The sequence below is a fragment of the Magnolia sinica genome, chromosome 4 (assembly GCF_029962835.1).
Source record: "Magnolia sinica isolate HGM2019 chromosome 4, MsV1, whole genome shotgun sequence".
NCBI lineage: Eukaryota > Viridiplantae > Streptophyta > Magnoliopsida > Magnoliales > Magnoliaceae > Magnolia > Magnolia sinica.
Window position 1 is genome coordinate 111,384,248 of NC_080576.1, and position 72,089 is coordinate 111,456,336.

The 72,089-nt window shown below is 38.7% G+C and overlaps 2 protein-coding genes across 4 annotated transcripts; both read right to left on the bottom strand.

Annotated features, from left to right (window-relative positions):
* Positions 1-32,230: 32,230 nt before the first annotated feature.
* LOC131243824 (uncharacterized) lies at positions 32,231-39,115 on the bottom strand. The gene is made up of 3 exons (XM_058243416.1): positions 38,995-39,115; positions 32,746-32,902; positions 32,231-32,426 (listed from the first exon to the last, which is right to left on the bottom strand). Exons 2-3 carry the CDS (start codon positions 32,899-32,901, stop codon positions 32,379-32,381), a joined length of 204 nt encoding a protein of 67 aa, XP_058099399.1. The 5' UTR covers position 32,902; positions 38,995-39,115; the 3' UTR covers positions 32,231-32,378.
* Positions 39,116-50,169: 11,054 nt separating this feature from the next.
* On the bottom strand, positions 50,170-60,517 carry LOC131243825 (probable methyltransferase PMT11). Of its 3 annotated transcripts, XR_009170197.1 has the most exons (10): positions 59,796-60,517; positions 57,519-57,668; positions 57,132-57,402; positions 55,614-55,724; positions 54,366-54,525; positions 52,693-52,950; positions 52,441-52,563; positions 51,483-51,560; positions 50,978-51,325; positions 50,546-50,684 (listed from the first exon to the last, which is right to left on the bottom strand). XR_009170197.1 is itself a non-coding variant. In XM_058243417.1 (9 exons), the coding sequence occupies exons 1-9, from the start codon at positions 60,465-60,467 to the stop codon at positions 50,480-50,482; spliced, it is 2,028 nt and encodes a 675-aa protein (XP_058099400.1). In that variant the 5' UTR covers positions 60,468-60,517; the 3' UTR covers positions 50,170-50,479. The 3 variants fall into 3 exon arrangements, 1 of the variants encoding a protein (XP_058099400.1); XM_058243417.1 differs by lacking the exon at positions 50,978-51,325 and having other exon boundaries at positions 50,170-50,684; XR_009170198.1 differs by lacking the exons at positions 50,546-50,684; positions 50,978-51,325 and having other exon boundaries at positions 52,441-52,579.
* Positions 60,518-72,089: the final 11,572 nt, after the last annotated feature.

The window sequence follows — 72,089 nt, forward strand, 5'->3', positions numbered from 1 at the left end:
TAATAAACCGATGGACATATTGTGTTTTTACCATGTATAGACATCACTACTGGAATTTAAGGTACCACTTACCAATGTACAGACCCGCTTCAATCATGGTACCACGATCCGCTAAAACTCATGAGCTGGGCATGGTGGTATGGGACACCGTGGTCGAGCTGTCGGCGTACGCTGGGGTGACGAGTCTCCCTGTAGTAACCAGTGAGCAACTCAAACTCGTGAGCCGAATACGGTAATATGAGACACTGTATTCGAGATGTAGGCCTGCACTAAGGTGATGAGCCTCTCCATAGTGACCGTAAGTATAAACTCTTGAATTTGCCTATCCACTGCTTTTCATTAGGGGTGATGCCTTACAACTTGCTTATCGTATGTGGTTAACTAGGATTGACGACCCTAGATGGATCTTTCGATTTGGGTAAATGATATAAAGGGAGGTACCTTAGCTTTCCAAATATGTTATATGAATAAGCCTAATTAAGTACTTGGCTAACACGACCATGCACCGCATTGCATGTGCTTTGGCGAGGAAGTTGCCCGTTTAGGAAGTTTGCCATGCGCGAATGGTTGACGGAGTCGCTTTTGAGGGAGCTTCGTACGAGGGCATGCATCATTACTGCATATCACCCCTGCATTAATAAGAGTAGTTAGGAAATGCTTGTTGTATTGCTTTATCATTACTGCTTGATTAAATTGATAACATGTTAACCTTTGCCTTATAGTACTACTGAGTTGATCACTCATTCCCACTCTGAGACGGTGTTTTAAAACACCAACCAAACTCTGTTATAGATGCAAGTGATGAGGATGTATATGATACATGCAGTGGAGTTGGACTTCGTAGATGAGGAGGAAGAGTTCTCATATGTTCAACTCTCTGGCAGGTCTACGTAGACCTTGTACTGATCGACGGAATCACGGGGTTATATGAATTAGTCGGACATTTACATTTTGACATTTTATATATTTTGAAACAAAACATGTATATATATTCAGCCCGGTAATATACTCATACTCTGGAAGTTGTGAAACACGTATATACTTTATACATTTATATTAGTCTTTCGCTTGCTTAATTACATTAACTCTGGAGTATGATATGTTGATTTAGTATAATCCTTCTTATGATTAATGCACTAATATGGACAACATTTAAACATCATTATCTATGTTGCATAAGTGATGTGTTGGATCTCAAGAGTTACTCTTGGCTCGACCCTCGAAATCTGAGGCATTACAACTTTCGCCAACCAACCTTGCTATGTTAGGTTGTCCACGCCGGATTCGTGAGATTCCATCAAGCCATTGTTCAAAAGTCCATTTTACTTTTGTTTTTACTATATATAATAAGTTTTAGTTTGATCATAATTCATCATCCTTTGATTCTGGAGTTGTGCCCAACATGAAAAGGGCTTAGAAAAATTAGGAGAATTACACAGTTAGGCCAAATTGGACACTTACTATTTTTGGCCGAAGACCATGAAGTCTAGTAGAAATCTTGATCATCTATAAAAAGTCACATTTTTTAGGTTGTTTAAGTTAGAGTTTGATTCTGAAACTTCTTCCTAGGTTTGATATCACTATTTTTAGAATTGTAAATTCATTTTTATCATCAATCAATTTATTTTCAAATTTAGTAGGATTTATTTTTATTTTCTCATTTTCCTCGTGGATTCGAGGAATCTCCGCGAGGAGTCCAGAGAAGCTCAGTGGATTCAGAGTAATTATCCCTGATGAAGACGATGATCGACCTCATCACGTCCATCCCTGCGTCAATAGTTCAAAAAAATAAAATGTGGGCCTCATGATTATTTCAACAATGGAGGTTTGATACCGTTATTTCAAGTAGTGTGACTCATTCGAGTGTTTGATCTGCCTCATATTTGGGCCCACAACCTAAAATGAGCTAACGAAAATTGAGGATAGTGGATTTCTCAAAAACATTATGGTAGGACACTTTAATATTTTAGGCTCCTCCATTCTAATGTTGAGTTCAATAATACTTTTTTAAGTTGTGTGGCTTACCTGAGTTTTAGATATTCATCATATATGGACACACCAATTAAAATGAGCTGGAAAAAATTGATAGACGTAATGGATTTTTCAAAAACATCATGGTGGGTAACAAGACAATGGGCATGGTTTCAACAATGTTCAACAATAAGTGTTCAATACCATTGTTGTAAGTTGTGCTGCCCACTTGAGCGTTGGATCTACCTCATATTTAGGCCCACCCCCTAAAATGATGTGAATAAAATGGTTGATGGGGTGAATTTCTCAAAAACATCATGGGAAATATTTCTCAACATGGCATGTCCATTCATCAAACAACTGGGCAAGCATGTTGCTCACAATGACCTGATTTAAGTTACTTTTAATAAGCTAAAATGCAAAAATAATAAATAAATAATTTAAAAAAAGCCTTACCAAAATAAATTACTTATTTAAGTTGATTAACCAAATCAACTTAATAATAATAATAATAAAAAAGTAGCTTATTGGATTAGTTTTTTTTTTTTTCTTTTATTTTTTTAAATCTTTTTAAAGCTACTTATTTAATTGTATCCCAATGACCCTAGTACAAGATAACTGTAATAAGCTAAAGCCTATTTGGTTTTCCAACTTCCTACGAAATGCAAAATAAATAAGCCATTGTTATCATTTCCTAGTGCTTAGTTAAATATGAATTATGGCTTGTAAGTTGAGAGTCAAATACACAAGTAAATTCTAATCATTACAATTTTGCATTATAAAATTATCATTTTATGATATTTTTTAGAATGAAACAAATAATGTAATTGACGCAGGGGGAGGACGTGTTGAGATCAAGCACCGTCTGCCTTAAAGGGATAACTATTCCAAATTCAGAGAACTTCTCAGGACTCCTCACAAAGAAACCTCGAATCCACGAGGAAAAGAAAATAAAAATAATTCTAAAATTTTTGAAATAATTTGATTCATGATGAAAAATGAGTTTATAACTCTTTAAATAAGGCTATGAACCCTAAGGAGAATTTTCAGAATCATACTATAATTAGAACTCTTAGAAATCGCGACTTACTATAAATACTAAACGGTCGTGATTTCCACTAGTGTGAATGGTTTTTGGACAAAAACGGTAGGTGTCCTATTTGGCCGAACCATGATGTTCCCTTAATTTTTCTTAGCACTTTTCATGTTGGACACAACTCCTAAAGGCCAACGTATGAAGAGTTATAGTCAAACTAAAACCTACTAAAAATAGTAAAATGGAAATTCGACCATTGATTTGATGGAATCTCGCAAATTAAGTGTGAAAAACCTGACATAGTGGGTTGGGTGGCTAAAGTAGCTCGTCCTACCCCAAAATCATATAAGACACATCCAATAACTCATTTTGATTTGTAAGATGCGTCCGCTTTAAGTTTTGACGGTCTGGATCACTTCTGTCGTTGACCGGGTCTTTTCTTATCCATCTTGGCCATGAAAGTGTCTGTAACCCGCTCTTCATCAGTAATAAAATCATCATTACAATAAAATGTAAGTGACGTCATCGCATAATTATAAAAGTAAGTCATCATTATCTATTTATAGTCATTTACCATTGTAATTGAAAAACCAAACAAGCATGGGCTCACTTTAAAAAATTCAACCACCACGCGTCACAGCTCCACTAGTCAGAAGCCGAAAAGTCTCTCTGACAGTGCATGTTGCCTCAAGCCACGAGTATACTGTCTCGAGCACCATGTGTCATGATTGCAGATACGCTCCGAATCTCATGCAAGCCGCCTAAAGTCAACATTAATTAGGAACCGACTAAACACCTCTGGTAGCAACGGTCCGACCTACTTCTCAAGCCCACTTCATAGACTTGGAAGTAGGGGGGCTTACTATTGTAGGGAAAATAGGCCGACGAATGATGAATGGTCAGGTAGGGACCTTGTACACTTATCCAGGTCGGACACGAAGGCAGGTTCAATCCCCTGCTCAAAACCCTAGCAAGAAGTAAGATCCAGCTTGGCATCCCGTCACCAGATTAAAACACCTACCAACCTACCCAAATACCCGAAAGAGCACAACCACCGTCGATTCTAAGATCTTCATAGTTCGTCAAAAGCATCTCGTGCCTTGGTTCGACTAAGGAGACAAGTCAGCATTACTTGAGTTGACATGACCCAGGTCGGGACCCTTCAGGTTGGCTCAGCCTGCCTCTCATCAATGTCTGACCACATCCATTCGAAATCTTAGCCGAAGACTCAGGAAATCCATCGCGATAAGGATCCATCCGAGGTCTTTGGAGGATATCCGCGACACGCTCGGTATCCCAAGATCTTCGCCGAGTATCTTGGAAGATTCGCCTCACACTTGGGATCCGAATCCCTCTACAATACACCCTTACTAAATAAGGAAGTCTCCTCTATTTCACCGTCTCTCCTAAGTTATAAATAGAGGTACCTTTGATAGTGAAATGTACGCACAATCTTGAACTTTAAACCCTTAATACTCGACTAGACCCAGATCCATTTCCTGACTTAGACATCAAAGGGTCCCCTACTCTAGCCAGGGTCTTCCTTGTTCATTCCTTTTGCAGGTAAGCAGGTCTAGAGGGAGCTAACCGGATTTCTACATCAACATTAAGCATAAGATTTTTAACTTTTTAAGAGGATTCCAATCCACAAGATTTTGATGCATTCAATTTCACATTGATTTTAATTACCATTGTTTATGGTCAATCAAATGAACCTTTTTACCCATATGCATTCATTACCACCAAACAAGTGGTTGATGGTAATGAGGTGTTTTTATAACCATGTACGGAAAAAGGAAAAGAGAGTTGTTGTGGTATCTAAGGATGCATTTAGAACTTATTTGATTTTCTAAATATACTTGTAAATAAGTAATTATTACATTTTCACCTATTTGAAAAATACTTGTATTTTTTCCCATCAAACCGGTCCAAAATGAATAGTTAAAATTTATGGCCCCCGTTGTGTATATATGTGTGTGTATATATATGTATAAATATATGACATATCTGTGCCGTCCATCCATTTAATGAGAAAATTTTGAAGTGTGAGTAAAAACTTAAGGCAGATCTACCACTCATGTGGCCCACATCAAAGGAATTAGTGGCCACGAGGTGTTTTCCAAGCAGTGTGGTCCATTTGAGCTTTAAATCTATCTTATTTTTTTAGCTCATGCCCTAAATTCATTTAAGCTTTGGTTCTACCTTATTTTTTTAGCTCATGCTCTAGTATAATAGATGAACGGGGTGGGCGAGCGACACACATCACGACAAGCCCCATGTATATTTTGCATCTCCTTAGTTTTAATGTTAAAAAAGTAGGCCCATTAAAATCATTGAGATTCATGCTGTAATTACTAAATAAATAACCATGACCTATTTAAGGGGATATCGTATGGAAAAAGAAAAGACTTATAATAAAAGAGAGTTATTTAGCGTGCGGCGGAAAGGAATGTGCCATGAATCAAAAGTTCATTTTTTATCTAATAGAAAATATTATACGTTGATGGTGTAGGATAACATGCAAGTGGATAAAAATTACTTGGAAATTACATATTTGGAATACAACTGATTTAAAATAAACCCTCCCAGTGATGGATCTCAGATGTATTATGGTATTAAAAAAAAGTTAAATTTATTTTATGATTTGAGCATCAGATTGATGGGCAATTATTAGACTGTTTAAAAATAAAAAAAACATCCAACGGTCCTGTTTCAACGGACAAGGATCAGAGGTTAGGATTGTTCGATGAAACTTTCTGGGTATTTTGACTTAAAAATAGTGAATTACACAATATAAGTCGGTTTAGTGAGTTAATTTATGGTACGTGTATGATTTCTGAGTGCCTGCGTATCAAGCGTCACAGGGAGCCGGAGTATAGAATAACTACCGGCCTTTTCTTTTTCTGAGAAATGATCACATACCAAAGAAGCTGTATTTGAACTTCACATACAGCGATTCCTTTGCAACAGAATTTTAAATTTTATTGAAAATCTGAGTCGTCAAAGTTGTGGAAAAATTGGCAATGATCAATGGTGTGAAAATCAGAACGGTCCACTAATTGAGAGACCCAAATTTGAAATCATCTGACATTCAACGGTATGACTCAGTCCTTTTTGGCCCACCATATGATTTGATCGGTCTGATTCTCATTTCAGGTAATAAAAATAGTGTTTAACGTGTTTAACGGTCAGATATACTATACATATGCTACATGGTGGAGTCGATGGATATGAAAGCTCACGTACAGCCGCTGTATGTTATTATTTCCCTAAAAAGAGATTCGCAGGAGAGAATCATTGAAAAGGGGAATCGCGGCGTATGAATATGTAGCATTTGTCGAAATCCGGTCCATTTGAACGTAGGGATGAAAATTGAGATACATTTCTCTAGGCCAGGACGGTCAGGAATCCAGTCAATGGTTTCCCGCAAGTGTACTTGAATATAGACCGTTCATCGTTTTTGTCTAAATATCAATTTTATTTTATTTTTTTCTGCCCTGGTCGGTGGAATTTCCTGAAATACGAGGTTGGACATGCTCGGTATGTAATGAATGCCTTCGATATCCTACACGCGCTCCATGTTGGCACGACTGCCGCGATTCACGTCGTCCATCTAACTTCGAGCTTAACTTTCTGAATTTTGGTAGTCTGGCGGAGTGCATGATTTTATAAGCATGCACCAATAAATTGAGGATATGACATTTATATAACTTGAATTGGACCATCAAAGCTGTGGTCCTACTTTAAATGGATGATAAACCAAATAGCGTGCTGGTATGATATCATAACTGGTTGGTTGATAGCCATCGACAGAACATGTAAAATGAAGGAATAAAACGGTTTGAATTCTGTTGTACCCTATTTTCTAATAATTTTGGGAAAGGTTTTTAGGAAGGTGACATGTGATACCGTATGTCATGTGATACTTTTAATTGCTTTTTATGAAAGTGGGTGTCACGTGTCATTGGATGAATGTGGTAGAATTATCTAAAATTTAAAATTTAACGAGCAGATAGAAATATATAGGTGAGTAGTTCAAAATTTGATAGGTGAGCAAGAGATACAAAACCTAATTAGGATAAGAGGAACAATCATCAGAGGAAAACATATCAAGATAATGATCTAAAAAGAAGCTCTTAGACTATTATAACAGCTGGAATAATGAAAAAAATTATATAAAGAATAAGCTACCATTAAACTCTAAAAATAGCATGAGAAATTCACGAAGTAAGAATCATTTACAAATCCAACATACATTTAAATCAAAACAGATTTATCTTTTATCTCTACTTATCCTGAGAGTAGCGATAATTCTTAAATGCAGTTTATAATTTTAATTTAAATCTATACTTATACGCTAGATTTGTTATTTATACAATATCACACAGTTTTTTTAAGAGACACATTCTTACAGCCGCTCATAGTAATTGATTGTAAGTTGTTTTTTTTGTTTAATTGCGTTGTTATTCTGAAAAGTCTTTTCTTATAGAAGACAAAGCTTAACCCATATTTGGATGAATAATCTCACCCTCTGATTATTGTTTGATCATTACAAAATTCTAAAGTGGCTGAGTAGGCGACCGATTTCCTTAGATTCTAATCATATGCGATCATATTAAACGTATCTGCTTATTTTTGTACTTGGGGTCAAAATTTATCAATTTGGATCAAGCTGCCTTCCGATTCCGGCATGCAGACACTTATTACACGTAAAAGAAAACAAAACGAAAGCCAACAAATTCAACAAAGAATATATGCAATCAGTCAATCAATCTGATTTTCATATTGTGACCTATCCAAGGTGGGGCCAACTTTTGGACCAGTTAATTTGATTTATGTGTATTGTACAATGTCTATGTGTACAAGTAGGAAACATCATACGTGCACAATGTGTCTTGCCCCTGCTAGGACGCTCTATAAGGCCCACTGTGATGTATATGTTTTATACACACCGTTCATCCATTATGTTAGATCCTTTTAAGACATGAGGCCAAAAGGAAGGCAAATCCAAGGCTTAGGTGGACCACATGACAGGAAGCAATGGTGATGATGATGCCCATTGTTGAAACCTTCCTAAGGCCCACTGTGATGTTTATTTTCCATCCAACATATTCATAAGGTGACATAGGCAGATGAAGGAATAAGGGAAAATGCAATTATTAGCTTGATCAAACCTTCTCTAACTTCCAAGAAGTTTTTAATGGTGGGCATTCAATCCCCATTGTGTGGTCTACTTGAGCCTTAGATTTGCCTCTTATTTTCAGGCTCGTGTCCTGAAATGATATGGAAAAAATGGATGGGTGGCATAGATTAAATACATACATCATTGTGGAACTCGCAGAGATCCTGCAGGATGCAATCCATGGCAGAGAAGATCACACTAGCATTGTATCAACTAACTCTTCCATAAATGAACGCGGATTAGGTACTACCCCATTAGAACATTGCAAGAGATGGACAGTCCTAGCAGGGTCTCTATGAGCCCATCATGATGCAGTGTTTTATCCACTTTGTTCATCCATTTTTACAAATCATTTTTAGTTCATGAGCCTGAAAAGGAGACAGATCAAAGGCTCAAGTGGATCACATTACTGGAAATACATGGGATTGAATGCCTACCATTGAAAGCTTCGTGGTGGCATCTAGGTCTATGTGAAATTCTGAACAAGTTAGATGGCAAATAAACATCATGGTTGGCTTTGGGAAGGTTATCAATGATTAGCATCATTATCACCATTGCTTCCTGTGGTACGCTCCACTTGAGCCTTTGATCTGCTTTCTTTTATGGGACGCAGATTTCCTGCCAAACCCTTTCGCAGGAAGTTCTTGCGCAAGGATGCTAGGTGGGGCCAATTGAGATGTTTGTGAGAAATCCACTTGTCCATCCATTTTTAGAGCTCATACCTGCGACCACAAAAGAGGTGCATCCAACACTCAAATGGGCCACACGAGAGGAATTATTGGGCATTCAGTGAGCACCGTTGAAGCATTTTTATGGTCATAAAAGTTTTGTATCAGGCTATATATTTTGATTTTTTCACTTCACCTTATAAAAGGTTTGGATAGCATATAAACATCAAGGTGGAGCCCATGAAGGTTTCAACGGTGGGAATTTATTTCCCCAATTTTCCCTATTGTGTGACCCACTTGAGTTTTGTATCAACCTCATTTTTGGTCTCACGTCCTAAAATGAGCTTGCAAAATGGATGGACATAATGCATTTCTCACATACATTGCAGTGGGCCCCACCCAACATCCTTGCGTAGGAACTTCCTGCGAAAGGCTTTTTTAGGAAATCCGTGTCATTCTTTTTGGGCTTAAGCATTAAAATAATCTATCAAAATAGATGGACGACATGGATAAAACAAATACATCTCGTTGGGGATTTTCGCAGGAAATCAGTGTCCTTCTTTTTAGGCTTAAGCAATAAGCATTAACACAATCTGTCAAAATAGATGGATGACATGGATAAAACACAAACATCTCATTGGCCCCCATAAAGCCCCTGCTAGAACCGTGCATCTCTAGCTATGCCGCGGTGGGAGTATTACCTAGGGCTATTAACGGGCCAATGGAGTAGGTTATGGCCTGGATTTTGAACTGTTTTGGGCTGAGCTGTTGAGCTGAACTAATTTAAATTCTAATTTTTTAAACCCAAGCCCGACCCATTAACAATCCTAATAGTACCGAATCCAACTCCCCTAGAAATGCGACTCTAGAAACTACTCACGGGAGTAGGATTCTCCCTCCCTACTTGTTCATGTGTGAGTACTTGGCTTGTCCGAGATAGTTCACACGTAAGCCCTACCGTGATGAGCACGAAGCTTGGAAATGAGTGGTTCGGTCAACAGATGGGGCACGTTTTGCATGGAGAGACGGATGACTATGGAAAGTGACCAATGACGCATACTGACCTTTGACGTACATTGGTGGTGGCACGTGTTTATGTAGTAAAAAAAGATGGTTGATTAATATCCATCGAGGACACGTATCTTGCTAGAAGGGTGTGCTTTTAGAAATGTACATGAAGAAAGCTCCAAAGACGGTTGTCTCTAATATGATACGTGACTAACAAACACAAGGTATGCTCGACCCCAACGACCTCTAACGTACAAAGATAGTTTTACTAACTTATCGTTATTGGACTATTGTGTAATTGATAATCGGGTATACTTGTTTCAAGACTAATTAAAAAGGAAATAACTCCTAAAAATATCTGAGAACTTTTCAAAACTATGAAAAATCGGAACAAAAAGCATAAGGCCATCTGAAGATAGAAAAACCATTGCTCACAGTGGCATAATAATATAAGGTCTTCGTAATCAAATAGGATACGGTCATTACTTAATGAAAGACTCTTGCGCAAGTTACGAGATCTTACACATAGTTGTTGCTTTTCCAAAAATGTAAAATTAGTACATGAAGACAAGCTTAAGGTCTCATGCCAATATAATGACATACAAACCTTCTAATTCTACATTGCTTATTGTCGAGGATTTCAGTTAAAATAGTAATTTTAAATTTAAATGAACTTTTAAATACAAGTTTTTTTTAAAAATTATTCCCTCCAAACATATTTTTAAAATTTTGTAAAAAATGTAGTTTTTCATTTGTCCTACATTATTTAGAGATGAGGAGTTTTTCTGGTTTATAAGCTTTTCTATGGAGTGTTTACTTGGAGAAATGGAGAGAGGAAACGTGGGTTGCATGTTCCAATGCCATGCGTTGGAACACGTGAACATGCATATGCATGCTTGCGAGGGCCTGAGGCAATGTGGTTATAGATGTGCTGGTGGTACACTTTGTACTTCACACATGCGCTCACTCACGACCTTATGCAAGACTTGCGGAGGTGTGAAGCATGAGAATACCGGCTATATAGTTTCTATTAAACAATCAGATCCGTCCATTATATAGAACGGCTAGAAACATGTGCTAGTTAATACTAACATACAGGTGGTGCCACCTCTCATGAGACTTGGAGTTTCTCTCACGATTATTCATGAAACAGGATAAGCACATGTCCATTAAAAGTGTTTAGTGTATAATATAATGGAACTTATATAACACAGATATGATTATATGTGTAACATCTCCAATTTTATCATTAAATAATAACTTGTTTAATGTTGTGACTATCAAGAATTTCGATATAATGTTGAAATACTTGTATTAAAGGAATATTCAAATCAAAATATATATTTCTTTATGCATAAAAACTATATATTATTTCTGGCAAAATTTTCTATATATTATTTATTTTATCCAAGTTGAAGATTTTTGTTAAAAAATATTTCAAAATGATAATTTGAATAGAAAAAAATAAAATTATAAAATTGATTTCATCAGGTTGAAGCACATATTAGATACGATATCCTTCAAGCGTGGTTTGCCCCCTCTCCTCTTAGATTAAAGATCACTGATAGGTTACATGCAAATTGCTCCTCGAATACAACAAGCTTTTTTTGATCCTGCATGCAACAATCACGAAAGGACTACTGTAGGAACTCGGCTAACGCGTGTAGCAGAATCAGTGAGTTGTAAGACTCAGTAACTCAATGAGTTATAGAACTCAATCTACTTCTTACAAAAAAAAAAGAAAAAAGAGGAGAGTTGTGTAGAGAAGGATGATTTGTTGATTTTCTGATGAACTGTATCTGGAGATGTCCTGTTTATATAGATAGGGCGAGTGGACTGTTGATCTAGGGCCATCAATGATCAGAACATTGCAAAAGATGTTTTTGACCGTTGGATCATTAACTTGACCATTTAGATCACTGAATGGCGGAGTACTGGAATACATAACCCGCGTTCTCTCTCTCTCTCCATTTCTCCAAGTAAATAAATATATTATAGAAAAGCTTATAAACCAGAAAAACTCCCCATCTATAAGCGATGTAGGATAAATGAAAATTCACATTTTTTATAAAATTATCAAAAAATATTTGGAGTGAAACGACAATTTTGAAAATCTGTATTTGAAATTTCATTTGAATTTTAAAAATTATTATTTTAACCAAAATTCTCAACACTTATTTATTTCATCCCTCACGAACATCAATTAGTTTAGTTTTAGTTTAATCTACCTATATCTAACACCATATTATAGTAGGCTCGGAGCCCCGAAATTAGTTTCTTAACTTAGTTCTCACTACTGTCTAACACACTACTACAGTATGCCAGTATTTAATATAAATATCCATGACCTAGTCGTTCGATCCCCATATTACTAACTTCTTACTTGGTAACTCTTTGGTCATGTCTTGCTGATCGTTTGCTAGACCACCTCATGACCATATGATATTTTCCATAACTGTCTTACAACTATCCAGGCCTAGAGCACCATTAAGACCACATCATTTCGCCAACACAAACCGTTGTCGATCTCTTCTGCTTGTTTATTTTTCTTTTTGTTGATTGTAGTACATTAATATTCTGATAAATAAAATTGGTGATCAAATCTTTATTTTTAATATCTATTTTTTTTATTGAGAAACACTATCAAAGTTATCACAATTGAAAGAAAAGTTATTGTCTTCAAGGTTAAAAGACTCATTTAGAATGACTAACCATCTCCTTCTAAAATTGCATAATCGTCATAATGATCAGTGGTTAAATAGTCAAACCAATCTTCACAGATCTGATTTTAATTTGACTAATTTGGCGCTTGGGATTACAAGCATTAGGTTTGATTTGAGTCAAACACGACTCTAGCACAGTCGACAATTAATCTATTTACACATGTTTAAACAAAATTGGGTCATCCGTTATACATATGGCCACTTGTCCGGATTGAATTACCACACGTGGATTGCATGGTGACACAACACATACAACTTTGGTGGTGTTTGGATGTAGCGGGATTTGATTGGACCACATGTCATTGCCAAAAATAAATTCAGACATCGTCATAGATCCAAGTTGCTTAGGAATGCCTTTTCCTAACATGCAATGGGAAGCTAGGCCGGGCAACCCGATGTTTTTGAGAAATAAACCTGATTCATCCATTTTTGCCAAATTATTTTAAGACATGGACTAATAAATAAGGTACATTAAAAACTCTATTAGCCGCACAATTAGAAAAAGTGGATAGGGAAATGCCTACAATTGAAATCTCCCTAAGTCCACCACATGCTTATATGCTATCAATGCTATTCATAAGGGTCATTACCAATGGGTTGAAGTGAAAACACAAAAATATTAGCTTGATCTATGGTGACACAAATGTTTTAATGGTGGACATTCAATCCTCATTGTTTCCCATTGTGTGACTTACTTAAGCTTTGAGTTGTAACAAGATTTAGCAAAATGGATGGACATGATGGGTTTCTCACAAACATCGCCGGCCTCACCTAGCTTCCCGTCCCAAGAAATTTCTATGAAAGGTGTTTGCAGGCAATTCACATCTATAGTTGGAGAAGGATTCAATCAACTAGAAAGCCAACAAATTTCAAACATGGTGGGATTTGATTGTGCCATATGTTCACCGACACGATCAAACAAATTTAAAACATGCTTGGCTCAAGCATCTCTCACAATAGGTGGCGGCGGGTGGTTTGCATAGTGTACTCAATAACACAATGTAGTGTTTCATTCATTATTCATTTATTTTGTCGACTCATTTATAAGGTAAAAACATATCTCAAGCTGACCACACCACATAAACAATGATGATTGAATGCCCACCATTAAAACCTTCCAAAGGCCCACTGTTCTTTTTGTTTGGCATCCAACCTATTGATTGGGCCACACAAACCCAGGTGAAAGGGAAACCGAGCCCATATGTCGGAAAACAGAAAATATCAGCTTGATCCAAAACTTTCGTGCGCCCACAATGTTTTTAATAATGGGTGTTGAATCGTCACCATTTTCTATAGTGTGGTCCACCAATGATTTGGAACTACCTTATTTTTTCGGCTCATGTCCTAAAATGAGTTGGCAAAATATGTGGACAAAGTTTATCCAAACATCATGGCGGGCCTTGCAAAGCTTAGGTATTTGAGCGGTCACTGTCTAATTTGACCCTTAAGTCTACTCAAAGCAGTCTGAAAGTTATTGGATAGAATGCGTACTTGATTGTACCCAACTCCGGTAACAGAACATTCGCCAACCAAATTCGGTCCTATCTCAACACCAAGCATGTGGTGTTTGGCTCACCACGAATTCCATCTTATGAGTGGATTAGGAGGTCATGACATGGCGTGATTTCATTAATCCGCCGGCCACTATTACCCTTTTGAGTATTGGTCGGCTCCTTGCTGACAAGCATCTGCACCCCCAATTGCTAGTCCACTTCACCAATTTGAATGTGGATTGAGTAGGGTTGTCAATACCTTGCTAGAGATGAACCCAACAATGTATGGGTTTTGAATCTGAAACCTTTACTAGCCATAAATAGAAAATTCTTAATTTTTTCATCATGATTGGTCCATATCATTACTAATATTGTCCGCGTTGCTACATTAAATATAGTGTGTGATGATGTGGCTCAATCAGCCTGTAACAAGCATGATTTTTTTTAAATAAATAAATTAATTTATAATTTGTGGCAAGCGGAGGATCAGAATTCATGTGTTTTATCCACCTCTTTCATCCATTTTGACATATTATTTTAAAGCATGAGCTAAAAGTGGAGATACATAAGGTTCAAGTGGACCATATCATGTGAAAAGTAGAGTTGAACGCCTACCATTGAAACCCTCAGTAAGGCTAAGAAAGTTTTGGATCAAGCTGATATTTATGTTTTTCCTTCACATATGTATGTGTAATCTTATGAATAAGTTGAATATCAAAAAAACAACACATTGGGCACTAGGAAAGTTTCAACTGCCAGCGTCATTGTCACCACTGTTTCATGTGGTGTGGTCCACATAAGCTTTTTATCTGCCACCTTTGGGCTCATGCCTTAAAATGATATATTTACGTGGATAAAACACATTCATTACGATATGCTCCCCTCGTTACCCGGTTTAGATTCCTTACGTTAGTTTACGACCATTTTATAAAATGATAGTGATTAATCTGTCCGCATGCGGCACTGATTTACAGAAATTCACACCGTCCAAATCGTGGTTACCATTGTGGATAGAGCATGTATCAAAATCATTCTGATCAAGTAATCCTAACCATCCAATAAAAATATATCAATTGGACAATTAAAAGTAAAATAATGGGTCTTCTAAAATATACGGGAAAATAGGTGGCTAATAATCTGGTTGAAGAATCCCCGCCACTTTTTTTAAATGATAACTGTTGGGTGCGACTTTGGTGCATCCCCATATCCACCGAGGTGGGTGGGACCCTGAATGTGGGGGCCACTGTGATGTATTTGCCTTACATCCACGCCGTCCAACCATTTTACAGCTCATTTTAGAGCATGGTTCAAAAAATGAAGCAGACAAAAATCTTAGGTGGACCACACAGCAGGAAACAGTCGTGATTGAATGTTTATTTGCCATCCAGCTTGTTGATAAGGTCACACAAATATTATCTTCATCCAGAGCTTTTACGGCATACATGAAGTTTTTAATGGTCAATTATTACTGTTTCCTGTATCATGGTCTATCTGATATTTGGATTTTTATTTTTTATTTTATCATGCCTTAAAAAGATTTTTCAATATGGATGGACGGTGTGGATGTAAGGCACATATTACGGTGGGCACCGCAGTCACGTTCCCACCCACCTTTGGTGGATCGCGCGCCCTTCTTTGCTTTTGCTTTGGTGGGTCCCTTTATCAAGTGATGGTGAATGGTGAGGGACAAAAGCACACGAGCGGTCTTTGGTCGGCCATCCCTACTTTTGGTAGACGCAGAATACCCCCTATTTTGGCCACCGTGGCGAAATATCAACCACTGGACAAATTGCACTGAAGCGCCTGATCTTTGGAAACGAACGGTTGAAATTGAATGTGTCCGAAAATATTCATTGGTTATACGGTTCTAGTCATTTGATGAAGGAGATTTTGGTTGTGGCTGTGCACCCTAGTTTTCAGCATAGATGGGTCCCACTGGTGAACAACGCTTATCTGATGGACCGTCCAGATTCATCATCTCCTTCCCAACCGTTGGTGAGGAAGGCAAATTGCATGGAAGTTCAGTCCACACGTTCCCAACTTGTCTGCCCACCTGATGACTGAATTTTGGGAGCGGATTAGGTGTTACCTTTACCATGTGGGGCCCACCTTGATGAATGTGTTGTATATCCGTACCGTCTATCTGTTTTCCATCTCATTTTAGAACGTGAGTTACAAAACTTTAAAAGTTTCAAATCTCAGGTGGACCACACCACTGGAAACCATGGTGAATGATCCTTTAAAAAATTCATCCAGGTCTGTTTGAGCTTATAAACAGGTTCGATGGCAAATAAACATTATCGGTAGGCTCTGGGAAGTTTTTAATGGTGGCCGTTCAATCACCACTCTTTCCTGTGGTGTGGTCCACCTGAGATTTGTATCTGCTTAATTTTTGGCACCAGGTACTAAAATGGTCTGGAAAAACATATGGACGGCGTGGATATACATCATATGATCAAGGTGGACCCCACGATAAGTGTTATCCGGGTAACACTTAATCCGCTCTCCTGAATTGTTCTACATGAATGCGGGCCCATCTCAATGACATTCAGGATCTGGCACAGATACCACTTTGGCACGTGCAGCGAGACCGGCGTGGTTTGCCCACCACATGTCAAGGCACACAGGTTCAACACAGTTCAACGTGGAGAATCCATGGTTTGGCCCACCACGTGTGAAGGCACACAGGTTCCCTGGACACCGTTCAACGGAGAATCCATGGTCTGGCCCACCACATGGACATCATAATTAATAAGTACACGTGGCCACAAAGTGGCCCACCATATCATGATAAGTGGATTAAAAGGGACTGCTGAAAAGCTTGCTACTTCCACACGCGTGTGGAAGCCGTACGTTCCCACACGTAGACACGTTCAAATATAAAGCACGCGTGAGATAGGACCTTCGCTTCAAACGAGATACACTTTTTAGATCTTCTGGCAGGAAAATCAGGTCATTTCATACCAAGGTGGGCCACAAAATATCAAAACAAATAATTGGATAGGCAAAAAGATTTTAACCGTCAAATTACTTGGCAGAGTGTGGCCCACATGAATAGTGGAATTGTCTAAATTTGTAGGAAGAAGATTCAAGCATTGTTTAAAACCTTATGGAAAGCTCAGATCTCACATATATATCTCATATTGCATGTGCGCTGCGTGTGGATGTGTGCCATTCTACACTCGCGTGGAATTAGCCAACTTCGTTTACGAAGCTACGAGAAATTGCTTACCTCATGGCATGCGTGCACACCGATCCACCGTTGAAAATGTGGTCCGATTGTTGATTGAGCACTTCACAAAACTCACAATGGCTAGATGACTAACCATATCTGACTTTGCCTGTTGACGTATTTACCATCTTATTTCTAACCATCAATTCAATGGTCACAATTGGACAATCAGGATTGAGTGTGATCTTACGGTTGTGCTTCATCCAAAATGGACAGTCTGAACGGCCTGGATTGTGCATGCATGCCATACTAACGATTGTTGAAATGATGATAACGACGTGGGATGGTTTTAAGACTGGACCCGGTTGGACCCGATCTAGCTTTGATTACCTGAACACTCCAGTGGATTTTATTTTATTTTAAATCCTAATTCCTATCATAGTTGTGCAACGTCCAATCCGTTTGGGATCGTATTAGTGCCTAAATTTATTGTATATCCACGCCGTCCATCTGTTTTGCCTGATCATTTTATGGCATAAACTCAAAAAATGAAGCAGATCTAAATCTCAGGTGAACCCTACTAGAATAACCAATAGTAAATGAACGTCCCATCTTTAAAATCTGCCTAGGCCTACTGTAATGTTTTCTTAATGTTTATTTTCCATCCAACCTATTAATAAGGTCACGAAAACCTAGATGAAGGGGAAAAACAAATTTCATTTTGATCCATAACGTTTTTGCCCCACAAAAAGTTTTTAATGTTCAATCACCATTGTTTCCTTCAGTATGGTCCACCTGAAATTTGGATATGCTTCATCTTTGGGCTCATGCACTAAACAGACCTGGAAAAAATATGGACGACGTGGATATGCAATACATACATCAAGGTGGGCCCTACGGTAAGGACCTCACCTTATTCGCTCCCCAATCCGTTCCACAGGTTCGCCCCACCATGAGAGACCGTCTTGGGGAAAAAAACAGCCTAATCCACCCATTAGGTGGGGCCCATCTATATTTCTTCGTAATATCAACGGCAAACGTCTCTTACTATGGTGTAGCCAACTTGTGGAGTGAAATGAGGTGACTTCAAAACTAGGCTGTCCTTATGGTGGGACCACGTCTTTGACTGGCTGGATTTGGCACATTCAAAAGATTGGATTTTATCCACCGTCTATAGGTTGATTTATGGTCCAACCGTTGAATACGAGCATTTCTCCTAAAAATGAGTTCATCTCGTTTTAATTAATCCAATCACATACTTAGATAAAGATGGTTGACCACTGGGATTGTTTATCCTTAGTAAAAAATAATGGAATCCAAATCATGAAATTTCTTGATGACTAGTGCAACCAAACCCAGCCTAATTGATAATTATTCATCTATATTATTATATAAGGCTATATATAAGTCAAGCAAACTTTGAATATTTAAAAGCTTTGAACAGGTATTTTAAATAAAATATGAATACGTCGAGAACTTAAAAATATATATAGTTAGTCTGATATGTGATTTAGATTTCAACTGCAAAATGTAAACTGCAAGTTTAGATTTTATAATGTTTTTTTTTAAATTATTGATGTTGAGAATAGCTTGTTAGACTTAGCAGCAAAATAAGCCGCGGATGCTTCCAAGTTTAAAGATTGTAATCTTTTCTTTATTGGAGTATTTATATTAACTATATAAGATTATATATAAGTCAAACAAACTTTGAATATTTAAAAGCCTGGGATAGATATTTAAATAAAATATGAAGATTTTGAGAACTTAAAAATATAGTTAGTCTAGCATGTGATTTAGATTTCAACTGCAAAATGGAAACTACAAGTTTGTGTTTTATAATGTTTTTTTTAAAAAAATTATTGATGTTGAGTAGCTTGTTAGGCTTAACAGCAGAATGCGTAGTGAATAATCCTAAGTTTAAGGATTTTAATCTTTTCTTTATTGGACTTTAATCAAGCCGTTATCTCGTTGACTTTGATTTTTATTTTATTTTTTCGCTTTTCTTTTCCTTTTTAATAAAATAAATTGTTATCTCTAAAAAAAAAAGAAAGAAAAAGATAAAGGCAAATCATGTGGGATCCACCGTGATGTATGGGTTGTTTTCTCTAGCGTGGTCCACTTAAGCTTTGAATTTACTCTATTTTTAGGCTCATATGCTAAATGCTTTGACCAAAAAAAATAGAAGGAATGAACAGGATGGATATAACTCATATAGCATGGTGGGGCTCATGGAATTTTGATGACGAAATAAGGTTAAATATTACTAGAGTAATTCCAAGTTGTTGAAGTAAAACTCCAATTTTACTTTATTTGATAGATTCTTAGGCAAGTCACCATTGGAGATCAATTATTACAGTTACCTTTGAATTGGACTTTTTCACAATCATTACTGGGCTAAATGATAGAAACTGTGAGCTATAAAGACTACATACACCACAAGGCATGGGAGTAGGATAAACCATGATAGGAGCGGATTTTATTATTATATTATTTTTTTATTTTTTTTACACACGCACACACACCCCACACACTCACGCTAGTGGAATTTCAACACCTATGGGTACTCGAACCCTTGACCAGGAGTTGAAACTCCTGAGAGTCTACCACCCGAGCAAGAGTAAGGACCCAATGGGAGCAGATTAGGTGAGACCTCGGCCTGACCCATGATAGTGCAGCCCTTACGGTAGGGTCCACCTTGATGCATGTATTATGTATCTACGTTATCCATCCATTTTTCCATATCATTTTAGGGCATTATCTAAAAAAATGAAGTAGATCCAATAAACAGGTGGACCATACCATAGAAAGCAATAGTGATTGAATGATCTATCAATAAAAATTCCTTAGGGCACAACTTAATGTTTCCATCATGTTTATTTGCCATCAAATTTATTGATAAGGTCACATAAGCCTGGATGAAGATAAAAAAACAAATATCATCTTGATCCCAAACTTTTGTGGTTGTTAATGGCCAACCACCTTCCTATGGTATGGTCCATGTGATATTGGATCTCCTTCCTTTTTTGGGATAATGCTCTAAAATGATTTGGAAAAATGGATGGATGGTGTGGATCTAAAATACATTTTTTGGGATAATGCTCTAAAGTTTCCTATGACATTGTTCTCATTCCTAATCGTTATTGGAGATTATTTTTTATAACTAATTTAACTTTTATATTATATTACAACATGAAATTAAGAACCTCAAATAGACTCTATCCTTTGACTGTCTTCCACAATATGTGAAGTATCATCCAGAAAGTATCAAACTAGTTGAGGTTAAAAAGGTAAAAGAGATGGTAGACTAGATACAAATGATAGATATAAAACGCCCAGTTCAAAAGGAAACCACACATATATTCCTTTTTTAGGAAGATGAAGTATTTTAAATTATTTTTTTGTGGTAGAATGTATCAAATGTATTTTTATAAGTGCGATGGATAATTTTTGTGATTCTTATTTTAATTTAATCATTCTTTTCATGAGAGTAATGGAAGAATGTGATGATTAGCATATTGAATGAATGTGATGATATTTATAATAAAATAATGTCGAAATGGAGAAATTGAGAAATGTTGAAATGAATAAATGTTGAAGGGAAGAATGTTGGACTGGAGGACTGCTGATATTAACAATGAACCACTACTATATACAGTGTACTGTAGATATTAACAGTGGCCCACTGATATTATCAGCGGTCCTCTATTAATATCAGTGATTCACAATGAATTCCATTGATATTTACGGTGGATCGCGGATATTAACAGTGGCCTATTGAATATCAACAGTTCGTCGTTAATATCAACGATTTACAGTGAATTCCATTGATATTCATAATGGACTACGGATATTAATATTAGCCTGCTGATACTATCTGTTGTCCACTGTTAATATCGGCGATTCACAATGAATGTTAACGATTCACAGTGAATTGCAATGATATCAATGGAACCATTAATCCATATATTTTTACAATGTGATGATATCTGACTTGTTGAGCATTACTTTACAATAAGTTGCTATTACACTATACATATAAAAAAATGGATAATAGAATCTTTCAAATTACAAAAAGTGGCTGATATAATTTAAAAAAAAAATCAATTTTCACTTACGGCTGGAAGGTAAGTACATGTTATCTGATTGTGACTCATTCACTTGCACTTAGAGCACCTTACAGGTTCCCTTTGTTCACCCAGACTTATTATTCTTCTAATTTTTCATCTTCCAAACTGCGTCTTCTGAATTGGAGATTTTTTTTTTTATATAGCATATCACTTTAACATCTACTGGTGTTTCCCATTGACTATTATTATGGACTAGGTACACCGATTCCCAATATGCAAGTCGGTAAATTTGTGATGAGTAGAACGGGAAACAATAATTGTAACGATTGCGTTGATACTTATTACAAGCTACAATTACGTGCACACAGGGCAACATCATTGCACCGTATTTACCAATCTACATTAAGTTTTACTCAGTTTTGCTACGTCAGTATAACCCCTCTCTCATTTCATACTCATTTGTAAATATCGTTGTACATACTATCTTCCGTGCTTCTTCTGATAGTTTACTCATGTAAGATTTCACTCATGGGTCAAGTAAATCGATGGCATCTTCTCTTCTCATAATGAAGAAATATTGCATCTTCTTTCTCACATCATCAGGAAATTTCGTGATCGAATGTCCTCTAAAATATTTTCAAAATGCATTTCTGCTCTTAATTATGTTTGTTGTTAGGGTGTTGTATTTTTTGTTCGGAAAAATTGCATATGTTCATCTTTCTCTTTCTTTATTATTGAGTCAATTATGAGCAGAAGGGTTGACCATTGTTATAGATCGCATGACCTCTTTAAATATGATTTTCCAACATGTCTTAATTGCTACTCAATAGTACTTTTTCAATCTCTCATTCTTGTATACATGCATCATATTTGCTAAGATATTGTGTGAACAATAACCATAGCATGCCTCAAGGAACATGACTTTTTCTTTGCTGATTAATACTTTATGATAATTCGATATAATGATGATGTCCATATATGGTGCAATTGCTCGTCGTAAATTTCTGAAGAAGTAATTCCAATTGTTGTTATTCTCAGATTCACCAATTCCGTATACTATCGTAAGGATGTTTTTATTTCCATCTAATACCATAGCCGTGAACAATACACATTTATACTTTGCTTTCAGGTGAGCATCATCCACATATAACACCTTTCAAAAATACAATTGAAAGCTTTTAACACATTGGCCGAGTGCGACGAAACATCTCTTAAAATAGTTAGTATCAAAGTTTATTTGTAAATCTGTTACTATCCCCTGATTTGCCTTTCTCAACTCGTGAAGATAGGATGAAAATACAACATAGGAATGTGAGAATAAACCCATAACCTCAGTAGTTGCAAGTTCTTACGATTATATTCCTTGTCATAATTGACATCAATTTTATATTTTTTAAACATTTCATTTTGTATATCAATATATTTGAATTTTCAGCTATGATAAATGAACCATTGGCCTTTAGGGACCCACTAATGATGGACCACTCTTCAAAATTCCCCTTTAGTTGCAACATTTTAAGATGTGATATCCAAACATATGGTTAAAAAGAGAAATACAACAATATATCGACATTCAACTTAAAAGCCACACGGGATTAGCGACTAAGATTTTAATAGCTTGTATTTGGTATGCATTAAAATCAAAATCACAATTATCATAAAATCGATGTGAATTGAAATCTTCAAAAGTATTTTGTAGTTTGTAATTGAAATTCACCGAAATTCAAAACCTGTATTTAGCGAAATATATACTTTCCCTATAAATGAAGAAATTCTAAAACTTAGGTGAGCCAGGCAAGAATTCCAAATGACATGACTTACTAACGTTTTTAAATTGTTCATTATATGACTAACATTTGAATAGTTTTGATTATTCTATCAGTTTGATTTTAGTGATGCTTACTGATAACTGAATTATTTCGGAATATCATGTGCATGGTCCATCTACGATGGAAAAAAAACAAAACAATGGTGTTGATAGAGTGCCATGGGCCCACTTGACCGAACCGGAAACTCAAGTATGTACATAGAACCCTGTTTGCTAATTCCAAGCGCGCATAGAACCTTACACATTCACATGTTGGCACATGTGAGAATACGAGACACATGTAAGAGATATGAGCTTTCCATAAAGTTGAAAATAATGCTAGATCTTCTGCCTAAATAAGAAAAGCAGACCGTTTAATTATTCAGGTGGGCCAGAAAGTATAGATTTGATTGATGGTTAAAACCACTAATTCATTTTCATATGCTGTGGCCCACCTGAGTTATTAAATGACCTGACTTTTATGTCAGAAGATCCAAAGATGTACATCACCTGATGGAGAGCTCAGATCTCACAAATGTGTAACATTGTGACACGTGCGCCTGCTTCTTGATGTGTCCGTCTTCCACACGCGTGTGGAATTAGCAAATTCGTATTGAGGTTTGCTAGCATACATCCCTACGAATTGGGATAGGATACCGTGGGACGTACCAGACCGTTGGATCTTGTGCCATGTTCGATGATCCAAACCGTTTATGAGATGAGTCTCGCCATCGATGAAGGATATCTCAAAAATGAAACTTCGTATTGGAATACCTTAGCACTTATCTTATTAATTTAGTTAATTTTTTCTGAACGGTTCGGATGGCATATAAACAACATGATCAGCTCCAGTAAGGTTTCAACGGTGGAAGATTCCGTTCCTGTCCTATTTTGGACTTGCAAAACTGATGGACGGAGTGGATTTTCCACGAGAATATCTGTGGGCCCCACACAGCTTCCAACAACACGTACTCGCAATGCGATCCGTCGGGACTTAAGCCTTTGAATCTATGTCATCTCACAATGATCCAAACCGTTGATTTGGAGGATCGGGTATTGCTGATCCAGACCATCAATTGGGTGTATTGCTTCATGATAGGCCATGGCCAGTCATCAGTTGTATTCATAACCGTCCAATTGGTGGGCCAGAAACCGATCCTTAAAGATGCAGAAAGGGGGGAGATGAGAGAGAAAGACGTCTCAGTCCTCACATGCGATTGGCTTTTTGTGGAGTCGGCAAAGATTCGAACTCGCGCTAACGTCGCCATCGAAAGGTTAAGACGGAAAGCGACTCTAAGTGGTAGTGACGTACTCGCATATCTCCACTGCGAGGTTTGGTAGTTCCTCACGCGTGTAGAACCGTACACATTCAAGTAGGCCAATTGTAAATATTAATATTTTTGTACAATCTGAGCTTTTCATAATTTCAGAAATAATGTTTAAATTTTCTTCCTAAAAAATTTGACGATTTTAATCATCAGGTGGGCCACAATCCATAACTTAAATTGACCATTAATTCTCTAACCATTTATTTGTTTGATATGATGCGGCCCACCTGAGGCAAGAAATTAACCCTTTTTGAGCTGGAAGTTCGCTCAACTGATGGAAAACTCAGATATCATACAGGTGCCCACGTGTGGAGTGTGTACGGTTACCACGCTCGTACGAAATTAACAAACCTGCTCTCACAGACAGCATACCCGTGGTTGACGTGGGCAAGTTTGTGCCGTTCATCAGGGTAGACCCACACCCATAAGGAAAATGTACAGCTCTAAACGATCCAACTACCGGCCAACACTCAATGCAACCCGACAAACGGTCTAGATCTCTCCAAACTGCTACGTCGTATTCCCACGAACCACGAATAGCATTTCGAGCGCCCATCATCGCAATTTTCAAAGTATACGGACGGTCATGGGATATCAAAGCATATAAAAAAGAATAAGAAAAGGTCGCTCTTGGTGGATGGAAAAAGTCATCTGCATGAGCCATTGGGTGTCCACGTGTCCACGTAAGTACCTTTTATTGAAGCGGGGAGTTATTTGATACTCGACTCGTAATGATTCTTGATACACATGCAGACACGTAGAAATGGTACACGTGGCATATATTAACTCAAATTAAACCGATTAAATTGTAGAATCCACTGTTGTTAATTTTCAATCTAAAAGTTAGACTGGTTGATCTGTCCTAACCTCTGATTCGTGGACACTTGTTTTTTTTTTTATAACAAGAATGTTGGATGTTTTTCATTTTTAACCCTCCAACAGTAGTCCATCAATCTAATGGTTAGAAAACCAGATAGCTGTATTATTTTGATCGTGATACATCTAAGCTAGTGCCCGTAATTTGGACGGTTTATTTTGAATTAGTTTCACGCCACGTATGCAATTTCTAACTGCCTTCCTATCATCCATGAGAGTCAGCCAGAGTATCAAAGTATTTCACTTTTCTGAATCGCGGAGATTTTCATGCATGGAGCAGTTACAAGGAACCCACGAGAGCGGATTAGGTGAGACCCCGGCCCGTGGGGCCCACTTTATGTATTTATTATGTATCCACACCGTCCATACGTTTTTTCCTAATCTTTTTAAGGAACTATTCCAAAAATGAAGCAGATCCATTTATCAGGTGGACCATACCATAAGAAACAGTGGTGATTGACCATTAGTGGACCACAAAAGTTTTGGATCAAGCTGATATTTATTTTTTTCCTTCATCCAGGCTTATGTGACCTTATCAATAGATTGGATGGTAAATAAACACTGCGTAAACGTTAAGGTGCACCCTGAAGTTTTTAATGGGATGGTCAATCCTCACTGTTTTTGATGGTATGGTCCACCTGATTATTGGATCTGCTTCATTTTTGGTATAATACCTTAAAATGATCTAGAAAAATGGATGGATGGCGTGGATAAATAATACATAAATCAAGGTGGGCCCCACGGTAACCCTAGGTGAGGGCCACATGGTTTTAGGTAGGGCTATTCACTAGTCGAGCTAGCTCGAAAAACTCACTCGACTCAGCTCGAGTCAGCTCGGATTGGCTCGGCTTGAATGACCGATTCGGACCGATTCAAGCTAATTATTTGAAGCTCGAGCTGAGTTCAATTCAAGTTCGACCAGGGGGCATTTCAACTCGACTCGACTCGAACTCAAGGTCCACTCGGCTCGATTAATAAATATACTAAAGTTGTGGGGTATGCAGAGAAAGTTGAAGTGGGATCTCTTTGTTTTCACCCCAGCAGCGAAGAGTTTAATATTGGTGTTGATGATCTCTTGAATGCAAAATGGTATATTGTATGGAGCACTCACATTAATAGACATATCCTTCCTAAATATGTTGTGAGCTACAAGTCCTCAGATCATCAACAAGGTAATGGAAACTTAGCTTTTGTCTAAGCAACAACAATACAGGTGGGTCCCACTTTTCTGTGGTCCCAAGTCTGTTCAAAATCCTATCCATTGGAAAGTATAGCCTTGATAATGAGTAATTCAGAACATATAATGGAGGATGCTTTTGGCCCCATAGTTCTTCTATCATAGGGACCACACAGATGGATTTTTTTGATTGTTGAAAGATAGACTACACCCTGTTTCAGTTGCCGAGCCAAACCAAAAATGAATTTCATTTGGTGGAGCGTCATATAAAATGCCTATTTAAAATTTTTTTATTTAGCTTCTCTTCTAAATTAATGGAGGAGGATCAAGAATAAAATCCATTAATTTCTCACCCAACGAGCTCGAGTTCGAATCGAGGTAAACTCGACTCGACTCGAACCACTAGCTCGACTCGAATTTGACTCGACAATTTTGACAAACAAGCTAAGCTTCAATATTGAGCTCGGGGCTGAACTCGAGCTCGAACTCGAGTACAGCATAGACAAGTCAAGCTGGGCTTGGCCCACCCCTAGTCTTAGGTGAGGCCGGGGTCTCACTCTCACCTAATCCACTCTTCAAACCCACACGTACACGTGGCGCACGTGTGCAATAGCAAGGCCGTTCCAACTTATGGATGTTTCTTATATCAGAAATCTGTGCAACCCGCCACGAAAAGATGGTCCATTCAGGACATATTAGCGGCTACAGCATATTCACCAGGGAACGGCCTGGATGTAGCAGAATGAGACGTTTGAAAGGGAACTCGGATTGAACAGCACCGATGTTGTTATTGTGTATACGTGGCAAAACTGTAGACCTCACCATGATATTTATGGAAACGGATTGGCTACTCCCCTAGCCACCAGCCCTGTGGTGGTGGTCGGTGGTCTGTGGGCTCCACAATTATGTATGTGTTTCATCCATTCCGTTCATCCATTTTTACAGATCATTTCAATGCTTGATGCCAAAAATGAGAGGAATATAGATCTTAGGTTGACCACACCACAAGAAAACAATATTGATTGGATATCTACCATTAAAATCCTCCTAAGGCCCATTGTACTGTTTATTTGACATCTAATCTGTTGATTAGGTCATACAGGCCTTGATGATGGGAAATAACGATAATCAGCTTCATCCAAAACTTTTATCGCCCCCAAAAGGTTTTTAATGGTCGATGTTCATTCAACACTTTTTCTTATAATGTGGTCCACTTGAGAATGGGATATATCTCATTTTTATCTTTATATTATAAAATGATCTGGAAAAATAGATGGACGGCATGGATGAAACACATACATCATGGTTGGGCCCACGAATCACCGACCATCAGCCATTGGCTGTGGCAGGGGAAGTAGCCAATCCGTTTCCGATATTTATGTATTTTATTTTATCCGGGACGCGGATTAGCCACAGACAGGTTGAGTAGCGAGACTCACTACCGAAGTGACGTCACCAAGTTCTGTGGGTCCTACCGTGATGTATGTATTGTATCCACACCGTCCATCCATTTGGAGAGATCCTTTTACGGCATGATGTAAATAATGAGGCAGATCCAAAGCTGTAATGGACCCCACCACAGAAAACAGTGGAGAGAGTGACGCCCACCATTGAAACCTTCCTAAGGTCCACCGTGATGTTTATTTGAGATCCAACCTGTTCATGAGTTAATGCAGAAATTAGATAAGGGACAACACAAATATCAGCTTGATCGAAAACTTTTGTGGGCCTTAGAATTTTTTAATGGTGGACGTCAATCTCTCCACTGTTTTATGTGGTGGGGTCCACAAGAGATTTAGATCTCACTCATTCTTTGGCACATGCTCTAAAATGGTCTCTCCAAATGAATGGACGGTGTGGATACAAAACATACATCATGGAGGGACCCACAAAACTTAGTGACGTCACTTCAGTATCCAGTCTTGCTGGGTCAGTAGCTAACCCGCCTCCTTTTATCCATGCATTCATTTTGCTAAATCTTTTAGGGCACGAGCCTAAAAATGAAGGCGATCCAAAGCTCAAGTGGACCACTCCACAGGAAGCGCTGGGACCCACGGTTGAAACCTTACGAGGCCCATCATGATGTTTATTTCCCATCCAAACTGTTCATAAGGTCACACGGACATACGAAGGGAAAACACAAATATCAGCTTAGATCCAAAACTTTTATGGCCCCCAGGAAGTTTTTAATGGTCGTCCTTCAATCACTACTATTTCCAGTGGTGTGGTCCACTTGACCTTTAGATCTGCTTCATTTTTTGGTTCATGCACTAAAATGATTGGGCAAAATGGATGCACGGCGTGGATATAAAAAAAAGATGTATACCAAGGTGGGCTCCACAGCTTGAACGCATCACCACATGGGCAATGATCCGCGTCCGTTGAAAAGGGCCACTTTAGGCGCCTGCAGATGCTTGGCTGCAGCCAGTTGCATGCAGCACTTTCTTCCCTACCGGCATTTCCCAAATAATGGGCTAGGCCCACTACAAACACACCCAGTCCCAAAAATACGGCCCCATCCACTCACTAGGTGAGTTACAGACCGTTCATGTCCGCTGATTTCGCTGGATGACTGGACAAGCCGAATTTGTAGACGGATGATCCTTGTGGTGGGCCCCACCAATCACATTACTCGGATGTCGTATACAAAGTAACATGTTGGAAAGAGGCGATCACTCCTCGCTGCAAATCGGACGGTTGGTAACTGTGGAGTGAGTGCCCAAGGTTATCCCACATTCAAATGTCCCAGCGTCCACTAGCATTAGGGCCTATTTCAGTGGAGATTGCTATTGTATTCTCTTAACCGTCCATCTGTATGCCACAAATCGAAAGGTTAGGACTACCCTTGGGAAGATTTTGGGACTTGGTCTATTCCAGTGAGATGCACAACAAACCAATGGTCAGGATCACTTTTGATCATGGTTCTACAGGATACACGTCTGTACTTTGGCCTTTACTCTTTAGATCATGGGTCACATTTTACCGATCCAAACCGTTCGTAGGATGGGCCTCATCACTTAAAAAAAAAAAAGGGTTTACTTCCACTTTGAGTTCGACTCTTTTCCCATGACTCTTTAGAACGATCAAACGGTTGAAATGTTTCAATCTGAGATTTTTGGGGCATTCCCATCCACAACGAGGCCCATCGAACAAGTCTCTCGAATTAAACCATCCATGTAGTGTGACTCACTACAGGTGGGGCATATCCGCAAGATCAGATGGATCAAATAGAATTGTTGGTTGAATACAGACAGTTAACTCCTGTCCATTTCAACCACCCAGAAGATGCTCCTGTCTCTCTTGGAAAGATCCTGCAGGCGCTCTCCCACACACCTCATCTCCATGCAAGCTTGTTTTCTTGGCTCTTGTTTCGTGCTCCGAGTGGCATTGGGATGCCTGTAAATGATATTTCTGCCACGGGTGGCCCATCCATCTATGGTGATAAACCACCAGAGCTATTAAGCAATGGACCCGATATCCGTGGGTGGTCTAAATTTCAAGCGAAGGAATGGTCGGGTATATTACTCAAAAGAGAAATGATCTAGTGGGCTAAGCGCGTGGATGGTTCAGATAGGATGTGTGGAACCGTTAGATTGTTGTGATTTTTGCACAAAAGTGGCAGAGGAGTGGATTCAACCAAATGAACGGTTTGGATCCGTGAAATGCATGTAAAGAATGGGTTTTCTTCAATGAATGCATCGCTAGTCTCTTTCTAAAATATTCTACAGCAAGCCATATCCTTGTTTATAGCTTTCTTTCTTTTTCCGTTCTTCTTCTTCTTTTTTTTTTTTTTGAATTTATAATTGCTGGGACGTCTCACCGCCAATTTTCTTCCTCTGTCTTCATCCCAAACGCTGGAATCAAAATCCCACCCAAAACATGCCAGGCCTGTTTGGATTGGCGTAGACCAAAAAATAGATCTGAAGAACCGAACATCACACTCAACATATTTGTTCTAGTTAGGGGTGTACATCGAGTCGAACTGAGTCAAGCTGGTGGCTCAGCCACTAGCTGACCTCAGCTCGAACACGGCTCGGTCTGGTCAGCAGCTCGGGCCAGTACGAGCCAAGATTGAGCCGAGTTTGCCATTGCAGCATTTTCACAAACACCTGGGCTGCACCTTCAAAATCTCACTGTATTGGAGACAACAGCAATGGTTTTTACAGTTATTTTATCGAACACCTTCTAAGCAACATAAAAATCAAGAAAAAAAGAATGTTGGTTTCGTATACATGCCTTCCTCACCACTAATCACACTTCTTTGAGTCATTTCATTGAACGCTTGGTGAGCAACATCAATATGAAAGTAACAGAGTCACTGAACTGGTTCGATCGGAGTCGAGTCGAGCTGGGGCCAGCTCGAACTCATTTTCGAGCTCAAAAAATCAGCTCGACTCGGCTTGAACTCAGCTTCGAACTGAGTCGAATTGAGCTTTTTCGAGTCGAGTCGAGTCAAGCGAGCTAACCAAGGTAGCTCAGTTCGTGTACACCTCTAATCGCAGTTAATTTATATGGAAATATTAAAAAGTCAATGATAAAAAAGTATGAGTTCTTATGAAAATATTAATAGGTCAACTGTAAAAAAGTATGAGCTGTTACGATAATATTAAAAGGTCAACGGTAGAAAAAAACAAGAGATCTTTTGTTAATTTACTCATTAAAAAAAATAGTGGAAATGGCAATTGATTTTTGTACCAACCGTGTTTTCACAAACACTAAAAAAGCGTCACAAATGTTGAAAAGCAATTTCATTTCCATGATTTTCTATGTTATTCAACCTATCAAAACAAGTCCTTAGGCCATGTTTGGAAACCATAAATCCAATGCCGAACAGTGGAAAAGGAAAGAGGTTTTCCTTCATGTGACGATATATGTTTGTTTGAAAAGCAGAGAAAAAGGTAATTCCACTGAGCAATCATTACACTTGTTCATAATTTGAATTCTTGGCACAAGAAACTAGGCAAGTATTGTAAGCAAAATATGAAAATTTGACTTACAACCTAAGTAAAAAATCTCAAAATTGGAATTGTTCTTTCAATAGTTCTCATGAAAATCATCACTGAATGATTGTTGTTGTTTCGTTTCTTTGCCCTGGATTCCACATATCCAAACATGCCCTTGAAAGGACCTCTTCCTAGGAGATTCTTGTTCGAAAGAAGGCTCTTTTTTCAATCCTTTATGATTTCATGATCCAAAAGAGGTGTGTACCTGGAGCGGAATTACTTTCCCCCCAAAACTGATAGCCCGACCATGTCCTGTCTAACATTACACTAAGGAACAACGTCTGGCAGGGAAAAAGAAAAGGGCAGTAATCTGCTGGTACACCAAAGGTGCTCTTGCATTCTGAAACCCTGGGGAAACTAAAGGTGCACTTGTGTTTTGAAACAACACGCCTCTGGAATGAAAAATCTCCACCAATCATATGGTGGGATAATCCAATCCATGCAATTCCCGGAGAGTACTCCATCCCATCACGGCCCATTTCATTTTGATTGCAGTGCAGCAGATAAAGAAATTGGCATGTGGTGCTCAGCTTAGATTTCTCCACCATTATAAGCAAAGAAATAAATTTAAAAAAACCACATCCAAAGACACGTAAGAGGAAAGCAAAAACACGAACAAAGCTATCAGCATCAGTAACATGAGATCTAACCACCCTTCATGCAAGGCATTGAGGAACAAGGAAAATGGAAAAGAAAATTCAGTCACATGGAAGTTAATCGGAAATTGCAATCTCAGACTAGATCATTATTAAAGTTCTGTTCAACAAGGAAAGTATCAAGACAAAACCTTTGTCCGAATTGAAACAACCAAGAACTAGAAAGTAGGAGTCCTAACCTCACAATTCTTCATTGAGGAAAAGATAACTCTCATTCCTTCTTGCCAATTCCATGTGACATGTTGTAGATCCCACGTGCCTGGATAAACAAAACATTTCCATGAAAACTAGCCAATTAGAAGGCTAAATTCAGGGAGATGGGCACTTCAGTTCTCATGAAGCATCAGGATGATTTCAAATCCTACTCCCCTCATGTGCCACAAGTGCAAAATCCAAGCCATTACCAGGTGGGCCCCTAATCCTCTATTATTATTATTATTTTACATGTGTACTGCATGGTAGATAGATGATGAGGGCCACCAGACAAACTTTGTGGATTCCACACACTTGTACTGCATTCGCTGGAGGGACAGAGAAGGATATGAAATACTACTGATACCACTGCTAACAGTACTTACAATCATGAACCCGGTCGTAGCTGCTAATGCAAGGGGGATCATGACCGAGGTGATCTTATCATACGGTCCTTTCAAGTATGTGTGTTTATGAATGCTTTGGAAATATTGCTGCTTCTTTAGAAGTCTCTCCCTTGGCACAAAAGGTGGCTCTGTCATCCTGCATAAAGGAAACCAGAAAATGCAAATGAAGTTTATGGGATGGGAACAGTAAAGCGCATCGCCATGTGGTAGGTGAGAAGGATTCATCCTGCATTCAATCAGCTTTTGACGTGGCTTAGGATACTGCCCTTCACAAGCTGAGAAGGATGCAATGGTGAGGATAAGGGAAAAGTCAGGTCAGTTTTCTGTCTGGTCTTACGGGATGTTGCTCCAGTCTTCTGACAGGAGAGCGTTGTGGTCATACCACTCACAGGTGGCACTATGGCGCCCCTGCTAATGTAGCAGCCTTTGCCTGGTTGGTGGGCAAGAACAAGGTGCTTATAATTGATAACCTTCAAAAGAGGTCAATATGTAACGATCCTGAAGTTTGGTACACCTAAAAACCTTAGTAAATGGGCTATAAATTTAATTTTTGGATTATAAACAAAAAAATGAAAAAAATAATAAATAATAAAAAAATCACCTAGTCCACTGGTTGAGGCATTCTTGGTTACGGGAGAGTGGAGGATCAACTCATGCCGCCACGACTCTCAGTTGCAATGAGAACTTGGAACACAGATTATAGTATGCCTCTGTTTAAAAAGGTATGACTCAATGATTTAAGTACACTCAATGTACGAGTCAGGGTCCGTAACTCGGGTCTGAGGTTGCACACTCTGTATCCAAATTATGTGGCGTGACAGATGGTCATCCCCAAGATTTGTGTCATGTGCATGCAAAACGTGGAGTTGATAATTTCTCCGTCAACGGCCTGCTTCTATCTTGGCACGGGGGTGGGATTAGGAGAAAAGGTTAGGTGATGTGAAGGTTAGCCATGTTGGCAGGCATTTGGGTTCTTTGGGGGAAAAAAGGAATAACTTGTGCTTCTAGAACCAAAGCAGGTCGGTATCAGAGGTATTTGGGGTGGCTTCAAGCTTAAAGGCTCTTGCGAGTGTATTCATTTATTTTTATCATATTAGCCAGAGAGAGAGAGAGAGAGAGAGAGAGAGAGAGAGAGAGAGAGAGAGAGTAATAACTCTGTTCTGTGAAAGCTGCATGACAGTGCTGGTGATGAAGAGGGATTTATGGCACTTGCCCTGAGAATAACTCTGTTCTGTGAAAGCTGCATGACAGTGCTGGTGATGAAGAGGGATTTATGGCACTTGCCCTGAGAATACACAGACACAGACACACAGACCCAAAAATAAACTGTCCAGAAGAGCTGTGTGGCATACATGCACCACAAAACAAGTGTAGATGGGACATAGCCCCAAAACCAGATAGATTAGATGATCATCACCTATGACTAAAGGGTCATTTGGCAACATGGAATTTATGAGTCACTATGAATTTATTTCAAGGAAACAAATTCTCTGAGAAACTCACTCTGTCAGTCGTGTCTGGCAACTGGGAACAAAACTCTGTGGAAACCAGAAACGGTGCTTGGGCACTTCGGCACTTGGAATTCATTCCCTCAGAAGGTCTATTTATAAAACAAATTAAAAAATATGACCATTATGAGGGAATTTGCAAGCTAACCTCTGGCCAGGAATTTGCAAGCTACCCTCTGGCCAGGAATTTCACAAGAGGAAATTTTGATCTCCGAGCTATAACGGCTACATTCATATCTTGAGAAATGTGTATCTGGATAAGGATGGAAATGCTACCATGGAATCTATGGTTTCCATCGACATCTAAACATATGCCTACATGTCAGATCAATGGAAAACCTTTTCCATTTTCTCAGAATTTCGTAGGATTTTATCTATCTAAACATAGCATTAGAGTCGATTTGGCGCATCATAGTACTACTATATGGATAATGTTGCTTCAATAAGGTTATTTTTATGATGATTGCCGTTGTGAGTACAATGCATATTTTGTTGCATTTGGTACAACACTAACTATAGGTACCACCCCCCTTCGATCGCCATTCATATATACTAGTGGAAAGGCACATGCAATGCACGTGAGAAAAAAGAAAATAGTGAGATATCTAACAAAACATGCAATTTGCAAAACAAAGTAAGGCTTCATACAAGGAGAACTAAGCATATCATGCAGAAGCGAATGATCAAAATATTTAGGTCAAAATAACTAACAACTAATTCGGATGAATAAATTATTATCTAATGAAGCAGAGGATTGGGTGGACACTGGTCGTGGGTTGGACTTGGACATGCTTCTATTTAGATGAAATTAACTAACAACTAAGTCAGATAATAATCTAAGAAAGCAAAAGATCACATGCCATCAGTACATAACTCCATATGGATCTCACAACACTGCAAAATACCAAACTATGTACCAATGTTTGACTCTGATTTCTTACAACTCTTTGTGTTGAATCTAATGATCAAACTGCAGGTCCACTAATCAGCTTAGTTTTTTGTAAATAGACAATTACAAGAAGAAAGACACCATTGGTTTGTATTTAGCCGAAAGCGTGAAATATTGGATTTTTTTAGGAGCTTCTAATATGTAAGAGTTTGGGGGCACGATCCTATGTTGAGACCTATCATATCAATGGCCTGGATCACTAAACCATGGGCCCTATTGATCATCATCATCATCTTAGCCTTATCCCAACTAATTGGGGTCAAATGTACAAATCTTATTCTTCCATTCGACTCTCTCAAGGATCATATTCTTAGTTAAACCATAGGTCAGCAAGTCTTTTCTTACTTCCTCTACCCATGTCCTTTTGGGCTTTATCCTTGCCCTTTATAAAGCCGTCAACTTGAACCAACTCACTCCTAACTAGTGTAATTCTTGGTCTCCGTTGCACATGGCCTAACCGTATAAGTCTTACTACATATTGGTGCTACTCTAAAGTTCCCTTGAATGCATTCATTTTTAATTCCATCCTTCCTCGTGTTGCCACTCATCCATCTCAACATCCTAATTTCAGCCATGCTCATCCTATGAACATATTGTTCCTTTTTAACTGCCCAACATTTTGTGCCATAAAGCATTGTTGGTCTTATAGCACATCTTCTTTTTAACTGCCCAACATTCAGCCATGCTTCCATTTAGATGTATGTCATGCAAGTGTTGTAAACACATAGTTGAGTGGATACCTTGGTACTTCATTATTTGGGTTAACTCCAAACACACCCTTTTTTTCCAACGTAGGTAAATAACTTTAGGAAAATTCTTCATTGTTGTGAGAAAACTAACTAAAAGTTATAGTGCTCTTAGTGTCCTAATTGTATCAGGACACTTGGACAGTCAAAATCTATTAATTTGGACTGTATATTAGGTACAACACACATTTCATGAGGTCCACATTAAAAAATAGCACTAATTGGACGATTCATGCCATCTGATCAATAGCCATAAAACAAATAGTCAAGAACAGTGCTGGTCCTTTATCTCAATTGACATTGGAACATTAATGTATTTCTCTCGCTAACCATTTATTACATGATACCAATTCAAAGGATAGGAATGTCATGCTTGTGATTTTCTTTTATTAGTTGATGGACCAATCATTACAAACTGAAAATCTTAATATACTAAGTTGAGTAAGGAAAAGAACCCAAAGCTGATAAATTTACCAAATTAAATGAATCCAAAGGCAAAACTGATAAAATATTTTTGAAAACACAATAATGGTCACATTAATATGTCGAAAATTGTATATCTGGATAAGGATAGAAATGTTGCCTTGAAATCCACAACTTTCATTAACATCCAAACATGCCCGCATGTCAAATCGAGGGAAAACTATTTCTTCCCTAGGATTCATTGGGATTCCATCTATCCAAACATGGCCTTAGGGTCCATTTGGCACACGTCATAGTATTGTATGGATACTATTGCCTCAATAAGGTTATTATATGATAATTGTGGTTGTGATTATAGTGGATATGACGCCACGATTAGTACCATGCTAACTATGGGACTGCACAACCCTAAGTATGAGACACCCCCCACATCCCACGCCTCAACCATTTACATACACTAGTAAAAGGGTGCAACACACGTGAGCAAAAGAAAAGAGATTGTGCTACCAAACAAAACATACGACTCACAGAACAAAGCAATGCTTTATAACAAAAGAACTAGGGATCGTTTGGCACCATGGATTTGGGGGGATTTGAGGGGGTTCGAAATCCCCTGGTTGTTTGGCACCATAAAGTAATTGGGGGTTCTTGGATTACATCTAGAATCTTTCCAAGAGTTGCATGTGTAACATGTGTGTCACTAGACAATTAATCTATTGGAAACATGGTCCACTAATGATATCCCAAAATAATTAGATTATCAATTGCATCACTATAATTACTTTAATATGATGACCAGCGCCGTCCAAACATTGTCCATGTAAATCAACGGTTAAAAATCGTTGGTTAGTCACTCGGACGTGATCTTGTGCTTGTGGCCTATTTGAGACTTGGAATTTCATCATTTTCGGGCAAAGTATATATTTCAGTGGTCTTATTACAACCATTGTGTCAAACATTACATACGTTCACTAATTAGAGATATTAAAGTTGATTTAATAATAAAATTCAAACCCCTAGAAATATACCATGCATAGCTACTTTTGGATTAAAGTTGATTTTGAATCTAGAGTGCCAAACACAATAAGAGGATTTCAAATCCAGCGGGTTCCAAATCCACGCTCCCAAATGGGCCCTAAGGATATCATATTAGGAAATAATCAAATAAATGATGAAAACATTTGGATCATAACAACTAATAGAGATGAATAAAAAATTATCTAACGAAGCAGAGGATGGTGTGGACACCGCTCTTTATGAAAACAACTAGCAACCGATTCAGATGATAATCTAAGAAGAAAAAGATAAAAGTACCATCGGTCCATGCTCATCATCTCAGATCACCCTACACAGTGAAAAGTCCCACCCTAATTTCTTGCAATTTTTTACATTAAATCTAACAATAAAAACGTTGGCCCACTCATCATTGTGTGACATCTATCGATCACAGGGCCTTTAAACCATTGGGATAAAACAAAATCTGGAGCATCCCATCAAATTTCAGCACATCATAGCCATGAAACAAGATGTAGACTAGAATCAAATGGTCCAACGGTATGAAAATCAATCTGACCCACGCATACAGCAGGACACGTGTCAATCTAATGGACAGGAAATGGTATTGTTTAGTGTATTAGTGTGTCCCACTCAATTATTAAATTGTACCATTTTTTGTCCCACCCAATGAGTAGATTGAACTGATTTTCATCCATAATCATCATGGTGTGGGCCACCATTTGTACGGATAGGATAATCTATATGTTTGATAAACATAGAGAACGATAAAGGAAAAAAACACATAAGAGTTGTAAACGAGTCCAACCGAGTCGTGCTTAGCCCAGCTCAGCTCAGCCAGCAGGCTACCCCAGCTCGAACTCTGCTTGGCTTGGCCCTCGAGCCTGACTGGGCAGCTCAGCTTGGCTCAGTCAGTAGCTCGAGCCGAGTTCGAGTTTGAGCCTACGAGTTGAGTTCGAGTTTACGTTTTATGGTTATATATAAAATTTATTTAAATATATACAAAAAATTTATACTAAGTGAACCCGATCCGAGTCGAATCGATCCGAACCGAGTGGGTTCGGTCTAGCTGAGACTTGGCTCGATTTTTTTTTCGAGCTCAAAAAATCAGCTCGGCTCGGCTCGAATCCAATTCGAGTGGAGCGAGTTACCCTAACTCGGTTCGTGTACAGCTCGAAATATACACAATTCAAAACCCTATCGACCCAAATCGCGGGTCCACCATAGATCGGGCATAAACCCAAAGTCCAAACTCAATCAAACGGTCCAGAACGTGTATCCACCAAAGATTGAGTCCCAATCCCAAAATCATAACCAGAAATAAAACATGAGGCCAGTTGATAAACGATGGACTCCACCAAGATTGGAAATCCTAACCCTTCAATGGCTATGGCTGGCAGATCGATGAGAAGGATAATACAGCAAAGTCCAAATTCAACCAAGAAAGCAGGAATGAATTGATGGCTAGGATTTTCCAATCTTGGAGATTTTGGCTCATGCACCACTCATGGCGGAGCCCAGCATACGATTTGGATATGTAACAGAGGAGAAAATTTTTCAAAACTCTACCGATCTTGATGTGGCCCACCTTTTCTACGGACAGGATCTTCTTCTTCTTCTTCTTAAGAGGACCCAATGAGTGAGAAGGAAAGGCGAGAGAGCGAGAGCGAGAGCGTGAATCGGCCACCGCACAAAGAACGCAGAGTAAAGGTAAAGGAAAAAAAAGGAGCGGCTGTGTGTAACCCTTACCGTGGGGCCCACCGTGACGATATGTGGTATATCCACACCGTTCACATGTCTTCCAGCCCATCTTAGGAGGCTGTCCCAAAAATTAAGAAAATCAAAATATCAGTTGGACCACACCACCCGAAACAGTGGTGATTGAACGTCCACCATTAAAAACTTCCTATGACCCACTGACGCATATAAGTAATGTTTATTTGACATCGAGCCCATTTATAAGATTAAACAGATCTGGATAGAGGTAAAATAGAAAGATGAGCTTGATTTATAACTTTTATGACTTATAAAATGTTTTTAATGGTCATCACTACTTTTTCCAATGGTGTGGTCCACTGGAGATTTGGATTTGTGTAAATTTTAATATGACGTCCTAAAAGTATCTAAAACAAGACATGGACGGAGTGGATATACAAAATATTTATCAAGGTGAGTCCCACATGATAAGAGTAACACCAACTAAAGTGTTACTTCGGTGTTATACTAACGGTGTGGGGGCTACCTTGATGTATAGGTCTTATATCTATTCGGTCCATCTATTTTATCATTTCATTTTAGTACTTGAACCCAAACCTCGAGAAGATCCAAATCTTAAGTGTATCATAACATTAATAAAAGTAATGAATGACCATTAAAAACATTTTGTGGGTTATAATCGTTTTGGATCAAGCTGATATTTGTATTTTGCTTTCATCCATTTTTACTTGACATTATCAATGGGTTGGATGGAAAATGAACATTATGAAAACCTTAAGATGGGCCTTTGGAATTTTTAATGATGAGGCATTCGACCACTACTATTTCTTGTGGTGTTGTCCACCTGAGTTTTGGATCTTCTTAAGTTTTGAGACCGGGATCTAAAATAGGTTGAAAAAGAGGATGGACGGCGTTGATATACAATATATAATCAAGGTAGGCCCACAATAAAGGTAACTTAAGGTGTTACTGGGTAATACATTATCCGCTCCCGGCTATGGGCTACCCGCGAGGACGCGACAATGACTAGCATTCGGTGTCCTCTTGATCTTACTATCATTTTACTCGTTTCATTTAATCCGTTTATCTATTTTTTCATATCATTATTTTATGGTACGAACCCAAAAATGAGGTAGATCCTGTTCTCAAGTGTACTACATCATAAGAAATTGTATTGATTTGACATTTAGTACTATGAACCTTACCGGGGCACATAAATTCAGATTCCTGTCCTCCGAGAGTGTGTATTATTGCAATGTATAAAGAGAATGGCTCATTTATGACCACAACCTTTGTATTAAAAAATAACTTTTCATATTTCACACCTTTTCATATTTTAAGGGTGTCTCTCCACATTCCAAGAATGCCTTTTCACATTCTAAGGAGTAACTTTTTCCATTCCATCAGATTCATTCCTTTGGTTTAAAAAACTCTTGAAATTCTGTAATGATATTGAATATTCTGATTAATTGGAGGAGATAAAGAGTCATGTAATTAATTGGTTCCTTTGATGGGTTGGAACCAAATCATCTATAAATTTTAGGCTCCTAGTTCCTTTCTCCAACTCAACATTTTACAATTGATCTCCTATCTCCATTCACGCATCAAAGAGAGTTGAGAAGAGAGAAGATTAGAGCTATTTGATCTCAGTCATTGTGCCAAGTAGAGAAGACCTAAACCGTTGAAAGTAATGGCTCATCAATATCAAGTTTCTTTATCGTCTAATTCAATTGTGCAAGGTACAGTCTCTAATTAATACAACTCTTTGGTTTTCATTTTGTTGAATGCATCGAGTCAAGATCCTATGGATTTTATGTTATTGTAAAATCGTATGTAGATGTTAACATGTATTGGTCCAATGTTAACATGTGGTATCAGAGATTAGGTTCAGACTGATGTATTTGGCAAACAATCTTTATTATTTATCCATGTGATGATTTGATCGTCATCTAATATTATATTGCCTTTTTACATATCAAGTGCATATTTTCTTGAACCATAATGATAGATAGCCAATTTTCAAGATTAATACAATTGTGTGATCTATTAGTAAAATCATACCGTTTGAGATTCACCAATCAACAATGCAAGATATTCGAATGGCTTAAATATGATGGTTTACTAGTTAATAAGAATCGATGGGCTCACATTCAATGACTTAATTTTGCATTCTTGTTATGCATATGCATGTATATGATAGTCATCATATTCTCACATGGAATCATGTTTTTGGCCTTATTCATATTATGGTTGTCATCTTATTAGGCCCATCATGTATGTTTTTGGCTCATGAGCTAAAATGTAGTAGTTTAATCAAATCATTGATATTTGGCCAAAACAGATTAAGTGGGCCTTTAATGGCACAATAATCAAACAATCACTTAGGTTTCTCTTAGGCCACTTATGTAGATGCTATTGACTCCAATTATAAATCCATAAGTTGGAATAGTTTAGTAATCACCAAAGTGATCCAACTAGAAAGATTTATGGATATCCAATTGGAATTATTGATATTTGGAATCATAATTTCAAGAATAATAGCATCGCAATCGCTGTTTTGCTATTTGGATATCATGGATTGGTGGCTCAAAAGTACGATCATCTTTAAGTAATTGCAAAATTGGTATAGGGCAATGAAATAAATCATTCCGATTGGGTTTGGGTTGGAATATCCAGAGATATAAACCCATCTCCATTGTAGCATGATTGATTAGTTAGCCCTAAGGGTGATGTTGCTCATCTAAGAGTGGATCAATAGCAAGTTGTAGTCTTGACCTAAAGGAGGGATTATAACGATGCAATAGGTCGCTCTTCAGAGTAAGTCTACAAATGCTTTCTACAATTACTCTGAATTACTGAATTAGTGTGAATCTTAAAGCATTTTAAGTAATAAGTGAGCATGTTAATCTTTTCAAGCAGGTCTCACATCAACTTCAATTCATTATAACGTTCCTATGCTTATTGGACCTAATTACTTGGATTGGCATGAGCAAATTTTGTTTGCATTAGGCTTTATAGATTTAGACTTGGCCCTGCGTATTGATGAGCCAACTCAACTCACAATTGAAAGTTCTCCTGAAGCTAAAATTTTATATGAAAAGTAGGAGCAATTGAACCGATTGAGTCTTATGTACATAAAGATGTCGATCGTCAAACATATTCGTAGATCCATACCATTGTCCATGAAGGCACAAGAATATCTTACATATGTGGAAAAACGTTTTGTGTTGACAAACAAATCGTTGGCTGGAACTCTCATGGCAAAGTTAACAACTATGAAGTACGATGGGCTGAGTGGCATGCAAGAGCACATTCTTGAAATGACGCACATAGCAGTGCAACTTGAAGCCTTAGATATAAAAGTTAACGAGCCTTTCCTTGTACAATTTATTCTAAGCTCGCTTCCTCAGCAATTTGGACCGTTTAAGATTCATTATAATACCAATAAAGATAAATGAAATCTTAATGAACTGCAAAGCATATGTGCGCAAGAGAAATCGCGACTTAGAGAAGGCGGACATATCATCCACTTAGTATCACAGGAAAATAAAGTAAAAAGAGAAATTTAAAAAGGGTCAGAGGGCTCCACCAAAGAAGAAGAATAACCCCACACCTGATGCAGGCAAAGATAACAACGATCCTGACAAAGTGAGATGATTCTTCTGTAAAAAGAATGGATATCTCTAGAAAGATTGTCAAAAGCAAAAGAATTGATTCGAATCAAGAGGTAATAATTTAACCTCTATATGTTTTCAAACCAATCTTGTCGATGTTCCTTTAAATAGTTGGTGGATTGACTTAGGTGCATCTATCCATGTTTCAAATTCAATGCAAGGATTCCTTTTAAGTTGGAATCCAAGTGATAGAGAGAAGAATGCTTATATGGGAAACCGGTTGGAGTCTGAAGTATGAGCAATTGGCACCTGCAGACTCATTTTGAAAACTGGCTTTCAATTGGACCTAAAAAATATTTTATTCGTACCATCTATATTAAGAAATCTTATCTCTTTATCTATATTGGACAAAGAAAGCTTTAACTTTCATTTTGAAAACAATTGTCTTAGTTTATATAAGGATAATATTTTAGTTGGTACTGGATTTTTAAATGGTGGCCTTTATCAAATAAACTTAGATTCCATATTTGAATAATCTCTCTTTACTCTATATGTGAATATTGGATCGAAAGCCCGCCTAATGATACTGCATCATTGTTGTGGCACTGACGTTTAGGTCACATATTTAAAGACAGAATTATAACGTTAGTGAGGGAAGGGGTGCTGGCCACTCTTGACTTCACGGACTTTGGCGTCTGTATAGATTGTATAAAAGGAAAGCAACATAAAATTAACAAGAAAGGTACCACATACAATAAAGAACTCCTTGAATTAATACATACTGATATTTGTGGAAAATTTCCACCTTCTATTACTGGAGAAAAATATTTTATCACCTTTATCGATGACTATTCACGATATAGTTATGTCAATTTACTAAAAGAAAAGTCAGAGGTTATAAACGCTTTCACAAATTTCTGGGTCGAAGTTACAAATCAACTAGACAAACATTAAAGTTGTGAGGTCAGATAGAGGTGGTGAGTATAATAGTAGACATACTGACTTAGGTTAAAGTGAAGGCCTATTTGCCAGTTTTCTCAAATCGAAAGGAATAGTTCCTCAATATACGACACCAGGTACGCCTCAACAAAATGGTGTTGCTGAGAGGCATAATCGGACAGTTATCGATATGGTGCGTAGTATGATTAGTAATTCCTCATTGCCTGAATCCATGTGAAGTGAAGCTGAAAACAACAGTATATATCTTAAATCGGGTTCCTAGTAAGGTTGTCCCTAAGACTCCTTTCGAGTTATGGACAGGAATGAAACCTAGTTTGAGACACCTACACATTTGGGGGTTGTCCTATAGAGGCTAAATTGTACAATCTAAAAGAAAAGAAACTTGATCTCAAAACCATGAATTGTTTTTTCATCGGATATTATGAGAGATCAAATGGCTACATGTTTTACTATCCTAACCATAGCATCAGGATCGTTGATATTCGAACTGTTAGATTCTTGGAAGATAGTGACGATAGTGGGAGTGATAAATCACGCAATGTGATATTAGAAGAAAAACGGGTATAATTTCATCACTCGTACCTTATAACAATATTGTTATTCCGCAGGACATTGTTCATAACAATGAGGAACAATAGTTCGAGAATAAACCACTCCATGAAAAAAATGTAGAAGAACCGGTAAATGAAATGTCTCAACTGGAAGTACAGAGAAGATCTCATAGAGTAAGGAGATCTGCAATTCCGGATAATTATATTGTTTACCTTCAAGAATCTGAATTTGATATAGGAGTCACAATTGATCTACTAACATTTTCACAAGCCATGAATGATAAGGATTCTAATAAGTGGCTTAATGCAATGAAAGATGAATTGAAATCCATGAACGACAACAAAGTTTGGGATCTTGTTTAATTACCTATAGGTTTTGAGGCAATTGGTTGTAAATGGATATATAAAATCAAGCGCGACTCAAAGGGTAAGATTGAACAATATAAAGCCAAATTAGTTGTTAAGGGATTCACTCAAAGAGAAGGTATCGATTATCATGAAACCTTCTCTCCAGTATCTAAAAAAGATTCACTCATAATCATTTTGACACTAGTAGCTCATTATGATCTCGAGTTACATCAGATGGATGTGAAAACGACATTTTTAAATGGGAACCTAGATGTGGAAGTCTACATGAATCAACCAGAGGGCTTTATTGAATAAGATGATAAACCACTAGTATGCAAATTAAAGAAATCCATATATGGACTTAAACAAGCTTCTAGACAGTATTATCTCAAGTTTAACCACATAATAGTTGCCTTCGGTTTTCAAGAAAACACTGCAGATCGGTGCATATATCTGAAGGTCAGTGGGAGTAGGTTTATCTTTCTGTTCCTATATGTGGATGATATTTTGCTTGCTAGTAATGATCTAAGCATGATGTGTGAAACTAAAAAAATTTCTCTCCAAGAATTTTGAAATGAAATATATGGGTGCGACTACTTTCGTAATCGGCATTGAGATATATCGATATAGATCACGTCGAATGCTTGGACTATCTCAGAGAGCCTACATTGATAGGATTCTCGAAAGATACAATATGAAGAACTATAAAGTTAGTGATGCACCTATTGTTAAATGAGATAAATTCAGTTAGGACCAATGGCCAAAGAACGATGTAGAGCGAGCACAAATGAAAGATATACCCTATGCTTCTGTAGTAGGGAACCTTATGTATGCGCAAACATGCACTCGGCCCGATATCAACTTTGCTGTTGGAATATTAGGCAGATATCAAAGTGACCCTGGAATGGATCATTGGAAAGATGCAAAGAAAGTCATGTGCTACTTACAAAGAACCAAGAATTATATACTCGCATATAAAGGATCTGATTAGTTAGAAGTGATTGGATATTCTGACTCTGATTATGCCAGATGCATTGATAGCAGAAAGTTGACATCTGGTTATGTCTTTTTGCTTGCTAACGGGGCTATTTCGTGGAAACGTGTTAAACAAACTTGTGTCTCTACTTCTACGATGGAAGCGGAGTTTTTGGCGTGCTTTGAGGCCACTACCCAGGCAATTTGGTTGCAGAACTTCATCTTAGGGCTTCGGGTTGTTGACATTATTTCGAAGCCACGGAGAATTTATTGCGATAATACTGCAGCAGTATGTTACTCCAAAAATGACAAGTATTCTAGTCGAGCAAAGCATATTGGAGTTAAATATAATTTTGTCAAAGAAAATGTTCAAAATCATTTAGTGCCTATTGAACATATAAGGACAAACCAGGTGATTGCGGATCCAATGACCAAAGGATTACCGCTAAATACCTATAAGGGTCATGTAGCTGAAATGGGCCTAATTAGGATATGATGTACCTTAGTCATTAACTTGATGTAATAGACACTATCTATATGAAATCACATTTTCATGCATTCTTATTTATCCTTACGTATATATATTTATGGTGGATGTACGTAAGATGTAATTGTTGGACTATTATGTTTAACCAACATTATACTTAGCCTGTTAGTCTTCTCATTTAGTACTGGGTTAGATGTGAATTGCTAGTGTTGTAATACATGGAAGGGAGTATGTCGCTAAATGATGTATGACCGCCGTAATTCACATTAGTAGTTTCATTTAATCAAAGTATAATGCCTTGTCTAGTGTGACGTCATTAGAAGTATCTTTTCAAATGTCTCAATTCAAGAGAAGTCATTTTTTTTATAAATAAAATAAAATTCGAATCTAGGGAAAAGTTCTCATGATGTAGTCATGTATGCCAAGTGAGAGAAAGTTGGAATGTATAAAGAGAGTGACCCATTTATGACCACAACCTTTGTATTAAAAAATAACTTTTCATATTCCACACCTTTTTCGTATTTTAGGGGTGTCTCTCCACATTTCAAGAATGTCTTTTCACATTCTAAGGAGTGACTTTTCCTATTCCATCAGATTCATTCCTTTGGTTTAAAAAACTCTTTGAATTCTTTAATGGCATTGAATATTCTGATTAATTAGAGAAGATAAAGAGTTATGTAATTACTTGGTTCCTTTGATATGTTGGAACCAAATCATCTATAAATTCCAGGCTCCTGGTCTCTCTTTCCAACTCAACATTTTGCAGTTGATCTCCTATCTCCATTCACGCATCAAAGAGAGTTGAGGAGAGAGAAGATCAGAGCTAGTTGATCTTAGTCATTGTGCCAAGTAGAGAAGACCTAAACCGTTGAAAGCAATGACTCATCAATATCAAGTTTCTTCATCGTCTAATTCAATGGTGCAAGGTGCACTCTCTAATTAGTGCAACTCTTTGGTTTTCATTTTGTCGAATGCATCAAGTTTTATGTTATTGTAAAACCGTACGTAGATGTTAACATGTATTGATCCAATGTTAACATGTATGACCTAATCATGGGTGGATGTCAAATAAATATTACAGTGGGTCCTAAGAGAATTTTAATGATGTACATTCAATCACTACTATTTTTTATTTTGTGGTCTACTCGAGATTTAGATCTACTTCATTATTGGAATAAGCCGGTAAAAATGAATAGACGGTGTAGATAAAACACATACATTATGGTGAGGCCCACATGGCACCGACCACTAGCCACTAGCCAAATCACATCCTATACACAATGATGACTTGGAAGCGGCTCAGTTGGTGACCCCATCACCAGCTAGCTAGCTGGTGTCATAGCTCTGTGGCTAAAAAGAACAATGATGCATGTGTTTTATTTATGTTGTTCATCCATTTTTTCAGCTCATTTTAGAACATGGTTCACATGGAAAGCTCAAGTAAGCCATACCAAAGTAAATGGTTAGGGTTGAACGCTTGCCATTGAAAACTTTTAAGGTGCCACAAAAATTTTGAATCAATCAGATATTTGTATTTTCTTTTCATACAAGTCTTTCTGACACCTTATTAATAACTTAGATGACAAATCAACATCACTCTTGGCCTTAGGAAGGTTTCAATGGCGGCCTTAGGAAGGTTTCAATGGCGCCAAATCCAAAGGAAAAATGGGGCACGGATTGCGTCCCACCTCTGCCAGGACATACTCTGTCCAGGGGCTCTGTGGGCCCACTGTGATATACACAACATCATGACATCCGCCAAAAAAAAAAAAACTGATCTAAGCTCAAGTGAGCCACACTACAGGAAACAATGGAGATAGATACTTATTCTTGAAAACTTCCTAGGGCTTCATAATTTTTTTGATCAAGCGGATATCTGTGTTTTCCTTTCATCTAGGTATATGTGACCTTCTAAACAGGCTCGATGGCTAATAAATATCACAGTGAGCCCTAGGAAAGTTTCCACAGTATTGTCATTATCACCACTGCCTTCTATGGTGTGGCCCATTTGAGCCTGAGATCTACCTCCCTTTCAGGCTCATGACTTAAAAATGATTTGTTAAAATAGATGGATGGCATGGATAAAACACATACATCACCGCTTGCCATGACCAAGTCGATCCTGGCAGAGGTAGGACACAATCCGCATCCAGAAAATGCTCAAGTAGCAAATCCTCACCGCTGGTAACAAAGCAGTAAAATCTGAGTTGTTAAATATTTTATGACCTAAATTCTCGCACTTATTTTCCAAATTTTCCAAATCTTGTCTGGTGCCATTTTATTTAAAATTGTTATTTTGCAGGGATAAGAGTGAATTGCTTGACCATTTATTTGATAATGATAAGTCCTACAATGGATCCACCACTCTCAAAAATCATTAAGAGGTTGTATGGATGCTTCCAGATAAGTTACTTACAACTTACAAGGTCACACCTATAACTTCTAACTCATTTGTAAGCGACTTACAATTGAAAGTTTAAATGGAAGTAAACGAGAAATGGATTTAGAGGATTTCATTTACATGCACACTTCCATCCAGGAGTGTCAATGAGCTGGGCTCAGGCCCAAAAAATCAGAATTTTAAATAATGCTAACCCAAAACAGTTGAAAACCTGGGCCACGACCTATCCTAGCCTGCTTGTTGATAACAATTTAATCCAAACATACCTCAAATGCCATTTATCTCCATTTACGCCCAATTCCACCCATTTACTCCGTTAACTCCCATCCAAATAGAAAGTTGAAAAGTTACAAGCATCCAACTGATCACTTAAGAATATGCCTCTAATGAATTAAATCTCAACCATTATTATATTTTTCTTATTAAACCTTGCTCCTTTAGAGATAAATTGAAAGGTTAACATTGAGCTATGGATGACATTTTGTGGTTATGACTTATTTATAGTGGGCTTTATAGTTTGGACGGCTTCTTTTGTTTAAAGTAGATTAAAACCTGCAAAAGACACCTTTTTACTAGGACTGTAAATGGGCCAGGTAGCCCATCGGGCTTTTGGCCTAACCCACATTGGGACAGATCAAGCTGGAGTATCGGGGCCAAGGGCTAGGCTTGAACTTAATTTCAAGCCCGTTTCTCAATAGGGCCAATTTTGGACCATCTACCAACACATTAAGTTTTGCAAGGCAAATTTTGTATTTTATATATATATAAAGAGTATCTCTTATATTAAAAAAATCAGAAAACTGGACTCTGTCCAACGGAGTCAGGTTGACTCAAAGACTCAATTCAACTCAACTCGATATTTAAATATTAAAATAGGATCAAATATTTTACTAATAATATATACATAGAAAAGTATTAAGTTTAAAAATAGGTAGCTGTACCATACCTTCTTTCCCACCAGGATGCTACTTGTATAGGAAATCAAAACCATTAGACCAACCATGGAGATCACCTGCCACGAAAATCAGGCCGGTCTGCTCATCATGTAGTTCATACTGTTGTAATCAACACAACTGATAGGCCCACCCAGTGAGCGGATCTGCCTGATATTTAATAAATGAAACGCTGGTAGTGGGTCTTCTCGTTTTTAAAAAATAGCATGGTGGGAAAGATGGCACAGCACCACAAGTTGCATTACAGTTGCCTGCAGGTGATCATTTCAGGGATGGAAAATGTATTTCCCAATGCAGGCTCGTTCCTGTACTGATCATAAAACAATTTATTCCACAAACACTAGGCGGTCCCTGCAGAGTCTCTGTCATGTAACCTATTCATCGGTCTGCGAGCCCAAAAATTCTGGCCAATCCAACTATCATGTGTACAGAGAAGTGAATTTAGAAGTTTTTGGGATGTTGCCCATTATTTTCTATGGATGTCACGTACAAGAACCAAAACCAGCTACAGGCCCTTGTAAGAACGATCTGCTCAGACAGCGATTAAATGGTTTTTAACAACTACACGAGAAAAAAGGAAAAGAAAAGGCCTGAGATATACACAAGATAATCTGGTCTTGCATGTAAAAAGTCATTGATTGGAATCTCTTTTGGGTGGCAGTCCACACCACAGAGTAACTGTACATTTGATCATTCCTGCCAATCAACTCAACTTAATGATGGTAATTATGAGCATAAACAACATGAAAACCTACCAATCATCTAAACAGTTAAATCGATATTACCCCTTTGATTAGCAGTGCCCCCCCTTGGGGTTTTCACAAAGCTTGATTTTCTTTTACAAAAAGAAAGAAAGAAGAAGCAAAGAAAAAAGAAAAGAAAAAAGAGGATTAAAAATTTATTCCCATGATTGATATATAAGCTGTCCTGTTTTCGACAGACACCCTTTTTCCTGCTTCTGGCAGGAGTTTGCTGCTGTACTGTGTTATCAGAAGTCGAAGAAAGGGTGGATCTATCCAAATGACTGAGTGCAGATGTTAGCTAACATTGCTTCCAAGGTTAAATGACTCAGCGGCGTATATGTTTGTCACACATTAACACCCTTCGGCTTGCATAAGGGCCTTCGGATGTGTCGTGCAACGCCGCCCTCCATCCCATGGCGACTGCAATTTCCTGAACTTCTTCAATGATGGATATAGTGTCAAGAATGTAGGCACGCCCTCCGGGTCTCAGCATCCGATCCATCTCAAGCATGATGCTGGAGATGTTGCATCTGAGACAGAACAGAGAAATTGTTAAAGAGGGTCGTATGCTATTGTACATGCTCAGCCAAACCTAGCAATTTCCCAGTCCATCCGGTGCACTGCAATGTAGCTGTTGGATGGCTAGAGATTAGCTAGGCCCACATGCACCGTCCAAAAAGCACCTCCATATGCAGCATTGTGCAAAATCAGGCGAGTGTGGGGCAAGATGGCCCCCACCATGAGGCGAACATAAGAACAAAACCTGGCTGCATGGTTTTAGAAGAAGGAAAAAAGAAATGCTGAGCATCCACATCCGATATACCCGAGTCACCTGCTCGATGAGTGAACCATCCTGATTTTTGCAGATGATGTTTCATTTCAATGTGTGGTCCACCCTACATGTCCCATGCATTCTCTGGTTGGCACTTTCGCTGTGTGTAAAGGTGCTTGTGGAGAGAGCTACACATGGGGCTAGCAAACTTCTGGATGACTGATCACATTCATCACATAATCCCACCTATCGGATAGGTGTGCTTTCGGGTACATGTGGAATGTTCGCTATAGTTTTTTTTTTTTTCTTTTAATCATCCATCTGCAAGCTAACAATCGGATGGATGGGATTGCACAACATGATATATTTTTGCAGCATCCCCCAACTTGGTGAGATCCTCTGTACATAACGCTGGTGAGAACCAAAAGCTACAAACATGGACCAATTGTATGCTAAAGCCTAGAATTGTGTACTAAAATGATGCAGAGAAGACAATTTTTTTTGCAAATATGTCATATATGCTGGCATCCCACATTTAATGAAAGGGTAAGCCTACCGTTTTTGCTCGATGGAGAAGAGGCCAGATGCATGCAAGAGATCGTAAGTTCTTGGGTATGTGTCAAACGGCTCGCACCTGGAGAAGCAAGTCATGAGAACTAGTATGGGGCATTGGCGGAAATGTGTCATGCAATAGAGAAACACGGGGAAAAATGCAATGAATTCAAGGTGAATGGACAAAATCGGTCCATGATTGAACAATTGTTAGTCGCACAGATCATGAAATGAAGTGGCAATAGACTCAGTTGCAGGAGTGGGGAAGCATCTGTTTCAAAATGATATCAAGTAGAAATGTTAGGAAACGGGAGCGGAGTCCTAAGCATGATCACTCTTCAAAGTGGGAGTAGCACTACAACTTCAAACATTACAAGTACAAACTCAACCAACTAAAGTACTGGGAATCCAGCAAAACAAAAAGAACACATACAAAGCACAGGTTTGCTAGCCCTGCACCCACATTACTTGCAGAAGACATGCCAAGTGCATGTGACTTCTGACCGGTGCATAAGGTAGCCCCCACAATCAAGGTAGCCATGTGCAGAATCAGGCCACTCTGCGCATTAGGAGGGCCACAAGTGAACATTGGTGCGGACCGCTGGCATGTTTGTTTTTAAACCATCCTCTCTCTGTATAAGGTGTCCCACCTGAGGAGTGGACCTTATGCCCATCTTCGCGGTGAGGGCCACTTTATGCACTGCTAAGATTTTGCACATGAGACACTCGCCAGGTTTGCAGGTCTGATAAGGGTGCGTATGGCTAGCAAACCTCTAGAAGGAATACAGATATCTCATAAGATAGATTTTGCAGACGGACCAAAGGGAATTACAGATCCAAATTTCAATTGCATCAAAGTAATGAGTTTAAGAAGTTGACAGCTATAATAGAGCTTCATCTTTGACCTTTTGAGCGCTGAAAATTTGTACAATTTTTAAGAGAGAAAGGTTTGTAGGACATACCAATCATGCACAACTCCTATAAGTCCACGGTCATATATGGCAGGCAAGGTGTTGGGCCCACTGATTGGGACAACATTCATCACCCAGGCATTGATCTGTTGATCAATTAATGCAGCTGCAAACCTGCAAGGGCATGACACTTGAGAGGGGTCATCTAAAATAAAGGGAAAGAGTACTCTACAACCATGGAAATCACTATTGCAAGCACTATGTGGTTATTAATGGAAGGAAAAAGGAATATGAACACAATACCCTCCAAAGCCAGCTCTCATGTCCATAATATTTCGCAGTTTGTATTTTTTCCAATGATAAGCACGAACATAGCTTGCTATTATGTCATTCCAGTATTTCGATTCTGCCTTGAAGATCTCCTTTTTAGATGTGTAGGCATCCATCTCCACACTCTGGAGCCTATCTGGTGGATAATGCAGGCGTGCAGGCCATTTTGTAACATTTGCTCCATATCCATTCTCAGGAAGTGGAGTAATGCATGCTTTTAGATCAATGTACCTGCATGGAAAACCATGACATTATTTATCTCCACATCTATATTCTCAGGCAGTCAAGTGATGCTGCTTTCAGATCAACATATCTGACAGCAATGACATCATCCCCCTAATGAGCAAGAAAAAGATTTAGAAGGTAAGGAGTGCCCAGAAAAGATGATACAGGGACAATTAAATAGAGGATTCATGATCTGATGTTGAACTCAACAGGTGGCACTTTGGCAGTTGCATCTGTTTTATTGTGAAGCAACACCCCCTTTATTGATCAAGCACATTCCTTCAGTAATTCACAATAACTTACCAACTACCTGAAGTAACACCTAGATCACTGCATGACGATAAAATATGAGTTGGTGACAACTAATGTCTGCAGTACCAACCATGTGTGCACATTTGAGGTCCTCGAGTCCAAGCAGTTAGTCGACCCAGCGAATAACTTTCAATGTATCACGTGCATGCTACATCCAACTCTTCCAAGAGGTTGGCCCCACCACAGGGATCACCTTGTGCAAAAATCAGCCCCATCCACTCATCAGGAAGGCTACAGCATAGAAAACAATTCCTAGCCATTGATAAATAATAAAATACAAGTCTGGTCCACTTGATGAGCAGTCGTGGCTGATTATTGCACAAGGTGATCCTCATGATGTGGACAACCTATCGGATGATTTGGCTGTCAGACACACATGAAAGGTTGGATGTTAGCTACTGGGTGGAAGGTAACTAATGGTCCAACCGGTTGGACTTCGAGACCTGCTCACACATGCACACACAAACTACATGCCGCAGCACTGCCAAGAAAACATCCTGAGGGTGCAACACTGGCTTCATTGAAGATTTGATTTACGCATGAGGGCTCAGTTGACTTCAGCGTGCACAGTATCCAGCAAGAGACTGTTGACCAATCTCCCACCATATGGTGGGTTGGAATCCAATGCGCATTTCAAAAAGAATGAGAAGTGGGAGTATTCAAATCACATTTCAAAATGTATATTGGCTTCCAACAAACCACCATACTATCAGTGTGCAGAGAGTACACAACCATTTTCCTACTTGAAAAAGGAAAGTAAACAAACATTTATTAACAATACAGGCTGACATTATGATGTATCATGCATTAGATGCTTTGGTGTATTTTAGGAGGAGATCATCTCAACTTCCTCTTCTATGTCCATGAGTGGAACTGTCTTCATGTCTCTGGACAGTTATTTAGAAAACAAAACCCATCAAACATCAACTAGACACGGTTTAAATACTTTCCAAATACCCTCTTTTATAAGCTCAGAATTCAGACCTAGACACAGCAAAGCCATTTTGAATTCAAGAAGGTGACCTAATATAGATGGAGAATGTTCAGAGAAGTTCCCTGTTAATCTTAAGCAGTAGTCAGAACTGAGAGAGGTGGAGTATTGGAGATACCAAACATTGTCTGGGTCATCGTCTGTTTCACATAATGGTGGTTGAACTCCAGTGTCACGATTGACATAGCAGCTATTGTTTAAAGGTTTCTGCCATATAGCAAGATATCCCTCCTTTTTCACTAGCTCCCAGCAAATACGAGCAGTAAGGTCCTCCATCTCTATATGCATACAAGTGGAATCAGAAATACAAGAATAACAACAAAAACAAAATGTATCATTTGAAACTTGTGGGCAAGAAAAATCAATTGAAGAGGGAAAATATTCTACATGGACAAAGGCAGAATGGTGGAAGCATCAGTAAATTAATCAGTGGTTCTCCATCCTAAACTTCATAGGCTGTACTAGCTACCTTGCCAAGCTGAAAGTTGTTTGATTTAGCACCAACCACCAAAAACTGAATCAGAACGTTTAATGTTTTCAAATTGTCTTCTACGGGCTCTCTCCAGTTAGGAATGGATAGGAATGGATGGGCTTGGGCCTATGTTTTATTCCTACAGCATCGCTTAGACAGACCCTGGCCCAGCCCAACGCCGGTCCTTTGACAGCCTTAGTAATGAGGAACTAAAGTTTTGGTTTTTCACAACTGATTGGGCTTTGTAATACAGAAACTCCCTAATGATGAAAGCATAGTGAGAATGTTGAAAATTTATAGATTCAGGTGATGGCCAACAAGATATATTTACTGATGAATGTTGCAAGCAGGCTGTCCAGGTAATATACGAAAAGACAATGACCTAATTCTCATGCGACTTCAATGATATTCTAGAAACTTCAAAGTTCAAATACGTCATAAGAAATCAAACACAATTCACATTAAAGTCATCACAACCTGAAGAAGATCATAACAGTAAAAATGTCTCAACAAATACTGCTTAGTTGGAAACCACATTACATTTAATGAATGCTGCTCAATTAAATCCCTTAATTCAGTCTCACACATGGAAAAGGACAGAAAACAAAGCAACGAATGGTGATGGATTGCAGTTCTTAATAAAGCTTATGACTACACGAGAACTAAAAAAAAAAAAAAATTAAAAAAAAACAAAATTTGTTGGATATGCAGCTTCTGCCATGGACAATATGCAATTTCAAAACAACTACAGTAAATGGTGATTAACTTGAGATTATCCTGGACCTCCTGAACATCACACTGCCACACTTGAAACCTTTTGTAGGCATGAATAAATACTAGAAGATACTAAAAGGCCTTATTATGAGTCATTGACAAACACTTGGCATGAATCACCTTTCCATGCTTCTTGTTGGCTCTCTTCATGTTTATAAACTGGCTGAGCTGCCCAAGCAAAGTATCCTCCTGCTCTAAGCATCCTGTTGACCTCAAGAAGCAAAATTCCATCTTCACCACAAGCAAAGAAATAAAAAGAATAAGAAAAGGAAAAGCAAGATTAGTGCAACATAGATAAGTGAGATAAATTACAGTCATCCAGGATGCTCTGTGTGTGTCTCAGCTGTCCAACTAGTTGCTCACAAACAACTAGTTCACGTGTGGGGCCCACCATGGTGTCGGATGACATCAAGACCATCCAACAAGATTGTCACACCATGAAAATGGTATGGCCCAAAAATCAGGTTGATCCAACCATTAGATGTGCCCCATTTTCTATGGTGGGCCCCACCTGATAGTTGCATCCACCTGACTTTTGGGGTGCCCCACTTTCATGGTGAGACACCATTGTTGGATGGTTGAGATGTCATACAAAACACCATGGCTGCCCCCACATGGCAACTTATTGGACATACAAACTAGTTGTGTCTGAAAAGGGGAGAGAGAGAGAGAGAGAGAGAGAGAGCTCAAGTCCAACTAGTTGGAACACAGGATATAACTTCCAACGTATTAGTGCATGTGACATCCAACCCTCCCAATAGGTTGGCCCCACCACAAGGATCACCTAGTGCGAAAATCATCCCTATCTAGATATCAAGCGGACCATACCATAGAAAAAAATTTTGAGCCATTGATAAGTAGAAAAATACAACTGTGGTCCACTCAATGAGTGGATATGGCTGATTTTTGCAAGCTGATCCTCATGATAGGGCCAGCCTATTAGACAGGTTGGATGTTCCATACACATGAAAGGTTGGAAGCTATCCACTGGGTGGACTGTAACTTATAGTCCAACCGATTGGACTTGAGACCTTCTCATTACACACACACACACACACACACACACACACATACATAAAAAAAAAAAAAAAAAAAAAAAAAACTCTGTAAGAATTAGAGCTACATGCATGTTTTGGATAGAGTGTTCGATGTCCTTCACCATTACCAAGCTTCCTAAACTTGGAGATAAAAAAAAAAAAAAACTCAAGATGATAGCAGACAATGTTACAACCTTTGGACAAGTGTTAAAACTAAAATGTGGCTTCAAATTTTAACATCACCCAAGTGTGCTTCATCTGATAAGCAGGATATATAGACCTAATGAGGGATTCCAACCTCGATGATTTTTAGACTAAGAAAATTATCCACAGAGATGCATGAAGAAGTATTTAAAAACAATTCTTCTCTCCACATCTCACCAAATTTGTGAAAAATGATGGCATACAAGACATCATGTTCTAAACCACTAGGAAATCATATTCATTTTATCGCAGTTAACAACATGGGATGGTGGTTGGATATATTAGGTTGCACTAGATCCAAAATGTGCAATGTAAAACTGATTGGAGAACTTTTGCAAGACATCATCAAATGAAAAGATGTCTCTAAACATGAAAAATGGAACAGTAAAGAACATACCATCACGGGTCCAATTAATACGACACCGTGAACAATGTATCAAGTCAAAAGCTTGGCTTGGATACAACAAACGACGTGTTGCAAAAGCAGACACCATGGCGGGCACACCACGCTCAAGAGCAAATTGAATCTGGTTCTCATGAACATCTTTTGGGGCCACAGACAAAGGTATCACATCTCGAGAGAGCAGAAAAGCACCAAAACTCGCTACCCCACATCCAACATCCAAGACAACCCTTGTGTGATGACCAAATGCAATTTCTGGTACCATCTGCATATTTGGCTCAGAATGTGAGAAATTGGATCTCAAGGTAGACAAAGAACTAAGTATAGTGCATGTGTCTGTGTCTTTCCTTGTTTACTAGCAAATTTTGATAAATGCTGAACCTGGGAAATCTGATCCAAGTACTGATCTGCCCCATGAATAAACTGGGTTCCACCTCCTGGAAATTTGAATTTATCCTTGTCTATTGAAATCCAATTCTGACCCCCTTTATCTTCAACCAAACGTGGATGCGGTACGTTACTGTACCATACCTGTGATGACATTCCAAATTCCATCAATTAGTTCTTGTTTGAAATAGGTTATACAACATGGCGAAATAACAGGTTCATGACATCAACAAAACAGTAGAAGAAACAGCAAAAATAACTTGCTACAGTTGCTTGATGGCAGTAAACAATGAATTTCAATATTAAAATAATCAAGCCAAGGAATATTCTATGAGAGGGATTATAGGGTCCTTAACATCAGCAAAAAAAAAAAATACAATTTTCTAACACCGGAATCCATCCATGCGGGGCCTATGGATCAGCAATCCATACCCTTGATCTGATGGGCCTCATATTGGCTGGGGGATGCATAAAATTTTCCAGATTAGAAGATCCTAACCCTTTGATCCCCAGCCTATAAATAGATGATTAAGGAGAAAACAGAACCAGAGTGCACATTAAGCACAAAATAGTCCAAAGATCCATGGATAGGATCTTCTAATCTGGGAGAACTTCAGGGCATCCACATCCAAGATTATTCCCACCATATCGACAGTTTAGAACATGGAACCATCGGCCCATGTACACAGACCCTACACAGTGCACAACTATAATTCTCCTCCCCATCACTTGTGGTTGCCATTTAAAGGGGAGAATTACAGCCAGATCCACATAGGAGCCAATTGTGGAAATATTCCCAAAACCTCTTGCAGTGTGGAAAAAAGGATATCTATCTTGGGAGGCCGCATAACGCTGATCAAAGCTGCTTTAGCCAATCTTCCTGCATACCATCTATGCCTATTCAAAATCCCGGTGGGGGTGGCAAAAGCTCTAGAAAAAATCCAACAGAAATTCTTATGGGGTGGTCCAAGTGACTTTCATCTCATAAACTAGAAGTTCAAACACCTGAAAGAGAAGGGGGTTTAGGCAATGGTTGCATTCAGGAAAGAAATTGGTGCTTACTATGTAAATGGTGGTGGACATTTGCGGGCACAACAACAACAAAAAAAAAAAAAAAAAAGCACTATGGAGAAAGTAGTCATGGAAAAATACGGGACAGAAAACAGAGGTTGAGAGCCCAAATACAGGCCCACATCCGCGAGTTCAGAAGTGGGGAGGGGATTTTGTAGCATGGGGGAACAGTAACAAGCCTTGGAGCCCATGCCTTAAAGAAGGTTTTCGGTTTTAAGTCAATAAAGTAGACACCTTGCGGTTCTGTAAAGATGAATGGATTGGGACAACCCCTTCATATTTTCCTTCCCAGATTTGTATGGGGAGACAACTCAGAGGCAGACCACAGCTAGAGAATGTTAACCTTTCCAAAAAAATAAATCCTCAATGTTACAAAGCCAGACACGCATATTGAGTTGGAAGAGACACTTCGAAGACCGAATCAATGTTCATAAACAGAATCAGATTCCCAAATCACAAACTCGCCAGATCAAACTGAATAGAAAACAGACTGTAAATATAAGATTTTCTGTAGCTTTTTGTCAAGAAGGTAACAAAAATAGCTAACCTACTAGAAATCTGCAAATAGTATATTTGTTTCAAATCCAAGTTATCCAAACATTCCACGTGAAGTTTAAGTCAATGTATAAGATTACATCCATTTCCAATGTAGCTGTACTGCGCTAAACTGTATAGAAATGGAAATGTTCGAAGTCTCCAACTACTTGTTCAAATGCAAAGAAGGTACAATTACAAATCAAAACTTGGAAGAGATTTGGTTGATAATCTTAAGGAATCCTACTCATAAATCTCCTGACACGCAGGGACGGTTCAGTGGGATACACTGCAACATGACAAATGTGTGCAAGATCTGAGCTATTTGTCAGGTGAGGACACCATGATCTTGCACTGCCAAATGTAAGTTCAGTCCACTGACCATGTAAGCCACATAAACTACATTGAATATGGAATCTTGGTGATCCATTTTTTCCAAACCAACTATTTTTGCATACATGTGGCCCACCTGATGAATGGAAAAGACTATTTTTGGGCCTGGTATGTTCAGTGGTACCATATGATGAATGGCCATGATTTTGCAAATGTGCCCTGCCATCACAGGCAAGAGGCAAGTGACCACCATGATTCCTATATCATTCCTCAATGACATCATGGAAAATCCGACAAGCAATTCAGAAATAATTCTACTGAATTAAATAATACCTGCTCCCGGCTCTTGGGCCAGGGGATCGGAGTCTTGTAACCCTTCGGTGCTGGGACCAAACAATCCAAACCCTTCCCCTCCCCAGGGCAATGCCTCTCGAACTTCTCCCCTTTTTCCGTCGATCTCAGCTTCCGAATCTCTTCCACATTATCCAAACAAGGTATATACTCTCTCATACTATCTGGACAGAGCTGGAATTTTCTAACCCTAACCCTTATTCTAGAATTCCCACCCTCTTCTTTCATCTCCGCCGTCCGATTCACGTCCTCCAAGTTCTCAATCATATCCGGATCGAATTCCCCGATATCAAAGTCGTCCCGCATTGTTCCATTCTCATCTACGATTCCGTACCGATCCGGCGGTGGGGGAGGGGCCACTGGGGGTGGATCGGACGGTGGTTTTTCGGGAGGTAAGGCTGTGTTCGGGAGGAAGATGGTTTCAGTCTGGTTGGGAATGAGGGAGGAGATGTCGGAGCGGGTTATGTTGACGTTGGGGGAGAAGGAGATGGACGGTAGGAATTGGCGGTTGTTGAAGAAGACGAAGGGCTGGTAGCCGTCGGATTCCGACCAGTGCTTGCCGAGGTAGAAGAAAGCGAAGGAAATGAGAGCGAAGACCGAGATTCTCACGAATATAGGAGCACTCAGGATTTCAGAGCTGCTGAAGGATTTCATCTCTCTCTCTCTCTCTCTCTCTCTCTGATTTTCAGGGAGGAGGAGAGCTTTTCTTTGGAAGAGAACTGTCCGTTGAGTGTAATGGAGCTGATTCTGTATATGATACGTGTGCATGCATATTTCGCAGTATACACGTGTTTTCATTTCTCACTCTTCTAAGAAATGGATGGATAATCCAGAATATTTTTCTGCTTTTTACCACCGTTGATTGTCTGTGTATCAAAATTTTCTTGCAGATGGCACTCTCAACCGTTCGATTTATATCCTATTGATAGACGGTTGAGAAGGAAAATTATAAACGGTCCTATTGAAATAAAAGATGTTGTAACCAAGGTGTCTGGAACCGTTTATTGTGGAATTTTTTTTATTTATTTCTCTATCTTGAGTGTAAATTGACTGATCAATTGTATGGATTGCCAAAAGTGGGTTCACTTGTTGGAATTTAAAAAGGCGTGTATAGTTTAAAAATGTGCTCCCTCATACTATATAATACCTCGATGGTTTCCAGTTTTGCGTTCGCTGAAAGGAATGGATAACGGATGGATGGATGGAAGATCGAGAGATACAACTGGCAGCAGAAGAGAAGGGGAAGAGCAATGCAGTAAGGAAATTCGCGCCACACGTGTAAGAGTGGCACATGCGTGCGAGTTGCGGACGGGTCGACGTGGAGATTCCACGAGAATAAATGGAGATATGCTGGGGCATATCGCGCATTAGATTGAAGAGTGAATCGCATATGCATACCAACGTAGCGCACGTGTCTTAGATCCTTGCCAATCATTTCATTGAACGGAATGTTAAAATTTCCTGCCACAAAATTCTAGCTAATAGAATTGGAGGTGGACCACATCGTACGATAAAAATGGACGGGTAGAAAGAAAAAGACTAATCTCTTGCATTCAAGTACACGTGTGGCTCACTTGACGATCGGACCAGCTTGGGTTTTAGGACTGGAATGTTCGGACGCGGATTGCGTCCTGCTCCTGCCAGGACGGACCCGATCTTGGCGGGGACTATGTGGGGCCGTGGAACTAGCGTAGGAAGGTGATTCCATTTATCAGGTGGGCCGCACTACTTGTATGAGGAAAATGGATTGTCAGGAAGAGATGATCAACGGTCTACATTTAGCCAAGTGGAGCCATCATGGAGGGCCAAAATAATGAACCATGGGGATTTTCTCTTATTGGGTTGACCACACCAGCCATTCTACCCACTGGAGCGGGTCTGAAGTCTCAACGGTTTCTTGATATACAACTAAATGGGTCAATGGATTTTGACTTGTATTGACCGGGCATGTTATTTGTTTTAAAACAGTCAGGTCTTGGGCAAGAAACAAACACCTCGTCGGGTTTGGATCTTCCTCGAGCGCAATCCACCCTTGATTCTTTAATGGCCGGAAATCCGTGGGTCAACTGGTAAGGGTGGAATCTAAACCGTTGGAATTTTAATCAAACAGTTTATTCTTTTCGTTTAGCATTTGGAGTTTTATCCATCAGTTCCTTTGGTTACAATGTTTATTGTATGTTTGGTTTTTGGGATTAAATGGTATGAAATTACATTATATAAGATCAACACAATTATTGCCCAATGATTGTATATCTAAAAATAGCATGGTAAGTTGACTGTCCAATTATACATTTGGGACCAGTTTTTTCTTCTAAAATTTTTATATTAAGTGAAACTTATATTTACTGGACCATGAAATTACAATCAATGAGCTAGATTTTGTGACTGATGTCTCTGGCACATACGCATACATAACTCAAATGTCGTGTATAAAGGTAAATCAAATGTTACCTGTAAAGAGTGTTTATGGATGTAGAGCAGATATAAAACATATGCATTAATATTGGGCCTACAAATGCAATGGATTCTTGCCATATCTTTTGTTGAGACCAGTGATATAATATCTGAATTAATTCAATCAATTTAATCATTTCAAAACATTGAGTAGAGTTTGCATCAGATCGAATAAAATTTCTTACTACCTTTGTTACAAAGGAAATCCTTTCTTATAAGGGCGTGTTTGGATTCGTATATAGTATTGTACATGAAAGTAAAACTGTCCCATCAAGGTATTAGTGGTCCTGCAACGGTAATGCATCTGTAAATTGCAAACCACTCACAATGTTTCGATAAGAGTGCACTTGTAATTAGATGAACCATTATTTTTCGAAATTAGTGTTTAAGAATGGAGTGTTCATCAGCTGGAAAACTACCGCATTTCGACCTCTCCGTTGGAACTTGGCCAAAGATTTATTCTCTACCCGCCGCATTTCAACCTCTCCATCGTCTCCATCCTCACCTTTCTTCTCAGTCATCGTTCTTGTGGAAACGCCCTTGCTCAAGCTATAGAAATTGGAGATTTCGGAGATTTCATCGCAGCCATTGATCACGATCAGAGATTTTTTCTCGGTCTTTTCATCTTCTTCTTCGATCTTCGGAATGGAGGGTTTTGATGTTCTCGAAAGCACTTCCTTTATTGTCTCCTCTTCAATAGGATGTGTAGGTGGGGGAAGAGCTTTGCTCAGGTTATCTTTGAGCTGTGGGTCAGATTTTGACATGGGAGGTTTCGCCGGGAAATGGGGATGCGAAGGTGGAGTCGACTTCTTTTTCTGCTTGCTACAACAGCTTCCCATTTGCGTCTGGATTCGAGATTACAGAAGCTCAGATGCTAGGGTTTATCTCATCTTCTGAGATTGGGCTTGGAATGGCATGATGGGTTTTTCCGGCGAAGTTCTTTTGCCAGGAAATGACGACTTTTCGGTGATTTTCCGGCAGAGATTTGAAGAAGCTCGATGGAGATTTAGGAATGGTGGGTTTTCAACGGCAGATTTATGGCGGTGCAGTGCAATGAAAGCATTGCATTTACGCCTACATTGTAGCATGATTTACAAGACGTGTGGTTTCGAGAAAGTGGGCTAGCGACGTACTTGGCCCGCTAGCGTACCACGTGGCAATGTTTGGATAGACTAGCATTGAATTGTATATTTTATTAAAATATACAATACTTTACATTATGGGCTTGACATCCAAACACGTCCTAAGTTAAATGCCCATGAGTCAAAACAACACTTAAGACTGGTTTGGTTTGACATAGCTAAATGTAAATAAGTAATGATAATTCATTTTAAGATTTTCTCGAGTAATTAATATTTGGCTAGTAATAAAGGATTGCTAGCTTGCTTAATATCCTTATCGTATTTAAATAGCCAAACTCTATAAGCCATACCATAATGTATGTGTTTTATCAATGTTGTCTATTTATTTTTGTAAATCATTTTAGGACATGAGCCAAAATGAGTAAATCCAAAGTTCAAGTGAACCACATCAAAGTAAGCAATGGGAGTATGATGCTCACCCTTGAACCCACTATTTTATATGATGTGGTTCAATTGAACTTTGGATTTGTCTCTTTTTTGGGTTTGTATACAAAAATAATCTGACAAAATAAATGAACGGTGTAGATATAACACATACATCACAGAGAGGCCAATAAAATTTTTGCTTTTAGTATATAATGTTTTATATTTCAACCAATTCGTTCTCATATTTATTGTTTTTTTAATCATAATTTACTTATATTTATGCCAAACCATGTGCTACACCATTAATATAGGATACCCCAAAAAAATAAGGCTACCCTACACTCTATTTGGGCTCTGTCCATTTGAGCTCGGGCTCAGCAAGCATAAACATTTCAAGCCCGGCTCGAGTTAGACTATTTTGGCTTACCATAGGCCCGTATTACGTTTGGGCAATACGGGCCGGGCTTGATAAACCTTTGGCCCAGCTCCACCCCTACTTATAAAATGGAAGAATAAACAACTTTATGCTCTTGAAAAGTGTGGTGTTTCATACACAGGCACTCAGAAAGCTTTCTTATACCATACACTAACTCAAACCGTTCAAGTAGTGGGACATACTTCTGATGATTCATAAAACGAAAACAACATTCGACCAATGTTTTGAATGAATGATTGGTAGATAGCCGGGCTAGAACACTGATCTGTCATGTTCTAATGTCAACCGACCATTCCCAAAAATCTCATCAATGGGACAACCAATCGTAACCATTTGCTTACGGCCCAGAAATAGACAGTGGTGAATCGAATCGTAGAGACCGTCCACATCCAACGGAGAAAGTCCGAATTAACAGCTGGGGGCTTCCAACAAACGGTCAGAATTGACAGAACATGGACCTAGCAATCGGAACCAAAAGGCCGTATATATGGTGGCTTGTTATACATATTCTCCACATGCTTGGTGGGGTCCACCATTCCTGGCCACTGGCAAGGAGGAGTGGATAGGTTTGGGTTAGGGCCCACCAATATATTAGAAAACAAGTAACATGCGTATCCTAATACCGTCTACGGGAAGCTTACAACCAACGGACGCGGATTAGATACAGACAGGGTTGAGTAGCGAGACTGGCTACTGAAGTGACGTCATCAAGTTATGTGGGACCCACCATGGTGTATGTATTGTATCCACACCGTCTATCCATATGGAGAGATCATTTTAGGGCATGAGAGAGAATGAGTAAGATCCAAATCTTGAGAAAACAGCTGAAGGAGTGACGCCCACCATTAAAACCTTCCTAAGGTCCATTATGATGTTTATCTGAGATCAAACGTGTTCATATGTTAAGACAAACATGAAAGAAGAGGAAAAACAAATTTCAGCATGATTGAATACTTTTGGTGCCGTTTGAAATTTTTTATGGTGGGCGTCACTCTCTCCACTGTTTTCTGTGTTGGGTCGACTCCAGCTTTGGATCTGTGTCATTCTCTATCTCATCCTCTAAATTGATATCTCCAAATGGGTAGACAATATGAATACAGCACATATATTATGATGGGTCCCACATAACTTGGTGACGGTACTTCATTTAGCGAGTGTCGCTACAGCTCATTCGCGTCCACAACCAACATGTCGTCAGAGCCATTCGAAGGGAGGAATTCCTGTAAAGAAGTTTCTTGTGGTGGGAAGCTAAGTGGGGCTCACTATAATGTTTGTGTCAAATCCACCACGTCCATCCGTTTTACAAGCTCATTTTAAGACATTCGATAGAAAATGAGCTGGATCCAAGACTCATGTAGGCCACGAGAGAAAAAAGGGTTGGAATTTAAAGACTACCATTAAAACATTCGCATGGCCACGAAAGTTTTGTATTAGGCTAAGTTCGCTTTTGTTTTGTTTTTTTTTTTTTTTTTTTTTTAATTGATAATTCATCCCAGGAAGGTTTCAACTGTAAGAAATTGTGTCCCTAGTTTTCCCTTTGGTGCGGCCCAGTTGAATCTTTGATCAGGCACATTTTATTATATATCTTAAAATGAGCTCTTGAAACGGATGAAAAGGGTGGATTTCTAATGAACATCACGGTGGGCCCCACTTAGCTTCCCAGTGGAGGAAGTTCGTGCCAAAGCATCTGGGAGGAAATCCGCGCGCTTGAAAGGAAAGGCATGTAATTGGCACCTTGAACTTCGTGGGACCCAGAGATTCAGGCTTATCCATTTATACTGTAGAAACAAATGTGCAGACAATGTATTAAATCAATTTCCACATTTGGTGTAAATAATGGATTAATCTCAACCATTCCGGCCAAAATCTTCTAGATGGGGCCTACCTTTTCAGTGGCTAGGATGTCTCATACACAAGACACATTAGCTTATGCAATATGTCGTGGTACATTGAGATGACTCCCAAAGAAAAAGAAAGATAAGAGAGATAGAAATGCACGGGACTAGCTCCATCACTCAATTAAGTGGCGAACATATGGGTCCATATCACTCAATTGTATGGATTTCCAAAAGTGGGCCCCACTTGTTGGAATTTAAAAATGCATGTGTAGTTTGGAAATGTGCTCCTGCATACTATATAATACCTCGATAGTTTCCAGTTTTGCGTTCGCTGAAAGGGATGGATGGATGGAATATCGAGAGATACATCTGGCAGGAGAAGAGAAGGGGAAGAGCAGCGTGGCAAGGACTAAGGAGATTCGCGCCACACGTGTAAGAGTTGCTCACGCGTGCGAGATGCGGACTAGATTGGGTCGACGTGGGTATTCCCACGAGAATAAACGGAGAAATGGTGGGGCATATTGCGCATTAGATTGAAGAGTGAATCGTATATGCTTGCCAACGTAGCACACGTGTCTTAGATCCTTGCCATTCATTTCATGGAACGAATGTGAAATTTTCCTGGCGCAAAATTCTAGCTAATCGAGTTGTAGGCGGACCACATCGTACGATGAGAAAGGACGGATAGGAAGAAAAAGACTATTCTCTAACGTTCAAGTACACGTGTGGCTCACGTGATGATCGGACCAGCTTGGGTTTTAGGACTGGAATGTTCGGACGCGGATTGCGTCCTGCTCCTGCCAAGACGGACCTGATCTTGGCAGGGACTGTGTGGGGCCGTGGAACTAGCTTACCTTATGAAGGTGATTCCATTTATTAGGTAGGCCGCACTACTTGTATGAGGAAAATGGATTATCAGGAAGAGATGATCAACGGTCTACATTCAGCGAAGTGGGGCCATCATGGAGGGCCAAATCAATGAAGCATGGGGATTTTCTCTTATTGGGTTGACCACACCAGCCATTTTACTCACTGCAGCGGGTCTGAAGTCTCAACGGTTTCTTGACATAGGTCAACGGATTTTGGCTTGTATTGACCGGGCATATTATTTGATTTTAAATAGTCAGGTCAAACACCTTGTTGGGTTCGGATCTTCCTCGAGCTCAATCCACCTTGATTCTTTAATGGCCGGAAATCTATGGGTCAACTAGTAAGTGTGGAATCTCAACCGTTGGAATTTTAATCAAATAGTTTATTCTTTTCGTTGAGCATTTGGAGTTCTATCTTACAATGTTTATTGCTTGTTTGGTTTCCGGGATAGTAGGGTATGGAATTACATCAGATAATATGAACACATTTACTGCCCAATGATTGCGTATCTAAAATAGCATGGTAATTTGACCGTTCAATTCTATATTTGGGATCAATTTTTTCTTCTAAAAAGTTTATATTAAGTGAAACTTACATTTACTAGACCATGAAAGTACAATCAATGGACTACATTTTGTGACTGATGCCTCTCGTATATACCCATAGATGACTCAAATGTCACATGTAAACATGTAAAGAGTGCACATGGATGAATAGCAGTGATTTTACACACACACATAATGCTCAACTGCATGGAAGTCCTACAAACTTTTTAGAAAACTCATCATTCATGAAGAGTCTCGAAAATTCGAACGGTCGACATAAAGTAGAACCTCATGAAACCCCCTAGTAGCAATTTTTACTTTGAACCAAAACTTTGGCGGGCTATGAAAAATAAAAACAGTTTCTTCCCTTGCTTTGCATTTTTCTTTGTTATGGCCCACCAAAATCTTATATAAATATGAAAATTCGTCCCTTGAGGTTTCATAGGATTCCACAGTAAAACCTCATGAAACCCCCTAGTAGCAATTTTTACTTTGAACCAAAACTTTGGCGGGCTATGAAAAATGAAAACAGTTTCTTCGCTTGATTTGCATTTCTCTTTGTTATGGCCCACCAAAATCTTATATAAATGTGAAAATTCGTCCCTTAAGGTTTCATAGGATTCCACATGTTATGGACTGTTCGGATTAGACGACCATGACACGTGTGCAAAGGTGCGCATGTGCATAGATGCGTAGGTGAGGCAGTGCGCACGTGCATAGATGCGTAAGTAAGCATGCCCCTCTCTCTCTCTCTCTCTCTATATATATATATATATATATCCAATGAAAAGGGCATGTCCTTGTATCTTTGTTAATTAGTAAAAAAGAATATACAAGAATTGGGCACCATGAGGGCTTCACAGATACATTGGACATTGAGGAGATAAAATACATGCATTAATGTGGGGCCTACAAATGTAATGGATTTTAAAATCCATCGAAATCTAGTGGTATCTATTAGTGAAGAAATCTAGTGGTATCTATTATTGAGATGGGAGATATAATATTTGAATTAATTCAACCATTTTCATTATTTTAAAACATTGCATAGAGTTTGCATCAAACCAAATGCAATTTCATATCACTTAATCCCATGTCCCAGTCAGTCAGCTTAGGGCAAAGGAAGTCCTTTCTATAAGTTAGATGCCCATGAGTCAAAACAAAGCTTAAGACTAGTTTGATTTGACGTAGCTAGTAAATGTAAATAAGTAATGATAATTCATTTTGGGATTTTCCCAAGTAATTAATATTTGGTTAGTAAAGGATTGCTCGCTTGCTTGGCATCCTCACTTTATTTAAATAGCCAAACTCTATAAGCCATACCATAATGTATGTGTTTTATCGATGTTGTCCATTTATTTTGGTAGATCATTTTAGGACGAGCCCAAAAATGAGGTAGATTCAAATTTCAAGTGAACCACATCAAAGTAACCAAGGAGAGTATGATGCTCACCATTGAACCCACTATTTTATATGATGTGGTTCAATTAAGCTTTGGATCCGCCTCTTTTTGGGTTTACATACTAAAATAATATGACAAAATAAATGAACGTTGTGTATATAACACATACATCACAGAGAGACCCATAATTTTTTTCGCTTTTAGTGGATAATGTTTTATATTTCAATCTATCAGTTCTCATATTTATTGTTTTTTTAATCATAATTTACTTATATTTATGCCATACCAGATGCTACACCATTAAGATAGGATGCCCCAGGAAAATAAGGCCTCTAAACTCTGTTTGGGCTCTCTGTCTATTTGTCCTGGGCACAGCCAGCACAAACATTTCAGGCCGGACACAAGTTAGGCTAATTTGGGTCATCATAGGCCCGTATTATGTTTGGGCAAAACAGGCCGGGCTGGGATAAACTTTTGGCCCAGCTCCAACCTCTACTTATAATAAAATGAAAGAATAAAAAACTTTATACTCTTGAAAAGTGTGGTGTTTCATACACAGGCAGTCAGAAAACTTTCATATACCATATACTAACTCAAACCGTTCAAGTAGTCGGACACACTTCTGATGATTCATAAAACGAAAACAACATTGGACCAATGTTTTAAATGAATGATTGGTAGATATCCGGGCTAGAACACTGATCTGCCATGTCCCAATGTCAACCGACCATTCCCAAAAATCTCCTCAATGGGACAACCAATCGTAACCATTTGATTATGGCCCAGAAATAGACAGTGGTGAATGGAATCGTAGAGACCGTCCACATCCAACGGCAGAAAGTCCAAATTAATAGCTGGGGCTTCCATCAAACGGTCAGAATTGACAGAACATGGACCTCAGCAATAAGAACCAAAAGGTCGTGTCTATGGTGCAAAACGCCTCGGGTCGGTTGTTATACATATTCTCCACATGCTTGGTGGGGTCCACCATTCCTGGCCACTGGCAAGGAAGCGTGTATAGGTTTGGGTTAGGGCCCACCAATACATTAGAAAACAAGGAGCGTGCGCATCTATATACCGTCTACTGGAAGCATACAGCCAACATGCCACCAGAGCCATCCAAAGGAGGGGAATTCATATAAAAGAGCTTCTTGTGGTAGGAAGCTAGGTGGGGCCCACTGTAATGTTTGTGTGAAATCCACCACGTCCATCCATTTTGCAAGCTCATTTTATGATGTTTGATATAAAAAATTTTAAAAATTTTAAAAAAATAAAAAAATGAGCCGGATCCAAGAGTCATGTGGGCCACATGAGATAAAAGAGTTGGAATTTAACGACCACCATTAAAACATCCGGATGGCTACATAAATTTTGTATCATGCTAAGATTTTTATTATTATTTATAGTCCATCCCAGTAGGTATTAACTTATAAACAGTTTGGGATGGCATATAAACATCAAGTGGAGCTCAAAAAGGTTTCAATTAAGAATATCTTTCCCTAGTTTTCCCTCCGGTATGGCGCAGTCGAGTCTTGGATCAGGCTTATTTTTATTGCATGTCCTAAATGAGCTCTTGCAACAGATAAACAGGGTGGATTTCTCACTAACATCATGGTGGGCCCCACTTAGCTTCCCAATGCAGAAGTTCCTGCAAAATTCAGGCTGATCCATTTATACTGTAGAAACAAATGTGCAGACTATGTATTAAATCAATTTCCACATTTGGTGTGAATAATGGATTAATCTCAACCATTCGGCCGAAAATCTTCTAGGTGGGGCCTACCTTTTCAGAGGCTAGGATGTCTCATACACACGACACATTAGCTTACACAATATGTTGTGGTACATTGAGATGACTCCCAAAGAAAAAGAAAGATAGAAATGCATGGGACTAGCTCCATCACTCAATTAAGTAGCCCACCTATGGGTCCATATCACTCAATTTTCTACATAAATCTCGTCACGACTCTAAAAGGCGTTCCCGCCAAAGATATCACTTTCCTTCATGTCCATGTCATCAAAATATCCTGTATCCACTCAAAAGGTACGGAGTAGATTCGTTCAAGTCAAGGTAACACCAAGTTCAATCGGGCACTTAAGTTGAAATCATAGGGCCCACCTTGATGTATGTATTGTATATCTACTATGCCAGCAGCTCATTTTAGGCATAAGCCCTAAAATGAAGCGGATACAAATCTCATGTGGATGATACGACATGAAATAATGGAATTGGATGCCCATCACTAACAACTTCTCAAGGCTCGCTGTAATGTTTATTTGTCATCCAACTAGTAATATGGTCACCCATATTTGAATGAAGGAGAAATATAAATATCAGCTTGATCCAAAACGTTGCGACCTGCAAAAAATCTTTAATGGTCAATTGTCATTATTTGGTGTGGTATGGTCCACTCAAGATTTGAATCTACTTCATTTTTTGAACATTGCTCTAGAATTGGAAAATGCAGGGACAATGTGGATATATAATACATACATCAAGGTGGACCCATGGTCAACCCTTCCGAGTACCTCAGCATGCAAGGCTTTTGTGGATCCCCGAATCCAAGGTGGGTAGGGATTCACTATGATTTATGTTCTTTATATCCATGTGGTTCATCTGTTTTGAAAACTCAATTTAGGACATGATCTATAGAACATATCTAAATCTCAAGTAGACCATAATATAAGAAGCAATGGTAATTGACCATTAAAAAAATTTCATGGGCCACAAAAGTTTTGGATCAAGCTAGTATTTGTGTTGTTTCTTCACCCAGGTCTTCGTGACCTTATCAACATGTTGGATGGAAAATAAACATTCCAGTGGCCCCCCATGAAAATTTCAATGTTGGGGATTCAATCACTACTGTTTCCTCTAGAATTGTACACATAAGATTCGGATGTAATTCATTTTTGTGATTGTGCTCTAAAACAAGCTTTAAAAATGGATGGACAGTGTGGATTTAAAACACATACATCATAGTAGGCCCCCACAGTTTAGGATTCAGGGATCTACCCAAACTGTCCGGCTGAAGAAGAGGGCTGTCAACCGGCCAGGCCTCTTTTTTTGTGATCGTGCTATAAGACGAGCTTTAAAAATGGATGGACAGTGCGGATTTAAGACACATACATCATAGTAGGCCCCACAGTTCAGGATTCATGGATCCACCCAAACCACTTGCCGAAGTAGAGGGCTGTCAACGGGCAGGCCTCCCAAAGAAACAGA

What these genes read in the sequence shown, in the direction of transcription:
- LOC131243824 (XM_058243416.1), bottom strand. Translation starts at nt 32,901, where the DNA reads ATGACAGAGCCACCTTTTGTGCCAAGGGAGAGACTTCTAAAGAAGCAG. An exon ending in CTACGACCGGGTTCATGATT is followed by an intron (nt 32,427 to 32,745) that starts GTAAGTACTGTT and finishes TTGTTTATCCAG; the next exon opens with GCACGTGGGATCTACAACAT.
- LOC131243825 (XM_058243417.1), bottom strand. Translation starts at nt 60,467, where the DNA reads ATGAAATCCTTCAGCAGCTCTGAAATCCTGAGTGCTCCTATATTCGTG. An exon ending in ACTTGGATCAGATTTCCCAG is followed by an intron (nt 57,403 to 57,518) that starts GTTCAGCATTTA and finishes CCAAATATGCAG; the next exon opens with ATGGTACCAGAAATTGCATT. An exon ending in CCAACAAGAAGCATGGAAAG is followed by an intron (nt 54,526 to 55,613) that starts GTGATTCATGCC and finishes GTATGCATATAG; the next exon opens with AGATGGAGGACCTTACTGCT.